General features: G+C 36.3%; 2 protein-coding genes across 3 annotated transcripts in view; both read right to left on the reverse strand.

Moving 5' to 3' along the window:
* LOC142358759 (uncharacterized) overlaps nucleotides 1-6,492 on the reverse strand; it is a 61,279-nt gene extending 54,787 nt beyond the window's left edge. For both annotated transcript variants that reach the window (XR_012761845.1, XM_075410331.1), the window contains exon 1: nucleotides 5,752-6,492. Coding sequence is in view for 1 of the 2 variants with exons in the window: in XM_075410331.1 (XP_075266446.1) it covers nucleotides 5,752-6,489 (738 nt within the window). In the remaining variant the exon portion in view is untranslated. The remainder of the gene's footprint in view (nucleotides 1-5,751) is intronic.
* A 14,982-nt stretch (nucleotides 6,493-21,474) lies between these two features.
* On the reverse strand, nucleotides 21,475-44,378 carry LOC142335340 (uncharacterized). The gene is made up of 4 exons (XM_075383791.1): nucleotides 43,800-44,378; nucleotides 39,630-39,758; nucleotides 22,378-22,823; nucleotides 21,475-22,040 (listed from the first exon to the last, which is right to left on the reverse strand). The coding sequence occupies exons 1-4, from the start codon at nucleotides 44,356-44,358 to the stop codon at nucleotides 21,573-21,575; spliced, it is 1,602 nt and encodes a 533-aa protein (XP_075239906.1). The 5' UTR covers nucleotides 44,359-44,378; the 3' UTR covers nucleotides 21,475-21,572.
* Nucleotides 44,379-72,089: the final 27,711 nt, after the last annotated feature.

Consider the following 72,089-nt stretch of genomic DNA (forward strand, 5'->3'; position numbering starts at 1 on the left):
AAAAGATGACCAACTCATTCGCGTGAACGGTGAGCACAATCATAGTGCTTCGATTGGAAAGCCGGCCAGACGAAAAGTTATAAAAGAGATTAAAACCCTGAGTGAAAACCTAACACCCGCAGCAGCCGTAGCTTCCGCAATTTTACCAGTAACTGACGTTCTTTCGACCCAGTATGCGTTGCCGTCAAAACCAAATTTAATACAAACCTCGCAGCGCGTAAGAAAGGTTATACAAACAGTGTCAGTTCATGAGCCATCGGACCGGCATTTTGATATACCCGATAAGTTTCAAGAGTTTTTGCGGTATGACAGCGGAAAAGATGACAACGAGCGTATTTTAGTTTTTGGCGATCCCCATATGACATCGGTTCTCGAAAGCTCCAAAGCTCCAAGTTTTGGCTTGGGGATGGAACGTTTAAACTATCGCCCAAAAACTTCTATCAAATATACACCCTTCATGTATATATTCTCGGTATTGCCCCTGCTTGTTTATATGCCCTCCTTCCCAACAAAACGGAAAAAACGTACACGGCCGCGAGGATATAATAGTGCGGCAGGATCGTTATTAGGGACAAAACACTGTGCATGCACCCCAGCCATTCTCTCAGCTGCCTCAGAGCAAAAATAAAACTACCCGATAAGAGCTCAAGACCCAAGCGATGTATTTGTGGCGCGTTAGAAAGCGGGACAACTAGCAGCTTTCGACGCGAACTTCACACCGTCACTGCAAATACAATTTTTTACCAGATGCATAAGTCTGGAACAGCCTTGCTGGCTGCAAAACACAGAAAATACCATCATTACGCTCAACTTATAGTAAGTCCCATAAAGTTGCAACGCAAGCGAAGGTTCGAAAGACTTTCAACGTGCAAAAGAACAACAAAGCACTCATCTCTGCATGTTTTAAATTTGAACTTTGACCTTTGAAACGTTCGATAGCGTTGCAACTTAATGGGACTGACTATAGCAATAAAGCTGAAGTCAGTTTGTCTAGCTGGCATTTGAAACGATTGGTGGTTTTTCAGAACCAGTTTGAAAAACCTTGCAGCGAAATGCACTGTTTGCTAATGACAGGGGCTTCCAACCTATCGGATTATCAATTGCCTAGCCGACTCGCACAGCGAAGTGCATCACAGCAATGCCTCGATCAGCAACAATGCTGATCAATCCGATTTTCAATCTACGATTTGCACATTGTTTATTTTCTCTTCCTCAATGTGCGCGCAGTCATAATAGTAGTGCACACAAACTTCAGAAAATTGAGAAAATCATGAGGTACAGATGAAGACAAGCAGACAGAGTTTCTGAGGAGATCAGGAACAAATTCCTTTCCTGTGATAAGACTTGGAAGGATGTTATAAAATTGTAGATTTAATTTTGCTTTATAAAAGACAATTTGAAAACCAACCATGATCAGGAAACTTTATTCGAGGCTGAAAGAATTACACGTCCGAATAGATAATGTCTTGCCGAGCATCATACATAAGCAGCGTTTTTTTAAAACCAACTCAAAAAACTTAAAAATAACTCAAAGAACTCAAAAAATTAAAAACAAACTCAAAAAAACTAGTTTCAAGAATTAAAAAAATCAATAGTTTTTCTTAGTGACAAACCAACCTGACACCTATGCTTGTCAAAGATATAAGACACCTTCAAATGATGAAATACCTCCTCACAAGTTTTGCTGAAACGTATACTTGAGACTAGTAACCTCTAAGAGCACTAAAGCGACAACAGACGACACTTGACGCATTCGTGCTTTACCAGTTTATCCCGTTTTAGAGGAAGTCAAAAGCGTCAGACGAAAAATCCGTCAACTATAAAATCGGACAAGGAAGCTCAGTAATGTGCGTTCGCACATAAAGTTCCGACCCCGCTCATCTACATTTTTCACTTGATTGTCTACCAAATGAGGAAGAGATAAAAAAAATAACATATCAACATATCGTTCAACGAACTACTAAATGAATAAAACAACCCAAGGGCCGATGAAACTTGTGACTACCATAATATAACTACCAGAAAAGACGGCGATGAAAATTGAAAATCAAATAATTACAAACATTAATTACGACCGAACTATATTTATACTAAAGGAGATTATCATTTAATTCATTAGAGAAAAATATGGGACTTTTCCTCAATGCGAATTGGTAACAAGTCCACGAGAAATGAGCAAAAGAGCAAAATTTGAAAAAAATGTCGCTTTTTTTGAAAAGAATTAATGTCAAACAGATGCATCGAAACATTATGCATCGAATAAAATCACTGAGAGAATCTTTTATACCTCCATAGAGAGCAATTGAGAACTCTCATTATCAAGGATATGTCATACGACAACAAAAAGAACGACAAAAACAGGCTAAAGAAAAAAAAATTGCACGAAAAAATTTGCATAAAATTTGCACAAAAAATTTTCACGAAAAACGATTCCCCAGCCAATTAAACATTAGATTGAAACATTTAAAGAATTTAAATTTCTTGATTGCTTTTTTTCAAATGACCAGAGCACCACCCATTATTGTGATACTGAAAAGAAAATAAAAACCTACAAAAAAAGGCGAATACGCAAAAATCACAAATATTTTCTGAAAACTGGTTGTACCAGGAACAAAGACCATTTGAGGAAAATAAAACTGCTATAAAAAACAAAGTGTAGCTTAGTAGATAAAGGATGTGACTTTTCTAAAGAGATCTTAAGCTACAAGCTAACAGAACTAAGATTGGCAAATATCAGAAATCCCTTGTATTTTAAAAACAATTATCTTCGAAATTCAACATAAGCTTTCGACTAAAAGACTAGACAGTTTATTTTGCAAACTTGTCGGAAACTAATTCCGCCTGTTAGTAGTGAGACTAAGTCATAAGACTATAAAATAACATTAAACACAAACTGAAATAAAAAATTTCACGAAAAACTTTTCGAAACCAGTGTTGAAGCAATTAAGTTGAAGCGAGTAAGTTAAGCCAATAATAAAATAACAAATATTAAAGAGATCTCTAAAAATGAGGTTAAGTTACGAAGATGATAAAACATTGCAAAATACGAAAAAAACGCAAACCAGAACGGGATAAGTTGAAAAATTTTGATTTTTTTAAATTTAATTTGAAAATCAATAAAACCATTAGCTATATATCAATATCAGTTATAAAAACTAATTCATGTATCAATGGTTGGCCACTGAGAACTTTAATTACCAAATATTTGCCATACGACAACAAAAATTAACTACAAATGCATGGCCAAAATAAAAAAAAAAACTACCAAACTCTGAAAGAGCGTTGTCGCAGCCCATAAAACCATATGTCAAGAAAACAATAAACATGCTCAGATACCATTTTTGTAATTTTTTTCAGTTAGATTGTTAAGTATAATGACAATTTACCAAAGAAACAAAAGCAACCGCAAAAAAGGGCAAATAGGAAGAAAAATCACAAAATTTTGTATAAAAACTCGTAGTACCAAAACCAAGAAACCGTTCTGTTGAAATAATCCGCGACAACATTAATTTATATTCTATAAGAAGGAGTGTTTGACTTTAATTTACTGAGACTAAGCTAAAGTTGACAGAAATAATATAAAAAAATTGACAAGTTCAAAAGAACAAAAACAATTCCCTAAAACAAATACATTCAATGACATAAGAGATATTAGGTAACATCCGAATGTATAGTATAGTTTCACTTACAACTTCTGAGGAACCCATTTGGACCGTTCAATGGTTAGACTAAATAATCAAAATTCGAAAGGAATAATACTTGAAAGTAATCAGAATGCGAAAGGAATAATACTTGAAGGCAAAACAAGAATTCAGTTAAAGTTTACTAAAACTCTTCTTGGAAGCCATAAAAACCATTAGGATCACTAAAAACAAACTAGATATACATTGGGCCTCATTTTGACGTAAATGGGAGCTGTCATTAAATAAGCCGTGAATAAAAAATTTTGTCAGCTATTAACATTGAAAAATCAAAAGCAAATTATTTTGAAGGCAGCACCAAAATAAAATCGAAAAATTTATTTCTGATTGTAAGAATCCATGATAATATCAAACCTATCTCTGATTTTGCCACGCACCCAAAAAACCGCACCCAAGTGTTCCAATTATTTCGGAATTAGACCAATTGTTGAGTGAAATACATCAAATATTTACAAAAAAAATGACTTTGTATAATTATCGAGTTAAATTTGTAAAAAACGGCAATATTTCAATTCCAGAAGACTAGCTTTTTAATACCGAGTTTCAACTAGCTCTCTTTTGGAGTTTATACATATTTTATCAGCGGTTCATATGTCTCCACTTTCGGTAAACGTAAACAAATTGGACCAAAAACACATATTTTGTCCAATTTTTAATGAAAGAAGGCTAAATTTTGAAAACTTTATCAAAATTTTTAGCCAAAGAAACTCAAATAAAAAAATCAGCACCGTTCTCCAGTCTCTTATGGTAACAATAACACTCTACTTTTTAAAAAATTAACTTTTAAATAATATTAGCAAAATTGTCCCAAATTTTAGCAAAAATTACTAAAAATGTGAATAAAAACTGTCGAATATTCACAAACTTTAAACCTCGATAACTCCCCTGTACCAAACGAAATTCAAAAAATCTTTTAAATTCCACATTCTAGGATGTACGTGCTTTTTAATGACACTACTCACAACTCTCTACGATGATTATATCGATCGGTCAAAATCGTCTGAACAAAAAAAAACCATTTGAGTATATAGTTCCTCCCTCCCCACTAAAGTGGGGGTCGGAACAAAAAAGAAGACCAACATGATTGCTACAAACGCTCGTCGACTTTCAGACTAGTTTGACGATTTCACAATAGACTAATGTCAGGAAAATTTGCTATAGATCGACGCATTCGCTCTCGAATCTGTTGCATACTGCTTCCACACGCCCGGGTGAGCAGCAAATTACCCGGGCGTGCGGAAGCAAGAAGCGTCGATTGGGAATACGTTAAATTAATCTCAAAGAATGTTTGCATTAATAATGATAGTACAAAGTACATCATGTTCGATAGAACGTTTACTAAGACCAATTTTGTCACGTTTTTTTTTTGAATTCTAGTAGAAAACTGCCACCACGTCAGTTCAGCTGCTTCAAATTATGAGAGAAAGTTAGATCACGCAAAATCGAGCGTAAAAGTGACTTTGTTTGGGAAAACTCAGCACAAACAATTTTAAACATACTCAGGTAGCGGAGAGACGCCGAAAAAGATTCAGCATCATACCTTTTCAAAGAATTGTAAAGCACTACTCAACTGGACAGCACACTTAATGATTAGCACTGCGGAATTTCGTCCTATCGCACAAACATCATCAGGAACAGAAAACATACAAATTTTATCCCATGAAAAGTTACTTTGTACGTTGAGAGCATAACTGGGCGATGGTTTCGAACGAACAACAAGAAAACCAGAAGGCTAAATCTTTGTATTTATCAGTAATGTTCTATTTCGCTACTTAAAAAGCAGCTCTGAGTTAAAATTGACAATGCCTTTTACTATTATTTAAATAGCAATTAAAAAGAAATTTTTCATAGCTCGATAAACATCGTACAGAAGGCACCATTCAACTCTCACCTTCCGTTTTAAAACAAAAAAACATAGCAAAACTTTGTGTCGTACAAGTGGATGAGCCCACCACAACGTAACGCTGAAATTGGAGGAATGAATCACAATATGTTCTCTTGGGTTATGGCTTTTGTATTATTACTATTAACAAAACTTGACGTTCATCACTGCTTGGGACTGGAACTCGGTGTAGGCGGAGGCAGCGCGGCTCGAGGTTTGTTCTATTCTTTGTGGCATATTTTCAGTATGCGCACTGCATGACTTCGAAGCGGTCTCAGTAGATAACGAAGATTCACTTCCTTCCTCTTCGATCGGTGCGTGGGAAGATGTCCGTGCTTGACCACCGATAGAGCTCTCACCCCCGATACCACTCTGAACATCATGTACCAAACTATTCACTCCGTCTAAGGTGGAGGAATACTGTTGACATATGTCTTTCTGAGAAAAATCAACTATTTCCTCGAAAAATCGACTAAGGTGAGATTCCTCATTAGTATGAGATATTGACTTCACGTGCTCTAACCATGTATTTTCATCAACTTTTTCCTGGCACATGTGACAGTCTATTGATCTGGCATTGTCCGGATCTAAACCATGTTCTCGAATTTGACACAATCTTTGAAATAATTTAGTCTGATGTGACGAAGTTCTTATGTGGTCTAAGACATCAGCTTTTGATCGGGTAGATGAGCAAGCGACACATTTCCACCGTCCCCCTGATTTAGAGATTTCAAATAAGAAATTAAAGTTCAGAATGTGAGTTTGATAAACGTCAAATTTCAGCGAACTGACGTCATATTTGTCCATCAAATGTAGGAACTCCTCATAGACGTGTCTCAGTGAATAATAATGACGAGCTATTAATGCCGAAGAGAGTCGAACTCCACAGATATTACAGTCAAACATTGCTCACCTGAAATGACAAACAAAACTCATTAAACGTTTGAACAAGAGGCGGCTGACTACCAGCGCACCTGCCACCCTCTAGGCGTCATTCGTCACAAGTGTACCGGATACAAACGTAACTTTCGACATATATCAAGCCCAGAATGTTGACTAATAATAAAATTGCTCATCTAAATTTTTGTCCCAATGGTCTACCAAAAGAACAGATGAAACTTTACGTACTGTTCGACAATAACTGATGTGCCAGTAAAAAACTGTTACAAACTCATGCCACTAAATGAATTAAATAATGCCGCATTAGAGGGCCGATGAGACCGTCCATTAATGAGAGAACTAGAAGAAACAAACAAAAAAGCACATCAAAGGGACCTGTAAAATAACGAATTATGTCAAAAGATAAGAAGAACCACAATTATTGACCATTATCAAAAACACATTTTCAAGAAAAAGCAGGGTGAAAATCGCAAAACCAACTACAAAAACATAAAACCAATAAAAAATATCAATGTTTGTCACAAAAAAAGGTGGATTGGACGTGTTTGACAATACGTTACACAAGTTGATAAAAAGAAAAAGAAGCAAAGTTCAAAAATACACTGATAATTTTTTAAAAAAAGAATAAGTTCAAAGTCATTAAAACCGATAGCAATCACCTTAATGCATTAGAGAAGTTCACTTATACATTCAAAGGTAGCCCATGAGAACTTCCATTACACAAAATAAGTTATATGGCTACCAGCAGAACATTAAGAGGCAAAAACCAATAATTCAAAAAAACCATTGTGCAAGAAAAAAGTGTTGAAGCCCTAAAACTATATACTATTCATTGAAAACATCATAAATGCTCAACTGGGCTTGCGTTGGACGCGAATGAAAACTGTCATTAATCTGATTATGTGGCGAGACGCCAAAAATGTGGCGAGCGGAAATCTAATATAAGAAAAAAATCGAAAATCATATAACCGTTGATAAAAAATAAAACGGCCAAATATATGAACTTTGGTTTAAAAAGGGAAAAGAATGCGAACTGTCACTGATGGAACTTAGCTTAAATTTGACAAAATAAGATTTACAAGAAAGCAAAGATAAAAAATTCATATAATCATATATTGAAAAAATATATATTCAAAGTCGCAAGAGCCATTATGTATGAACTGCTCCCTCATAATGCTCCCTCATAATTCTCTAGAAAATAAAAAGTAGACTAAGAATAGGTCATAAGACTACAAAGGAACGATAAATGCATTTAAAACTAAATTCCTCAAAAGTTTGAGAAATCACATTGGAGGTCATAGAAACCACGAGCTTTTCTATGAAAACATAAAATATGATCATTGAGCTTTACTTGAACGTAAATGATATCGCACTTTTGTGTATTAGACAAATGTTAAAAAGTTCGAATCAATTTTTAAAAAGATAGCAACCCAATACAATCTGAATCCTTTTTGATTGTGAAACTACATGACGAGACCAAAGATAGCCTTGCTGAATCTATACGTTATCAAAATCACAAAATTACTTCAAGTTTTAGCATAACTTTTATTTTGGCGAACAGATTTTAACACTAAAAACAAATGATTCATTTAGGATAAAATTTATTTATTTGTAAACGAAAAGCCAAAACTTTAATTCGAGAAGATTCTCTGATGATCTGGAATTAAATGTAGCACTCAAGCGAGTTTAAAAGTTTTCAGAAGTTTTTACGTCTGTAATTAAGACAAAAATGAGCAAAGTGAGCAAGAGAAGCATATTTGGGTTCATTTGTTTATCAACGGATGAATTGTCAAACGTTTAGCCAGAATTATGCTAGAAAAGCTGGATCAAACAGCTCATCCGCCATAACTTTGAAGGTAAAATCAACAACACTATAGTTATCAATTTAAACAAATTTTGACAAAATTGATAAAAATTTGAGCAAAAAAAAATATAACAAAAACAAAGAAATTTTCGAATATAAACAAAATCTCAAATCTTTAAAATTGCCAAAAACGCAAATTGGGAATAACGCGCCACTTTAACAATTGTAAACTCAGCAAGCTAAATAAAGTCGCCATCACTTACCTTTTTGAGCCGATTTTGCGAGAAAAAAGCGGAAACTGCGCTGAAAATGCACCATTTTTACGCCGAAATATCCTAACTTCTCAAAATTTTAAAGCTCGATAACTCGGAAAAAAACGAAATTCAAAAACGATAAATGTCAATCAGTCCTAAATAACCGAAAAAAACGCACTTGAGCATATAATTGCTTCGCCTTCCCCTCAAAGGTGAGGTCCAAACAAAAAATATCGAGGTAACAATGTGAGAACTTAAGTTACTGAAAACAGGCTGGACCAAGCAATTTTTTTCTGTAAACAAATGATGGTTTGTTTTAGTTTCTCGTGAAAGTTTTTGGCGACACTGAAATACGCTTCCTATATACGACTATCAACGAGACCCTGAATTGCACATAATTTTTGGACCTCTGATTCGCCATCTTAGCTATAATTTTTGTCACAGTACGGCACAAAGTGAACTTTTAAAACGCAATGAAAAATACAGAATGTTTTTAAAGGTTTAAATTAATTCTAAATAACGAAAAACTCAGAAGATGAGAACAATTGCAACAAATCTCAAAAATTTTGCAAAATATTTGGATTAATAATTCGCAGGATTGCCAACTTTCGTCAACTCCGTCAATGTGGGTAAAATTAAGCGATTAAGCTGAAATGAAATTAAGCTTGCCAAACTTTTAGAACAGTTAAAAACCACAACGGCTCGTGCGAGACTGAGCGTAGCACAAAATGTTCCAGCATACGTTTGTGACAAATTTTCCTTCGTTCTGAGAAAAGCTTTTTTGACTATAAGTTTTGTAAACTCACATTGAGGCAATTTTTTGCGGTAACCTTAAAATTTCATTAAATTTGATAATTGAACAAAAATTACCCCTTATCTTGACATATTTATAGCAGATATTCAACCAAGTGCATTGTCAATAACGTTACAGCATAACGCAGCCGCTAAGAACGAAGTTCAGCTAGAGCCATCATTCGCAAAGAAAATTTATCTTAAACAAAGACGCTCGCTGGACGTAGCATACCAATAGAAGACTGATTTTTTTCTCATATAATTTTCATCTCATTGAAAATATACCCAGCTAACGAAATATCTACCAATCAAAAAGACTAAAGAACCAGTTAAAATTTTTCTCAAAAGGTCACCAAATATCAGGCAATCATAAAAGTTAGAGTTGTTGAATATGTCAAATTTTTATTTGAAATACTTGTTCTTTGTATTTCAAATAATTCACTCAGGGAGCTGTTGTATTTTGATGATTCGACCGATTTCGAGTCATCGGGAGAAAGTAGCTTCTAAAGTCAGCCAAGCATAAGGTATATTCTATTTCGCTCTTTTCTCAAATCATTACTTTATACTGTTCTTCTTGTTACTAACTCTCAATATAAGATCAGTTCGGCTAATCATAATCGTACACAGCCCTTGATCAAATGTTGGATATGATTTTGGCCAGTTTTTACGCCACGTAAAAAAAATTACCCAAAAATTTTACCTGTATTTATTATTTGAAGCGAAAACATAAAAAGTCCTCATGTAGAAATCCAAGCGAACGTCAAAGTCAATTTAAATGTAAGTCCGGAGTTTGAAAAAATCCTCTTTCCTCAAGTGGCTGCTTTTCCTGGTGTTATGTTAAGACTTTCCATTGTTCCAAGACCGTTTTCTGATTTGTTTCTTTTTTCATTTTCTGTTCCATGAAATGGGCAATCGGGTTCAGTTCAACGGAGTGTTAAAGTCACCAGAAAAATCAAGCACGATCAACAGAATATAGAACTAAAAAAACTCTTTCTTAAAGCAAAGTTCTGTTATTCTCGTCTCGAATATACCATATTTTGTTATTCTGAGTCATTGCGACAAAATCAATACTTACGTCAATATGGCAGCTGAAATAGAAGAATGGCGTAGGTACCCGCAATGTCTTAGAGAACTATGGATTTTTCACCTTGGCAACAAAAAAGTTATATCAAAGTTCCCATACCTTTGCCGTTGAATCAAATAGTCTCTGATCTATAAACGCAAATTTTTCAAGCAAAAAGGAAAGGAGTACTAAGAGAAACAGCTCGCAAGTATTAGAGAAGTATTAGAAAATTATTTTTTTCATTCTTTTTCTATTTTGACTGCTCATTTTCATTTTTTTTAGAAATATTTTCATCATTTTGTTTTCGTATAATTGCCTAAATTTGTATAATCGAATAATTATATAATATAGTTTAATGAGGTCTTTTTTAAAAAAATATAACCTAAATTACTATCCTAAATTTAAAATCCTCCTGAATCCACCGCCTCTTCCCTTTCCCTTGTTTCCTTTTCCTGCTTTCTTTTGAATTTTTTCAACAGCTCATTTCGATTTGTAACTTTTCATGGTTGGTATAACATTTGCCTCTTCTATCAGCAGTGAAAACGTGCTACTACTAATTGAGAAGGCTATCTGTAACGCCCCTACTTCGTGCCACATACATAGTTGTAAAAAATTCTAAGGCCACATTTGGTCCTATTTCCATCAAGGACTGCAACCCCAATTGTTTAATATTTATTGGAATCAACCCCAGAATGAAATTACTAAAATAAGATAAGTTCGGCTAATCATAGTCGTATACAGCCCTTGATCAAATGTTGGACATGATTGTGGCCAGTTTGCTGCATCTACGAAAACGTAAGATTTTTACCTAAAAAATTGACATGCATTTATTATTTGAAGCAAAAAAAAGTCAAGCAAAATCCAATCCCATTTGATCGGATCCAGAAGGGAAATAAAACCACTCGAAAAGAGCAAACATCAAAATCAATTTATATTGAAGTCAGGAGTTTGAAAAAAAGGCTCTTTCTTCAAGTGGTCGCCTTTCCTGGTGTTATGTTTTTGAAAGTCCTCTAAAAACAATTGTGATTCAAGGTCAGATCAACGCATGAAAATATGGAGGGTTGAAAAGAAGAAAATTTACAATAATTAACATCTTATTTCTCAAAAAATGAATGATAATGATTTTCTATTGTTCCAAATAATTTTCCTGATTTAATTTTTTTCATTTTCTGTTGACTGAAATAGTCAACAGAAATTCATCAGAAAAATCAAGCTGAATCAACAGAAATAGAACTAAAAAATATGCCGCAAGGAACATCAGAGTTATTCCTTTGGGTACGGCTTGAGGAAAAAATCTTAACTCATGATTTTTCTCTTTATAAAAGCATAACGTCTGATTAACTTTGAATTCCCATGTCCTATGAAGTTTTTCTGTTTTGGTTAATTCAAAAATCGGTTGAAATATTAATAAAGCAAACGCCTGAAATGAGTACTAAGAAGAGAAACAGCTCGCGAAAAGTAACAAAAAATTGTTTTTTCCTGTCTTCTTTGACTGCTCATTTTCATTTTTTAGAAATATTTTCATCATTTTGTTTTCGTATAATTGCCTAAATTTGTATAATCGAATAATTATATAATATAGTTTAATGAGGTCTTTTTTAAAAAAAATATAACCTAAATTACTATCCTAAATTTAAAATCCTCCTGAATCCACCGCCTCTTTCCTTTCCCTTGTTTCCTTTTCCTGCTTTCTTTTGAATTTTTTCAACAGCTCATACAATTTCCTACGAAAAGAATATGCACTTAGTAGCTCCGAGTGAGGCCCTCGAGATCGCCGATCAATTCGATTTGTAACTTTTCATGGTTGGTATAACATTTGCCTCTTCTATCAGCAGTGAAAACGTGCTACTACTAATTGAGAAGGCTATCTGTAACGCCCCTACTTCGTGCCACACACATAGTTGTAAAAAATTCTAAGGCCACATTTGGTCCTATTTCCACCAAGGACTGCAACCCCAATTGTTTAATATTTATTGGAATCAACCCCAGAATGAAATTACTAAAATAAGATAAGTTCGGCTAATCATAGTCGTATACAGCCCTTGATCAAATGTTGGACATGATTGTGGCCAGTTTGTTGCATCTACGAAAACGTAAGATTTTTACCTAAAAAATTGACATGCATTTATTATTTGAAGCGAAAAAAAGTCATGCAAAATCCAATCCCATTTGATCGGATCCAGAAGGGAAATAAAACCACTCGAAAAGAGCAAACATCAAAATCAATTTATATTGAAGTCAGGAGTTTGAAAAAAATGCTCTTTCTTCAAGTGGTCGCCTTTCCTGGTGTTATGTTTTTGAAAGTCCCCTAAAAACAATTGTGATTCAAGGTCAGATCAACGCATGAAAATATGGAGGGTTGAAAAAAAGAAAATTTCAATAATTAGCATCTTATTTCTCAAAAAATGAATGATAATGATTTTCTATTGTTCCAAATAATTTTCCTGATTTAATTTTTTTCATTTTCTGTTGACTGAAATAGTCAACAGAAATTCACCAGAAAAATCAAGCTGAATCAACAGAAATAGAACTAAAAAATATGCCGCAAGGAACATCAGAGTTATTCCTTTGGGTACGGCTTGAGGAAAAAATCTTAACTCATGATTTTTCTCTTTATAAAAGCATAACGTCTGATTTACTTTGGATTCCCATGTCCTATGAAGTTTTTCTGTTTTGGTTAATTCAAAAATCGGTTGAAATATTAATAAAGCAAACGCCTGAAATGAGTACTAAGAAGAGAAACAGCTCGCGAAAAGTAACAAAAAATTGTTTTTTCCTGTCTTCTTTGACTGCTTCATTTTTTAGGAACCTTCTCTTCATTTTGTTTTTTTTTATAATTTAAAAAATTCGTATAATTGAACAATTAACAATAATTAAGCTAAATGACATCTTTTTCATAAAAAAAAAACTATATTAACCTAAATTATTTTAAATTTAAAATCCTTCTGAATCCACCGCCCTTTCTTTTCCCTTGTTTCCTTTTCCTGCTTTCTTTTGAATTTTTTCAACAGCTCATACAACTTCTGACAAAAATAACATGCACTTAGTAGCTCCGAGTGAGGCACTCGAGATCGCCGATCACTTCGATTCTCAACTCTTCAAGGGTGGTAAAACACTTGTCTCTTCTATCAGCAGTGAAAACGTGCGGCTAATTGAGGAGGCTATCTGTAACACCCCTACTTCGTGCCGCATAGTTGTGTAAAGAATTTTAAGGCTACATTTGATCCTGATTTCCATCGAAGACTGCAACTCCTAATTCGATTATATTTATTGAAACCAACCGCAGAATAACATTACTACTAAACATTTATTACCCAAGAACCTCAATGTTTACCTTTTTAAGTTCGGTAAAGATGAACTTGTATTATTATAATTACAGATAACTACTGTAAAGAGAACTTATGTACTTCGTGAAATAAATATTCTGATAAAGTAGGTGCAAATACGGAAACGTATAAACTTTATCATCAACAACTTAAGAAACGTAAAAAGCCGGAAATTGTCCAAAACGAAGATGAGTTTAAATTTGCGAGGGACCCAACACAGTTTGCGGTACAAATCTGCGGAATGAGCGACCCTCAGAGCTGAAAAGAACAAGTCAGCAATCAGTTGACAATTATCTCAAAAACTCCAACTAAAACCTTCTCATTCTTTAATTTATTTCCAACTAGAACGGACTTCATTAATTAAAAGATTGAACCGGAGCCTTTTCCCTGAAGTAAATATAGAGAGAATGGCATTGACTTTCACCTTAATATAGATCAAATAAAACGCAATAAGCGGATAAATGCGCATCCGAAACCACTCAAATAAAGGTAAAGGGCTAATACTAGTTAATTAAATTGTAAACATCGCAAAAATCGCACTATGAAACAACTATTTTAAGTTCTTGTAAATTATTATTCTTGACGATTATTTCAGTTAATTACTCCGTACATTAACACTTGAAACGCCCATAACCATCTTCTAAAGTAAGAGCGCAACACTAACTTCTATTTCAAACCAAGGCTACAATCGATAGATGGAATTTAAACATCATTTACATTATTTACATGGTTTCATTTCCAACCGGCTATGAAATAGGTTTTTTTTTAAAAAAATCAAAACTAGCCTCTAAGGGCTACAAACTGGTGTTTCTTTTTTCTCTACAATCATATTGGCCGAAAAAATATACTTCCTCCCCCAAGTGCCAAACAAAGTTCTTAATTCAAAGAAACGAACATTTTGAGACAAGGTTGATGATTTTTTTCATTGCAGCAATTTTCTCTAGAGTTATCTCTGAATACCCGAGAGATACTAGTTTATTACACAGCTCTAAAAAATTTGATGTAATTAAAAATTTAGATCGACAGCCGCTTTATTACACAGCTCTAAAAAATTTGATGTAATTAAAAATTTAGATCGGCAGCCGCATTTTGTAGACAACAAAAATTTCAACTGGAAATAAGAACAACTCTAATAGTTTAAAAACCCCTTTAATTCTGATCAGTATAAGAAAACACACTCAAATTACAAAATCAGAAATGTGTATTACTGTAAATTTTACATGCATAAATTATTTATGTTTATAACAGAAAACGTACAATTTTGAACCAAAAATAGTTATTGCAGTTCAAAACTTTGTACAGATTAAACACAGAAATCTACTAGGGTGATCTAATGTTTCAAGGTGTGATCCCAGCAAATCAAGTGCTATTGAATTTGAAACTATGCCATGACTGATTGCTTGATAAACGAAAAAAAGTGGTCTTAATGTATTTTTCAATTTGAGAAGAAATCAATTTACTTTTAAAGTCCGCTAGATACAAAGCAACGCTAAATACAAAACAACGCTAAATACAAAGCAACGCTAAATACAAAACTGAAGATCAACGTTTGTGGTATACGCAAAACCTAAAAATTTATTTTTTCATTTCCGCTGAAACATTGTGCAAACACAGATTACCCCTTCTGGTTATTATCACACACTAATTGAAATGACAAATCTAAACAGAACAAAAAAGAGTAATACTCTTCCGATTCCGGAATCCCATGTTGTTCCCATAACCTCGAATAACCAGGAACCCCATATCTTGATAAAATAATTAATCTATTCGTCTTACATAATTTATAAATTAGTATTTGTGTCTAAATTTGTGTCTAAATTAGTGTCTAAATTAGACACACTAAAAACAATAGCAGCAGATTTCAAAAATTCTCGTAATTAACACTATTTTTTGGAAATAATTGTACAGATGAAACGCTTGTTGATGAAAACGCTAAAAACAAAAAGTAAAACAACGCCGAATCAAAATAAACAAAGTATTGAACATTTCTCTGCTCATTAATTTTTGATCAACAAAGAACGTAAAATCTCAAGAGCAAATATTCTACTTTGACGTACTTTTCAATACCACATATAGCTTTCTACGAGAACTACCTCGATGGGCGAAAAAACCCTGGAGAGTTCCGAGCATAGATCTGAGTTCTGGAAATTAAAGTTGACTATTTCATTTCGGTTCCGCTGTCCAACAATATTCATTATACAGGAGTCATTTAATGACGTCGGAAGGGTATAAAGTTGAAAGAAACTTGAAAGACTCCGCCTTAAATGTTAAAATCAGTAATAGTTTCTATTAAGAAAAGATAATCAAAACGCTGTTTGGGACGAGTGATGCTGTCCAAACCAACTCTTCGGACAAATAAATAGAACATATAGTCGGAAACTTGAAAGCAATTACCAAGAAAATCTGAACAAAAAACAAGAGACCTCCAGATTCAACTTCAGTTCAATGTGTCACTATCCACACGACAGTCACCGCAACAAAGATTCAAAAAAGAGTACACAATAAAAAAAATTGCAAGAACACAGAAGAAACAGATGGATATAAGATATTGCCGACTGTTAACGTTGCCGACACGTTTTCGAGAGAAAGTCCTGCTAAGCCTCATGCTATTCTTGGGTTTTCTCAGGTTCCAGTGCTTCGCTTCTGCTAGGGGGCAACCACATCTCTTCTGTTGCTACTGTAATCAGAGGAAAACCAGAGGTACAGCTAGAATATTGTATTGAGTTCCTTCTTCTGGAGAGGGTTGCTGAGAGGGCCAAGTCCAATCCGTAGTTGATCTCCAAAGGCCAGCGAAAACCAATCTTGAAAATTTCACAGTCCTCATTTTATCCTACTTTTCAATATGCCTAAGTTTAGCCATTACAAAATGAAGTCAGAACCTTGCTACTTCACTTTTGGCAATATATAAAGAATTGAGCTTGAACTTGGAATTACCAGCACTCTCCTCAGCGTCCTTTCCCATTTTGTTCATGCATACAAAATTCAATCAGAATCACAAACCCATATTTCCAGTGCATTACCTTTTAATAAAGTGCAAATGTGTTTTTACTAAATGAGGAGTTTAAAATTGTTACTTCATTAAAATGGCAATTTAATTTGCTTAAAGCTGCAATCAACACCTGAGATTCGCTTCATTGCTGATTTTTGTTAAATGCAACCTAATATATTTTGTATTCAAAACTTATATATTGTTTGGTTTATCAATTTTGACAATTTGGTTGATCTTGGCTCAACTACTAATGAACACAATCAACGGCGGAACTCAGCAAATCAATCGGTCAGTAAAAAAACTTAGAAGACAATTTTACATTGTATATAAATATACATTGTTCACATATGTCTGAATTAATCATCATATAACCTATTCCCTTAGTCAAGCAAATAGCGATTGACTTAAGCATATTTTCTTTGCTATCTGCATTGACGGCTATGTAATTATTTCAGTCATAAATTGTGTCTATTGTTCTCTATTACAGGATAACAACGGTCCGGAAAAAAATTGGTACAAAATTCAAATTTTAATTTTTCATGTCTGGAGCGAAAAAATGTACAAAAAGTTTAAACATTTCAATCTTAAAGATGATTTCAAAATCAAGTGTTTTGAAAAAATGCAGGTTGACGCTAAACAGAACAATTTCCACAAATTTCTCAAAAGTATAAAATATCAACTATATTAATTATTTAAAACCATTTTTCAGCTAGGAGACTTTTTTTGCCTACTTAACAATCAAAATTCGTTTTTGGGCAGTAGGCAGAGTAAGATTTACAGTTCTATAAACGTGATAAGAAATCAAACAAAATTTAGTGTGAGAAAACAAATCAGAAAACGAAAATTGTTAATCCAAATTTCAAAAATTGTAGTCGTTTCACTCTTTCCCGGAATCATCTAAAATCAATCTTTGACTAATGAGCACATCATGCATTACTCAGACACAATCGGAAAATTGCGCTGTTGACTTTATTTCTTGTGATAAGTTCTAATTGAAAAAGATGATGTTTTGCTAAAAACAAAACTCGGAAGTTTACTTTCAAGTTCTACCTTGCAATCTTTCCAAACCTATCAAGCACATATTTAGTGTGGGAATTTAGAGAAATACCAATGATTGATGATTAAATACCCAAAACGCACCAATACGGAGACAACCATTTTTGCTCTAAAAGTGTACTTTAGGATTAATTAAAAATAATTTTCAAAAATTGGTCCCCAACTGTTGGGTTTTGAAATATTTGTTCAAAAAATTTAGATAGACGGTTTAGCAGGAAATTTCGGAAAGATCGGAAAAGTCCCTACTCCTCCAGTTTACGCTTAAATAAAAGATAATTTGTCTTCCTGGCTTTCGTATTTTTGTTTAGGAAGGGTTTGAAACTTTGGAAAATAATTTTAAAAATTTAAAACCCGCAGTTTTTTGGACACCGAATAATTGGAATTAGTTGCTTTTGCGGTTAGCCAGCTCCCTTATGAAAAAAGAAATTAACCAAAGAGGGGAAAACCTGTTGCAAAAAAGCTTAAAAATTCGTTAACCTTGAAAACAATTATGTTCCCTAATTGTTGGGTTTCAGACAGTTGGGGAAAAAACAGATTTGTAACCAATTTTAAGAGAAACTGCTAAAGACGGGATAAGTTGGTGGACTCTGACTGTTTATTTTATTTAACCACTACGCTATGAGAGGACCACAAAAATTGTCGAGAAACCAAATTTTGAGATGGATGTTTTGACAAAAAATCCATTATATCCGCAACGAGGGCTCCCTTCCACTTGGTTTCACGTCTCGAAAATATTTCCTTAAAGGTTTTAAGTAACAGCTGTTGCGATAACAGCAGTTAAACAAACTGCCGTGTAATACATTTTAATGCCCGATCGACACTGGAAAAACACTTCAGCATTAGAATTAGAGTTTATCACTCTTTTATCGCCACTGTTACTAACTAAACAGTGGCGATAAAAGAGTGGTGATAAACTCGTAGTCTAATGATGGAAACAGTTTGATAAACTTGTAGTCTAATAAAGCAAACATTATCGCAACAGGTGTTGATTAAAAAAATTACAACACGGTTATTATCGCCCTCGAAGTTATCATAACACCTCGGCTTCGCCTCGGAGTTTGATAACTTCTCGGTGGCGAAAACAACCGTGTGGTAATATTCATCATGGGTTTTGAAGAGAATGTGGGGTATCCGAAATTTAGCAACAACGTAAAACTAAATTTAATGAACTGCTATTCTAACTTCACCAACGGCTATTCTGAAGAGCACAAAAAAGGAGAGAATCAAGCCAAATAGAGGCCGAATTCAAATTAAAAACGTTTTCCTCAAAAAAAAAGCCTGAAAGCGATAATAGACGTCATTAAATAATAAAAAGGAAGAACTGCAGCAAAAAATCTCCTTACTGTTTAAACCTGGCAAAAAAGTTTACAGACGCCCTGAAGGAGCAACAAACACGGCGCATCGAACCAAATTTGAATAAGGAACCAGAAGAAATCTTATTAATACAATCATTATAACCTTCATCAATACTATTCTCACCTCAAATTCTGCTTCATGAGTAGCTTTACCGAACAGTTCACTTAGAGCCTACTGCGAGTTCGAAGAAAACTACACAGACACTTCTTGCTATCCGGTTTAACGATCTCATCCCATTCATTTCGACGAAAACAACTTCAGAGACAGAAAACATTAAAGAAGAAATCTGTCGAAGCAAAAATTTGGCATTATAAAAGACACACTTCTGCACCAATTGCTTCTATTGTTGTTCGAGAGCAATTAAAAACTGTAGCACTACGAGATCATTGCAACAAATTTCAAACAAATGAGTATTTTACTTCAAACAATCACAGGATTTACTTTATTTTGAACCGTTTACCTGGAAGTTTTGGTTTCACCTGCTTAAAAAGGCTTTTAGAAGTCAGAATTTAGCGATTTTAAAGTACGAGCAGGAAATTAAAAATAATTCAGATATACTAAGCAAATAAAACATAAAACGACTAACATCAGATGAATTGCTCTAAAACCAAAGTCTGGGGAAATTTAGCTTAAAGGTTTGTAGCCTAGCAATGTTTTTTGGTTGAAAAAACTGCGCCCTCACAGAGGTTCGAACCCACGACTTCCAGGATAGCAGTCTGACATCTTAACCACTAAACTACAACGGCTCACAGTCGATTTTATAATAGCAACGAACACAAAACACAATTGATATCAACTGAAAACGAAAAAGACGCGTTAATGAAGCGTAAAAAGTCACCTGGGAAGCCACGGAATGATCGAAAACAAAAGCGTAGAAACGGTGAAGCAAAAATTTTGCATGAAAAGACAAAGGTTTACAATAATTGCCTCAAACTTTGTTCGAGAGCAATTGAAATTGTTGCAAATTCTAAAAAAGATTCACGTTAAAATTGGTTCAGATTTTTGAAAAGTTTCAAATTTCAATAAACAACCGACAGAGGTTGAAAGAATTCCTCTCGAGCGACTAGTTGCAGCTGTTATCTGTTGAAGCCTACTTCAGCCGGGAGAGGTTACTAAATTCACCAACTGCTGGGGCTTCAAATGACGCCTTAGAGGTTTTATATTAGAGGTTATAAATTGACAGGAACTGAACCAATTTCCACCCACTCTTCATTTAAATTTTAACAGTGAACTGCTGCTACTTGAGTTCAGCAGCCGCAACTTTTTCGTAAATGAGAGCAAAATGTAAATCACACAAGGCGTAAAAAGTTCAGGGCGTCAAAGTCACTCGAGAAGTAGACAGCCCAGCAAAATTTGCATTACAAAGACCACCATGCTTACAAAAATTGCTCCAAATTTTGTGTGGGAGCAATCAAATATAAAAGAGTAAATATTGGGTAGAGAGACAGGGTAGACGAGCTTTCATGGTGCAAAAACTTCTGACCAGAGAGGCGTTCGAACCTCTTGCATAAGAGTTCTGGACATTAACTATCACTCTACACGGGAAAAAAGCCCTCCGCTCTCGATTGGTTTTATTTTTGCAACGGAACTAATTTCTGAATGCTCAAATCAATCAATGAAAAAAAAACCCTTAAAGAATTGAGCACTAACAAAACGAGCCGATCAACCATAATCTTAGCAAACAAAGCGACTGACCTCGGGCAAATTGCTCTCAAACGACCATCGAGCGTTTGGCTTCATCAGTAGCTAGCCACGCTTTGAAGGGGCGTGAAGTGCGCGCAGTGCGGTGAACCGGGGGCTGATGGGGGTGGGGCAACGGTGGGAGGGTTTTTTTTGGCTGCACGGGCTCTTACAGCCTGATCGATGTGCAGGGGTGGGGATTCGGGGTAAAGTGCGAGGGGGCTATGGGCGTGTCGTGGGTGTGTGTGCGTGCATGGGGGTCAAGCTCTGGGAACCGCCCTTCACGCCATAAGTATAAGGCTCCGAAACAGTTTCTGTGAATCGCATACTTGGAGACTAGTGAGCTGAAAATCTCTAAGAGCACTTAATGCCCGTTGGGCGTTACCTGCTTATCCCGTTTTTGAGGACGAAAAGTCAAATGGGTCAGACAAAAAATTAGTCAAGCGAAAAATTGCATTAAAAAAGACAGACACGGCTAATATAATTGCTACAAAATTCGTTTGAGATCAATAAAAATCTTAGGTTTTTCACTATCTGTTATTATTCTCAGCGCTTCACTCGAAAGTCAAGTTTAATTGTCTTGCTTCTCAAAAATGTTTTTTTTTTAGCTTGAAACATTGAACCGGTTTTGTCAAGTTTTCAGTATTGTTTGCTCACAGATAATTTAAGAATGCGGAGGAAAAAGTTAATTAAATCACCAAATCTAACATTCTTGAAGTTGATCTAAGAGAGTTTATAATGGACTATTGAAAACTAATTTAGCTATTTTTTACTTAACACAATATGATTGATGATGACGCTTCCAGTCTTCCATTTGGCATTGAACGTTGCAATAGAAAGCATTTTTGCAATGTGAACATATTTTTCGAGCCGGCTCGCCACATGCAAAGCAATACCTCCCTCGAACCAAAAGGGTTCCGTCACTTTTTGTAGCAGCTTGGTTCTTACTGGATGACTGGGCAAAGTCCATGTTAAAACTTGCTGGGCTCTCCTTGCAACAAATAACTTTTTCAGGGTTTCTTTTTACAAAAGAATCACAAGCTTGATTGCGTTTGAGAATGTTTCCTTTCAGAAGCAGTCTCTGTGGTTTACGGTGTTTGGGTCCCTTCATTTGGAAAGCATGGCCAACGTTGTCCCTAACGATGCAATTGTCAATTTCAAGGGACGTCAGAGTAAGAATGGAGATAGCAGGTGAGTGGCCTGATTTACTAAGATAGCCTCTTCCAGATTTTGTAATCTAAATACGAACATATCTCATTAACAAAGGAACCATTTACCATTTTGTTCCAGCTTTATTGTCAGCTTTTGTGAGTACGGCATGCTCTATATTTTAGTGTGGACAAGATAACCTAATATTGGGAGCCAAATGTTCGTCAATTGCTCCGGTTATCCAATGTTTTGCATCGTGTTAAAAAATTACGATAGCCACGAGTAATTAAATTTCTTGTCAGGCACTGGACTAAGTGATTGTTCGCAGTTTATTGTAACTGACTGGATAATTTAGGCAAGTTACTTGAGTCATGTTTTAAGCTGTATAGGAAATAGAATTTTGGTTCCTTTACATTCACTTTTACCTTGCACTCCTTGAGAGACACTTCAATTTTCTCTACACTTCCGATGTTGTTTCCCTTTCCCAGCACGAGGCAGCTATCCATGGCCCCAGACACAAAACAGCGTCTCATGTGTAAACTTCCTTTGGCTGAAGGGGAGAAAAGGACGGCCGGATAGTGAGCAGTTTTAATACAACAGTTGAAAAGAAATAGATGCACCTCCCCTCCTCTCACTGTAACCGGGCGTCCGTCCAGTCTCGATCGAACAGTGAGGTTGCCAAATATGTTGTAAATGGGATAAGGCTGATAGAAAGAAGAGCTCACATCTAATAGACCTCCGTCCGACACCATTTCAGAGTAGTGTGGTGCTCCCACAACATCTAGCTCGTGAATGCCAGCATTGACACCATACACTTCCACACTCGGAACCACAAATGTAGATCGGACTTGCCATCCACAGTAGTAATTACCTAAAACCGACAATCATCAACTGCATTACATCGCTTAAAACAAACTAAGCAGTTTGGTCGTGTTGGACTGGTGGTTATTATGTCCAGCAAGTTTGCAAATTCTAAAGGTAATTCCAACTTCATCTTATGACTCATTGGGTCTTTCTTGCAATTCAAGAACCCATCTAGGATTTCATCACATTTAGCACCTCCGCTCCTCAGGTTGGCAAATCTGCTGCAAAGGGGAAAAACAACGGAGAGCGTTTTCCAGTTCTCAGCTGCTTCAGAAATACTTGACAACCTGATAGTTCCCCGCATTTTTGGTGGTGACCTGTTTAGTTTGTTCTTTACCACACTGATTAGGTAAACTGCTCCAGTTGTTTGCACACTGACTTTGAGTAATCAATGTCTGTACATCCCTTATCTTTTGATATAATGGTCCTGAATGGGATGCACCTTCGCACGCTTTTAAAAAACATAAACCGACTACCGTCGGACAAACTGCTCTCGAACGACAGGTGGTTCAGTTTAATTCAGCGGGGGCTGTAGCCTAGATAATTTACATGGGTGCAAAAAAGTTATGCCTCCATCATGTCCGCTAGACTATCAGGTGGAAATGATGACTAAATTATTAAAAGCTTTCGAACGATTTTTTCGCTTGACGTTGTTCTATAACATTCTTTCGACTTCACTTTTAGAGTGACTCTTTCACGCGTGATAGCTTGATTCTTGCTTGACTTAAATAGCTATTATTCAGAAATTAAGTCTGTTGCTAAAACAAAACAGATTGTGAAATAAGCTACCACAAGGTATTACTCTATTACGCCGGAGATCGGATGTTTAAACTCCTCTTTAGTCAAAATTTTTTTCACCCATGAAAAATATGTAGACCTCCCTCTCTAAATTGCACCGCTAATTTTTCAAGACAAATTAGCCCGACGTTATTCGGTTTATGCTTGTGCGTAAGACTGAAGCATTAACTACTCGTCTATCAGAGGCTTGTGGCAGCTTATATCACAATCAGCTGTCTTTTAACATATTTCTAAATCAGAGCAATTTACACACGCAAAAACAAGAAGTCACGCTTGAAAAAATCACTCAAGATGTAAATCCAAAGATTGCTCTAGAACAAAACTGTCAAGCAAAAAATTCGCATAAAAAAGACACATACGTTTAAAATAATTGCATCACACTTCGTCCGAGAGCAATTAATCATTTAATGCCAATCTGATAGCGCGAAGGTATATTAGTGGAGTTTGGTAATCGAATCTTTAGCAACTATGGCAGCACGTTGAAAATGGGCGAGCCAGATGGGTTTTCTTACTGAAGATTGAGACGCTTTCAGTTGATGTTGCTTATGAAACCAATGCCCGTAGATTATGGCAATCCCGCTAATAAATTTGAATTTTTTCGGAAGTGTCTCAAACATTGCCACTCTTTCATTAAAACTTGTAACACTCTATCGGTTCTATGTTTTTTGGTTGTTTTCTCCAAAAGATATATCGTCCAAAACTACACCAAGGAGATGTCTATAGTCTTTAATATTTAAACTTCATGGATAGAAAAAAACGTATCCCGTCTCCCGTTGTAAAAACAGTCATACAGTTTTTATTGTTTGAGAATTTGTCCATAACACTACATAAAAACTGCCTACCAGGTACAGACGAAATTGGTCAGACAAAAAACGATCAGACGAAGTTGATTAAAACAAAAAGCTGCATAAAGAGAAAGAGGACTAATATGAAGCAAACAAAACTGACTAATGTCAGGCAGATTGCTTTCAAACGACTGGTGAGCGTTTCTGCGGCTTAGGGATGCTTGCTTTAGCTTTATTAAGGGGTTGATTATGGGGGGGGGGGGTAAGAAACGCGGGGGAGGAGTCGAGCGTGTGGGGATTACAGGTAGAATAAGGTGGATGGGGCGAAGTACAATGAAGGTACAACAAGGGGTTGAAGTAGAAGTAGTTATGTAAGGGGTGGGTGAACTGAGCTTCACAACACGAATTTAAGTCCCCTAAACAATTTCAGTGAACTACTTACTTAGAGACTAGTAAGCGTAAGACCCCAAGAGAACTTAATACCCTCCGGGGCTTTAACTGTTTATGCCATTTTTGAGGACGAAAGTCAATTGGTCATACGAAAAAAAGCGACCGGACAAAAATGTGGTATTACGAAAAATCGTGCTTAATCATGTTGGATGTGGCGTATATTGCAGGCCAAAGAGGCATTGACGTTTCTGGGTAATGGTATACGGCTCCAGCTCAATTTGTAGGAATGTATTTTAAAACTTGTTGAGTGTAAAATCGGTCGTTTTTACCCCTTTGATTGGATAGCAGTCAGTTCACTATTAAGTAACTTTGCGTCGCTGGGAGATTGAAGATGTGGCATCAGATGTGGCTGGGAGATTGAAGATGTGGCATCAATTAAATTTCTTGAAGATGTGGCATCAAAAAGATGCGCTAACAACTTTACTTAGCGATTCTTCCAAATGCATCACACCTGTTTGAGTTTAGAAATTCCGAAGTTTTATAACCGACTAACTTTGGGCGAATTGCTCTCAAATGGCCGGTGAGCGGTTGGCTTCGGTAGCCGCCAGCTGAGGCTTAGGGATGCTAGCATCAGGGAAGGGGGGTTGGCCGATGTGTGTGTAAAAGTAAGGGGGTAGGGTTGCTGGACGAGAAGGGGGTTCTAATCCATAGAGGAGGGTGGGCAATGGGATTGCATTGGGGTCCGTGGTGTTGACTAAGGGGGGTCAAAATTTTAAGATTAAGAACAGCCCTTCACAGCATGAAATTATCCTCAAAAGTTTTGAGGAGACAATTTCGCATTCTTAGAGTATAGAAAGGCGTATTCTTAGAGTATAGTGAGGCGTAGGGCTCTAAGAGGACTTAATGCCTTCCGAGCGCTATCACATTTTTAATATAATTGCCATCAACTTCGTTTGAGAGCGATTAATCAGGGCGGGTGCACCAGGGGGCTGAATTGGGAGCAAGTGAGGTGGGGGCAACAATGGGGGGTCTTCAACCTCTAAGAACAGCCCTTCACACCATTAGAATAAGTTTCCAAAATAGTTGCGAATAGCATACTTGGAGACTAATGATTTGAAAGGCTTTAAAAGCACTTAATACCCACTGAGGCGATACCTGTTTATACCGGTCCTGAGGACGAAAAATCAAATGGGTCCCACGAAAAATCGGTCAAAGGAAAAAAACATCAAAAAAGACCGATAGGACTATTATAATTGCTACAAACTTCGTTTGAGAGCAAATAAACATGCATTTCTTAATTGGGAGTGTAGTCAATAAAACGAGATTCAGAGTTCTCAGACAAATAAAAGCTCCAAGAGCAAGGAGACATGTATTGGGAAGACATAATTGAAAGCGCAAAAAACAACCGAGGGGCAATCACAACTATCAGCTACCATATGCAGCAATCAGAACTATGAGCTACAATATGCAGCTGGCTACCATATGCAGCTAGTTCAAGCTGGACTAATATATTTGACTAAAAAACCACGCACACAAGGACAAATAAACAAACGCAAACGCCTACAGACAAAAGCCCACAGACACATAGAGAGCATGTACATGCTTCTATTTTTTTACTCTGATTTACTTAATCTCCCATAATAAAATACTATCTCTTCATCCATCCGTCAATTGATCCCCCATTTTATTCAACCGAAGTGACTCACTGAAATCTTATACCTATTTTAGCTCTATGGTACTTGTAATAACTTTGCTCTCACTAATTGAGTCATTTCCTATTTTAGTAATTGAGTAGTTTCCTATCTTAAACCCATTTTAACTCTGCGGTACTTGTAATGAATTTGCTTTCAGTAATTGAGTCGTTTTAGCTTTGTTTTCACGACAATGATGAGATATTAATTTACAATTTGAAAACGGCGTAAAATAACAGAGGCGAGAAAAAGTCTTATTCGCCTGTTAGTGATTTTACACGCTTTTTCTGTAATAAAATGACCGCTTAGAATGCATTGAGAGCTAAATAAGCTCAATTTAGAGCATCCAATAAAAACTGAGGTGAAAGAATGAAGGTGTTAAATTAATGCTAGGTTAAAAAACAGATTTAAATGAGCAGGATTGAAACAATAGGGATGAAAAAAACATGGAAGCCATGCCCCTTCACACAGCACAGTCAACTACCTTCTAGGTTTTTTTTTCCAAACTTACCGCTATGTTTTCAATGGTACATGAAAATATAAATAAAAAAGGAGGACGACTCGTCTCTTCTCGAAACAACAAAGAAAATTTACAGATCCCAACTTCAAGTAATTTACATATAAATACTGTTACGAATTTCGACTTTACCCTTACAAATTATAGTATAAAAATCTTGGTCTTCTAAAACTTCATTTTTTGGACACTAAAAATAATTCAAAGCCGGCATTTATACTGCTGATTTCAAGACAATTCCTAGATTTTTTAGTGTCCTTAAATTGCTCTATAAGGGACCAGATGAGATAAATAACTCACGATTAATCTAATTTTCTTTTCAGATATTGATTCCGTAGTTGCTTCAAGAAAATTATGAGCTATTAAATTACTGAAAAAATTGGGTTGAAATAACATAGATGTTAAAATGTTTTTCATCTTCCAATCATTCCACACCAATTTTAGTCTCTATTATGGGACAACGTAGAATGTATTCAAATTAAGATAGAGCTTAAATTAGACGCTGTTAAAGAATAGGGGTAAAAACATTACACCCACTCAAATACATACAGTGCGGTAAATTAGGTTTTGTGTTTTACGAATTCATTGCAACGTTTTCAATGGTACACGTAAAGGTTGTGAGCCATTATTTTAGAGATTAAACTCAGAGTGAATTGTCAGAGGTGTGAAATTGTTTTCTTCATGTCTCCGTAGTTCCTCCCCAATTTAAATATCCAGAAGTCGGAATAATTACAATCAATTTTCACAGACAATGTGTGAAACAATTTTGGGATTATATCAACGCGGGGTTAAAAGGTGTTGCGGTAATGGTATACGGCTCCAGCTGAAATTAAGGAATGTATTTTAAAACTTGGTGAGTGTAAAATCGATCCAGTTTTTACCCCCTTTGATTGGATAGCAGTCAGTTCACTATTAAGTAACTTTGCGTCGCTGGGAGATTGAAGATGTGGCATCAGATGTGGCTGGGAGATTGAAGATGTGGCATCAATTAAATTTCTTGAAGATGTGGCATCAAAAAGATGCGCTAACAACTTTACTTAGCGATTCTTCCAAATGCATCACACCTGTTTGAGTTTAGAAATTCCGAAGTTTTATAACCGACTAACTTTGGGCGAATTGCTCTCAAACGGCCGGTGAGCGGTTGGCTTCGGTAGCCGCCAGCTGAGGCTTAGGGATGCTAGCATCAGGGAAGGGGGGTTGGCCGATGTGTGTGTAAAAGTAAGGGGGTAGGGTTGCTGGATGAGAAGGGGGTTCTAATCCATAGAGGAGGGTGGGCAATGGGATTGCATTGGGGTCCGTGGTGGTGGCTAAGGGGGGTCAAAATTTTAAGATTAAGAACAGCCCTTCACATCATGAAATTGTCTCCTCAAAAGTTTTGAGGAGACAATTTCGCATTCTTAGAGTATAGAAAGGCGTATTCTTAGAGTATAGTGAGGCGTAGGGCTCTAAGAGGACTTAATGCCTTCCGAGCGCTATCACATTTTTAATATAATTGCCATCAATTTCGTTTGAGAGCGATTAATCAGGGCGGGTGCACCAGGGGGCTGAATTGGGAGCAAGTGAGGTGGGGGCAACAATGGGGGGTCTTCAACCTCTAAGAACAGCCCTTCACACCATTAGAATAGGTTTCCAAAATAGTTGCGAATAGCATACTTGGAGACTAATGATTTGAAAGGCTTTAAAAGCACTTAATACCCATTGAGGCGATACCTGTTTATACCGGTCCTGAGGACGAAAATTCAAATGGGTCCCACGAAAAATCGGTCAAAGGAAAAAAAAACATCAAAAAAGACCGATAGGACTATTATAATTGCTACAAACTTCGTTTGAGAGCAAATAAACATGCATTTCTTAATTGGGAGTGTAGTCAATAAAACGAGATTCAGAGTTCTCAGACAAATAAAAGCTCCAAGAGCAAGGAGACATGTATTGGGAAGACATAATTGAAAGCGCAAAAAACAACCGAGGGGCAATCACAACTATCAGCTACCATATGCAGCAATCAGAACTATGAGCTACAATATGCAGCTGGCTACCATATGCAGGTAGTTCAAGCTGGACTAATATATTTGACTAAAAAACCACGCACACAAGGACAAATAAACAAACGCAAACGCCTACAGACAAAAGCCCACAGACACATAGAGAGCATGTACATGCTTCTATTTTTTTACTCTGATTTACTTAATCTCCCATAATAAAATACTGTATCTCTTCATCCATCCGTCAATTGATCCCCCATTTTATTCAACCGAAGTGACTCACTGAAATCTTATACCTACTTTAGCTCTATGGTACTTGTAATAACTTTGCTCTCACTAATTGAGTCATTTCCTATTTTAGTAATTGAGTAGTTTCCTATCTTAAACCCATTTTAACTCTGCGGTACTTGTAATGAATTTGCTTTCAGTAATTGAGTCGTTTTAGCTTTGTTTTCACGACAATGATGAGATATTAATTTACAATTTGAAAACGGCGTAAAATAACAGAGGCGAGAAAAAGTCTTATTCGCCTGTTAGTGATTTTACACGCTTTTTCTGTAATAAAATGACCGCTTAGAATGCATTGAGAGCTAAATAAGCTCAATTTAGAGCATCCAATAAAAACTGAGGTGAAAGAATGAAGGTGTTAAATTAATGCTAGGTTAAAAAACAGATTTAAATGAGCAGGATTGAAACAATAGGGATGAAAAAAACATGGAAGCCATGCCCCTTCACACAGCACAGTCAACTACCTTCTAGGTTTTTTTTTTCCAAACTTACCGCTATGTTTTCAATGGTACATGAAAATATAAATAAAAAAGGAGGACGACTCGTCTCTTCTCGAAACAACAAAGAAAATTTACAGATCCCAACTTCAAGTAATTTACATATAAATACTGTTACGAATTTCGACTTTACCCTTACAAATTATAGTATAAAAATCTTGGTCTTCTAAAACTTCATTTTTTGGACACTAAAAATAATTCAAAGCCGGCATTTATACTGCTGATTTCAAGACAATTCCTAGATTTTTTGAGTGTCCTTAAATTGCTCTATAAGGGACCAGATGAGATAAATAACTCACGATTAATCTAATTTTCTTTTCAGATATTGATTCCGTAGTTGCTTCAAGAAAATTATGAGCTATTAAATTACTGAAAAAATTGGGTTGAAATAACATAGATGTTAAAATGTTTTTCATCTTCCAATCATTCCACACCAATTTTAGTCTCTATTATGGGACAACGTAGAATGTATTCAAATTAAGATATAGAGCTTAAATTAGACGCTGTTAAAGAATAGGGGTAAAAACATTACACCCACTCAAATACATACAGCGCGGTAAATTAGGTTTTGTGTTTTACGAATTCATTGCAACGTTTTCAATGGTACACGTAAAGGTTGTGAGCCATTATTTTAGAGATTAAACTCAGAGTGAATTGTCAGAGGTGTGAAATTGTTTTCTTCATGTCTCCGTAGTTCCTCCCCAATTTAAATATCCAGAAGTCGGAATAATTACAATCAATTTTCACAGACAATGTGTGAAACAACTTTGGGATTATATCAACGCGGGGTTAAAAGGTGTTGCGGTAATGGTATACGGCTCCAGCTGAAATTAAGGAATGTATTTTAAAACTTGGTGAGTGTAAAATCGATCCAGTTTTTACCCCCTTTGATTGGATAGCAGACAGTTCACTATTAAGTAACTTTGCATGGCTAGGAGATTGCAATTAAATTTCTTGAAGATGTGGCATCAAAAGGCTGCGCTAATAACTTTACTCAGCGATTCTTCCATATGCATCACAGCTGTTTGAGTTTAGAGTTTCCAAAGTTTTACAACCGACTAACTTTGGGCGAATTGCTCTCAAATGTCCGGTGAGAGGTTGGCTTCAGTAGACGCCAGCTGAGGCTTAGGGATGCTAAAAACAGGGGGCGGGGGTTGCCCCATGTGTAAAAAGTGTGGGGGTGGGGTGTCAAGCGATAGGTGGGGGGTAAGGTTGCAGGATGAGAAGGAGGTTCAAATCCATGGATGAGGGTGGACAATGCGAATGCTGAGGGGAGGGGGGAGGGGTGGGGTCGGTGGTGGTGACTCAGAGGGTCAAAATTTTAAGATTAAGAACTGCCCTTCACAGCATGAAATTGTCTCCTCAAAAGTTTTGAGGATACAATTTCTCATTCTTCGAGTATAGTAAGGCGTATTCTTAGAGAATAGTTGGGCGTAGGGCTCTGAGAGGACTTAATGCCTTCCGAGCGCTATCACATTTTTAATATAATTGCCACCAACTTCATTTGAGAGCGATTAATCAGGGCGGGTGCACCAGGGGGCTGATTTGGGAGCAAGTGAGGTGGGGGCAACAATGGGGGGTCTTCAACCTCTAAGAACAGCCCTTCACACCATTAGAATAAGTTTCCAAAATAGTTGCCAATAGCATACTTGGAGACTAATGATTTGAAAGGCTTTAAAAGCACTTAATACCCACTGAAGCAACACCTTTTTATACCGGTCCTGAGGACGAAAATTCAAATGGGTCACACGAAAAATCGGTCAAAGGAAAAAAACATCAAAAAAAGACCAACAGGACTATTGTAATTGCTACAAACTTCGTTTGAGAGCAAACAAACATGCAATTCCAGTGGTAATCAACCGAGGGGCAATCACAACTATCAACTACCATATGAAGCAATCACAACTATCAGCTACAATATGCAGCTGGCTACCACATGCAGCTAGTTCAAGCAGGACTATTATAATTGACTAAAAAACCCACGCACGCAAGGACAAACAAACAAACGCAAACGCCTACAGACAAACGCCCACACAGACAAATACACAACATGTACATGCTTCTACATTTTTACTCAGATTTACTTAATCCCCCAAAATCAAATAGTGTATCTCTTCATCCATCCGTCATTTGATCCCGAATTTTATTCAACGGGAGTGACACACTAAAATCTTATACCTATTTTAGCTCTATGGTACTTGTAATAACTTTGCTTTCAGTAATTTAGTCCTTAGCTTCGTTTTCAGGACAATGATGAGATATTAATTTAGAATTTGAAAACGGCGTAAAATAACAGAGGCAGGCAAAAAAAGTTTTATTCGCCTCTTAGTCATTTTAGACGCTTTTTCTCTAATAATGCGACCGCTTAGAATGCATTGAGAGCTAAATAAACTCAATTTATAGCATCCAATAAAAATTGGGGTGAAAGAATGAAGGTGTTAAATGCTAGGTTAAAAAACAGATTTACATGAGCAGGATTGAAACAATAGGGATGAAAAAACATGGCAGCCATGCACCTTCACACAGCACATACAACTACGTTCTAAGTTTTTTTTACAACCTTATCGCTATGTTTTCAATGGTACATGAAAATATAGATAAAAAGGAGAACGACTCGTCTCTTCTCGCAACAACAAATAAAATTTACAGATCATCCCAACTTCAAATAATTTACATATAATTACTGTTACGAATTTAGACTTTACCCTTACAAATTATAGAATAAAAATCTTGGTCTTCTAAAACTTCCATTTTTTGGAAACTAAAAATAATTCAAAGCCAGCATTTATAATGTTGATTTCAAGACAATTTCTAGATTTTTTGAGTGTCCTTAAATTGCTCTATAAGGGACCAGATGAGATAAATAACTCACGATTAATCTAATTTTCTTTTCAGATATTGACTCCGTAGCTTCTTTTGAAAATTATGAGCTATTAAATTATAGAAAAATTGGGTTGAAATAACATAGGTGTTAAAATGTTTATCATCCTTCAAAGATTCCACACAGTTTAAGTCTCTTTTAATGGGACAATGTAGAATGTATTCAATTTAAGATACAGAGCTTAAATTAGACGGTGTTAAAGAATAGGGGTAAAAACATTACACCCACTCAAATACATACAGCGCGGTAAATTAGGTTTTGTGTTTTACGAATTCATTGCAACGTTTTCAATGGTACACGTAAAGGTTGTGGGCCATTATTTTAGAGATTAAAATCAGAGTGAATTGTCAGAGGTGTGAAATTGTTATCTTCATGTTTCAGTAGTTCCTCCCCAATTTAAACATCGAGAAGTGGGACTAATAAGAATCAATTTCCAGAGACAATGTGTGAAACAATTTTGGGATTACATGAATGCGTGGTTAAAAGATATAGGTGTAAAACAGGACACGCACGCACATACCACCCATTTAAGTTATGCATTTTTTCCTATTTTTGCAATGTTTTAAACGGTTTGTTTAAATTGTGATAGTGATAGTGAAAGAAACAAAAATCACTCGTTTTCTTTTGAAAAATGGAAGAGAGTTTGCAGATCGCTTCAATTTTAACCGCTTTCTATGAAAAAATACTCTGACGTATTTACAACTGATCCTTACACCTGATTCATTGCTTCGAATTTAATAACAATTTGAATGAAAGAAATCAAATTATTTGTTCATCATAGTGCTACATAACAATTCAATGAGCCAGTCATGGTTAAACTTTTAAACTCACTTTAATTCTGCTGAATTCAACAATTAAGAATTAAAAACACAGGATAAAGTTGTGCAAGCTAATGACACGTCTCAATTTTCAAATATAACCGACTAACGTCTGGCGAATTGCCCTCAAACGACAAGCGAGCGGTTGGTTTCGTGAGTAGCTCAGCACGGTTTAGTGAGGCTAGCTTAAGAGTAAATGAAGGGGCGTATGGTGAGCGCAGCGGGGGTGCAAAAATGGATTGGGGGGAATTGTGGGGGCGGTGCGTGGGTATGTGAGATCGATTTTTAAGAACCGCCCTTCACACCATAAGTATGAGTCTCCAAGACAGATTCTCCCAATCGCATACTTGAGGACTAGTGGGCTGAACGGCTCTGAGTCAACTTAAAGCAAACTGTACGCTGCCTGTTTATCCCGTTTTTGAGGAAGAAAAGTCAAAAGCATCAGACGAAAAATCGGCCATGCGAAAAATTACACAAGAGAAACAGCATTAATATATTTGCTACAAATTGCTTCTGAGAGCAATTAACAATGCTTTCCTAAAAAGTACCCGTTAAGTCATTTGTGATAAAAAAACATCTCTACTAGAACTCATTGTTAATAAGGATCAAAGATGATGACATTACTCCACATAAGAGCAGCTGAAGTGCGGCATCAACAATGAGAGAGACAAAGATATATATGTGTGAGAGAAAAAACGTGAACAAGAAAGTGGAAAAAACCCTACCAACACACACACACACACACACACACACACACACACACACACACACAGAGAGAGAGAGCTAGGAATATTTTACATGATGAGATTCAACTCAGCAGGTTCTAGTTTTCTAGCCTTGTTAGTAATTAAATCAAAGAAATGAAAACAATGGGGGGTCTTCAACCTCTAAGAACCGCCCTTCACACAATTAACCGCCCTTACCACAATTACCGACAGGACAATTATCATTGCTACAAACTTCAATTGAGAGCAATTAAACATGCATTTCCTAATTGGGAGTGTAGTCAGCAAAACCAGATTCAGAGTTCTCAGACCAATAAAAGCTCCAACAGTCAGAAAACATGTATTAGGAAGACATGATAGAAAACGCTTAAAAAACAACAGAGGGGCAATCACAACTATCAGCTACCATATGCAGCAGTCACAACTATCAGCTACCATATGTAGCTGGCTAATGAATGCAGCGAGTTCAAGCAGGACTAATATAACTGAAAAAAACCACCCACTCAAGGAAAAACAAATAAACGCAAAAACGCAAAAGCCTAAAAGCCCACAGACGCAAAAGCCTACAGACAAAAGCCCACACCCTCACATACACAGCACCTACATGCTTCTACTTTTTTACTCAGATTTACTTAATTCCCCATAATAAAAAACTGTATCTGTCCATCTTTCCGTCATTTAATCCCGCACTTTAACATAATACCCGTACATCTTTTTAGAAAACTCGTGGCCTAACAAGAAATGGTAAACTGAAACGCGACAGTTGTAGAACTGATTTCAAGACAACGTCCTAGATTTCTGAAATTGCTCTATTAAGGTCTAGTTGAGACAACTAGTTCTTTATCATAAAAACTTTGCTTTCAGTAATTGAGACCTTAGCATCGTTTTCACGACAATGATGAGATATTAATTTACAATTTTAAAAAGGCTTAAAATAACAGGCGAGAAAAAATTTTGTTTGCCTGTTCGTCATTTTACACACTTTTTCTCCATTAATGCGACAGTTTAGAATGCATTCAGAGCTAAACCAACTCAATTTAAAGCATCCAAGAAAAATTGTGGTGAAAGAATGAAGGTGTTAAATAAATGCTAGGTTAAAAAACAGATTTAAATGAGCAGGATTAAAAGAATAGGGATGAAAAAACATGAAATCCATTCAAATTCACACATCACAGTCAAGTAAATTCTAAGTTTTTTGCTATCATTTCAATGGTACACTAAATATAGTTAAAAAAACACTCAAGGACAAACAAACCAACGAAGGCGCCTACAGACAAAAACCCAAACACACACATACACAGCACGTACATGCTTCTACATTTTACGAAGGTGCTTCTACAGAGTTGAAAAAAATTGTTTGCCTGTCGAGTCATTTTACACGCTTTTTCTCCAATAATGGGGACATTTAAAATGCATTGAGAGCTAATTAAAATCAAATTAAAGCATCTAATAAAGGTTGGGGTGAAAGAATAAAGGTGTTAAAATAATACTAGGTTAAAAAACAGAATTCAATGAGAAGATTAAAAAAATAGGAAAGAGAAAACATGAAAGGAACGCACATTCAAACAGCACAATCAACTAAGTTCTAAGCTTTTTTTACAAACTTATTGCTATGTTTTTAATGGTACATGGAAATATAGTTCCAAAAACCCACTCACAGACAAACAAACAAACGCAAACGCCTACAGACTAAAGCCCACACGGACACATACACAGCACGTAGATGCTTCTACTTTTTTTCTCAGATTTACTTAATCTCCCATAATAAAATACTGTATCTCTTAATCCATCCGTCATTTGATTCCGCATTTTATTCAACCAAAGTGTCACACTGAAACCTTATACCTATTTTAGTTCTATGGTACATGTAAAGACAGTTAAATCATCGCTTTACATCTGAGACACTTGCATAAAAAAATAATTAGGATTTTAGAGCTTACCGTACATCTCTATAGAAAACTCGTGGCCTAATAACAATAATTTTTGTTGGAAGAAATGGTAAACTGAAACGCGACAGCTATAATACCGATTTCAAGACAAGGAACGTCCTAGATTTCTTAAATTGCCCTATTAGGGTCTAGTTGAGACAACCAGATCTTTGATGTAATAACTTTGATTTCAGTGCTTGAGCCCTTAGCTTCGTTTTCACGACAAAGATGAGATATTAATTTACAATTTGAAAACGGCTTAAAATAACAGAGGCGAGAAAAAATTTTGTTTGCCTGTTAGTCATTTTACACGCTTTTTCTCCAATAATGCGACCGTTTAGAAAGCATTGAGAGCTAAACAAACTCAATTTAAAGCATCCAATAAAAATTGGGGTGAAAGAATGAAGGTGTTAAATAAATGCTAGGTTAAAAAACAGATTTAAATGAGCAGGATTGAAAGAATAGGGATAAGAAAAAAAGAAATCCACGCACATTCACACATCACAGTCAAGTAAGTTCTAAGTTTTTTTGCTATGATTTCAATGGTACATGGAAAAAAACCACTCAAGGACAAACAAACCAACGAAGGCGCCTACAGACAAAAACCCAAACACACACATACACAGCACGTACATGCTTCTACTTTTTTACTCAGATTTACTTAATCTCCCATAATAAAATACTGTATCTCTTAATCCATCCGTCATTTGATTCCGCATTTTATTCAACCGAAGTGTCACACTGAAATCTTATACCTATTTTAGTTCTATGGTACATGTAAAGACAGTTAAATCATCGTTTAAGATCTGAAACACTTGCAAAAAAACATAATTAGGAGTTTAGAGCTTACCGTACATCTCTATAGAAAACTCGTGGCCTTATAACAATAATTTTTGTTGGAAGAAATGGTAAACTGAAACGCGACAGCTATACCGATTTCAAGACAAGGAACGTCCTAGATTTCTTAAATTGCCCGATTAGGGTCTAGTTGAGACAACTAGACCTTCGATGTGATAACTTTGATTTCAGTGATTGAGCCCTTAGCTTCGTTTTCACGACAATGATGAGATATTAATTTAAATTTTGAAAACGGCGTAAAATAAGAGGTGAGAAAAATTTTGTTAACATGTCAGTCATTTTACACGCTTTTTCTCCCATAAAACGACCATTTAGAATGCATTGAGAGCTAAATATACTCAAAGCACTTAAAAGTTGGGGTGAAAGAATACAATTTTTAAAATATTACTAGGTTAAAAAACAGATTTAAATGAGAAGGATTAAAAGAATAGGGATGAGAAAACATGAAAACAACGCACCTTCAAACAGCACAATCAACTAAATTCAAAGTCTTCTTTACAAACTTATCGCTATGTTTTTAATGGTTTATGGAAATATAGTTCAAAAAACCCACTCAAAGTCAAGCAAACAAACGCAAACGCCTACAGACTAAAGCCCACACAGACACACAGCACGTAGATGCTTCTAGTTTGTTACTCAGATTTACTTAATCCCCCATAATAAAATTCTGTATCTCTTCATGCATCCGTCATTTGATCCCGCATTTTATTCAAGCGAAATGACACACTGAAATCTCATACCTATTTTAGCTCTATGGTACTTGTAAAGGCAGTTAAAACATCGATTCAGATTTGAAACTCTTTTGCATAAAAACATAATTAGGAGTTTAGAGCTTACCCGTACATGTTTTTAGAAAACTCGTGGCCTAATAACAATATTTTTCTTGGAGAAAATTGTAAACTGAAACGCGACAGTTATAACACTGATTTCAAGACAACGTCGTAGATTTCTTAAATTGCCCTATTAGGGTCTAGATGAGATAACTAGTTCTTTAATGTTATAACTTCGCTTTCAGTAATTGAGTCCTTAGCTTTAATTTCACGACAGTGATGGGATATTTTAGACTGAAAACGGCTTAAGATAAGAGGTGAGAAAAAGTTGTGATCACCTGTCAGTCATTTTACAAGCTTTTACTCGCTTTTAATGGGACCATTTAGAATGCATTGAGAGCTTAATATACTCAAAATAAAGCATCTAATAAAAGTGTTAAATTAATACTAGGTTAAAAACAGATTTAAGTGAGAAAGATTAAAAGAATAGGGATGAGAAAACATGAAAGCCATGTACCTTACACAGCACAGTCAACTAAGTTCTGTTTTTTTACAAACTTATTGCTTTGTTTTCAATGGTACATGCAAATATAGATAAAATGTGAACGACTAGTCTCTGCTGAAAACAAATAAAAAAACTACAGATGATCCCAGCTTCAAAAAATTTTCATATAAATATTTTACGAAATTGGACATTACCCTTACCTCCTTTAGAATAAAACTAGTGGTCTTCTACAATAAAAAAAACTTTGGGACACTAAGGTTAACTCAAAGTCGGCATTTATAATGCTGACTTTAAGACAAGCTGATTTCAATAATGCTGACTAGATGTCGAGTTTCCTTAAACTGCCTTATTAGGGACTAGATGAGATCAATAATTCCCCGAATCTTACAATTTTGCTTTCAGTTATTGACTCCGTAGCTTCTTTTGATGAAAATTATGAGCTATTAAATATCAGAAAAAATTGGGTTGAAATAACACTCCATTTCACTCCAATTTTATGCTCTATTAATGGGACAGTGTAGAATGTATTTAAATTAAGATACAGAGCTTAAATTAGACAGTGTTAAAGAATAGGGGGTTAAAAAACATCACACCCACTCATATACACACAGGGCGGTCAATTAAGGCGGTCACACAGGGCGTTCTACAAATTTAATGAAACGTTTTCAATGGTACACGCAAATGTTGTCAGCCATTAACTGACAGATTAAAATCAAGGTGAGTTGGCAGAGGTGTAAAATTGTATTGTTCATGTTTTAGTCGTTCCTCCCCAATTTAAACCTCCAGAAACAATTTAAATCTCCAAAAACAAAGAAACAAAAATCCATCGTTGCCGGATGGTGTACACAGCCCTTTTTTTCTTCGAAAAAAATAAAGAAAAAGAAAGAAGAAGAAGATATTTAAATCTCCAGAAGTAGGACTGATTAGAATCAATTTTCACAGACAATGGTCGAAACAGTTTTGGGGTTAAATCAATGCGGGGTTAAAAGATATAGGTGTAAAACAGGACACCCACACACACACGAACACACACACACACACACGCACACACAAAAACCACCCAACCTATTTATTGCAATATTTTAACGGTTTGTGTAAATTATGCGATAGTGATTAAAGAAACAAAAATCACTCGTTTTCTTTTGAAAAAATGGAAGACAGTTTGCAGATCGCTTCAATTTTAAACGCTTTTTATATAAAAAAAAATACTCTTTCGTATTTACAACTGATCCTTTCATCTGATTCATTGCTTCGAATTTAATAACATTTTGAACGAAAGAAATCAAAATATTTGTTCATCATAGTGCTACATAACAATTCAATGAGCCAGTCATGGTTAAACTCACTTGAATTCTGCTGCATATAAAAAATCTTCAAACTTACCTGGATATAACAGGATGATGTCGCCTGTGCTTGGGAAGAAAGTGCTTTCAAAAAAGGCATCTGCGTAGTAGATTACTCGATAAGGAAGATGGACGTCAGCATCGATGGTTGGATGGAAGATTTCGTAGCCTAAAAAGAAGAACAGTCATTATACTGTTAATTAATACACAGAAAAAACAAAAACTGACATTTATTGATCAGACATCATTTACAGAGGAAAGTAACTCTCTATACTAGAGTTTTTAGAATTTATACAGAATTTTTTTATTGTGTCAACTTTGACTCCGGGATATATTCAACGTAGAAACACATGTGATCATTTAAAAGCCCGTTCAGACTAGAAAGTCACCACTGATGAGCTTTTTGAATTATTTTAAAGTTTTCACCAATACAATTTTTTCCTCCTTAAGTTCAAAGCGAAGTAAGATTTCCCAGGAGTTCACAGAATTTTATCAAATTAGACTGAATTTTAATCAAAACACAAGTTAGAGCTGCCTTACTGTTAGTTGCATCGACACTAAAAATTCAACTATAGTTGAAATGCACTCTGTTATGGTCAAATAAAGAAATCAAAATCCCAAGAAAATGAACTATTCAATGAGACAAACAGATTAGCTTCAAGCTTTAAAAGAATTTTATCGCAAAAAATATTCGATTTCTGCTCCAAAATTTTCTTTCCACTTTAAGAGCTTTCGGAATGGACACTCTAAGTTCGGGCTCTACAACATTGATAAAATCTAGATTTCAAAAGTTAGCTATTAAACCACATCACTGTAAGAAACATAGTAAATCGTTTTTGACAATAAAGCCACCAAAAATTCTCATAGCTTAGATTCCACTAAATAATATTTGGATGTAGATTTCTTAATGACAAACTGCAGCATCTTTTCGTAAAAACAGTTTAAATGTAAAAGTAACCGACTAATGTCGGGCGTAATTGCTCTCAAATGACTGGCGAGCAGATGGCTTCGTCAGTAGATAACTGCAGTTTAGGGAGGCTGGCTTTAGCTTAATTAAGAGGAGAGTGACTAATTGAAGAGCCATGTGGTGGAGCACGTTGTGTTACGGGTGGAACAATGTGAAGTGGTGGGGACTAAATTATGTTTCCATAAGTTTCATTGAATCTGGCAAGCCGAAAGGCTCTAAGAGCGTCAGACAAAAAATTGGTTAAAAAAATTGCATAAAAAATAACACCAGAAAAAATTGGATGAGTCCTGCAATATAATCTCTAAATCTTATATACTATAGATATGTATAAAAGAGAGCCGGTGTTCAGCAAAAATCGGGAACATCAAAAAAATTAAAACATCAAAACTTAATTACCTAATTGAACTTTAGTGTTTCAAAAAGACGTAATATATAGTTTAAGGGTGAGGCAGCGTAGCACAGGGGTCGCTAGGGGTTGGGTGGTGGTTGGTAGTTATGTGGGGTACGTGGCGAACAGGTAGGTAGGTGAGGTGAGGGAAGGTATGTGGAAGAGGGGCGGTAGATAGGTTAGGGTGCTGTTGTCCGTAGTAATTTGACTAGAGAGGAAATTTTGTTACGGAAAACTTCTGAAAATGATCCTTGAACTTGATCTTTACCAGAAGCTCTTAGTTACTAAACTAACTAATGGTAACTATACTGCTGTTAAAGTCCAATGATCGAAAACAGAATTTAATTTCGAGAAACAATTTGAAGAAAACAGAAAAAAAACAACTTCTTCAAAAACCTACTGACTACTCAAAACCACTCATGAGAATTTCAAAAAGTATTTGAAGTCAAATCATTAAAAAATAAGCTCGTAAAAATAAACTAAAAATACTAGTCATTAATTTTCATAATGCAAGAGGATATAAAGCCAAAGAAAAGTTCCGTTAAGCAAATAAGAGTACTAAAATGATCACAAATCAAAGGGCAAGTCATAAAAGGCTAACAAAATGGTCTAAGACAATGGTTTACGACTATAGAATAAAACGAAAAACTGCAAAAGTTCAAAACTTAAAAATGAAGTATAGTTTGAAATTTCTCAAATTTTTAATCCTATTTCTCAACATAAAATGCCTTTAGCCAACAAACCAAACCCGTATTCATTTCGAATCTTAAAAATCCGTAGATAATAACCATCTTCTCATTTCACTTCAGACAGTAAAACAAAAAGCAAAAATTGGAAAATCAGCAAATAGCCAAAAAAAACCCTCCAAATTAGCACCAAAGTAAAATTAACTACCATAAATAATCAAAGCACTATCAAATCTACCCGAAAAACAATACATTATTATAATCAAATCTCTTAACTAAAAAAACTTGGAAAAACCGCAGGCTGGCGACGGTTTTTCAAACCTCAATTCATGGTCGCTCGAAAAAAGCGGTATGAACAAAACAAATTACTCTCTTTTCGCTCCACTCATCATTTTTGTTCAGCACCCAAACCACTTCAATTTCCTTTGCGCACTTCATTTCCAGCTTCAAAATTCACATCAATAAAATTGATTTAATAAAGAAACTTTTCCAATAGTCTTCTTCCAGATGTGAGAGGTGCAATAAAATCAATGATCAATGTTCCCCTATTCTCCCGATCAAAAGAGTTATAGAAAATTAGTCCATGTCTCTCTGCAGTGTAGACAGTCACAACAGAATTGCCACGTGCAGACGTTTTCTGGTTTGTACCGCATCATGATATCATTCCACATTTGCTTAAGAATTCTGTGTTTTAGGCCGTGTTGATTTCCGAAGTCAATGCTGTGATGAAGTCTGTTGGCTATCCTTTGGGTGCGAAAGAACTCGCCACGAGATTTTTCAAGTCGTTTTTTCGGTAAGTCAAAGTAATCGTCTCTTCTCATTGATCTGTTTCCAGGCAGCACGGGCTGTTTTGTATTTGTCGGTTGAATTTTTTGAAAAATTATGAAAATCTTAAAAATCTTGAGAAATCAATCGAACTCTCAACTCCGTTGGCGTCATTTAATAATGATTCATTCGAAATTCAACAATGTGAATTAGAACAAACCAAGATCAGTCTCAGACAGAAAGCAGACATGCAACGTAAACTCATCTCGAATAAATCCAGAATCGAAAACAATCTGCCAGAAATGAAGCATACCATCAAGCTGGCCTCGGAGAAAGGAGCATCTAGCTGGCTTAACGCGCTTCCGTTACAAAACATGGTTTCGACCTCACGAACACTGAGTTCCGTGATGGAATAGCACTTCGCTACAACTGGGAAGCGAAGAACACGCCAGCTATATGCCCATGCGGGAAAGATTTTAGCCTCACCCATGCCCTTCATTGCGCCAAAGGCGGGTATACGCACCTACGACACAACGAAATCAGAGACGTGTTTGCAAACCTGATGGATGAAGTTTGCCACGATATCCAGATAGAGCCAAAACTTCAGTCGCTCGATGGAGAAATTTTCTCGAGTAATTCCACCACTGCTGATGATGACGCTCGACTGGACATCAAGGCAAACCGTCTGTGGGGATTCCGCTTTAATCGCAATTTCTTCGATGTGAAGATTTTCAACCCTCACGCGAAGAGCTGCCCTAAGACCATGAAAGATGCATACAAATATCACGAGAGCATCAAGCGAAATAAGTACGAAGAGCGAATTCGCGAAACCGAACACAGCAGTTTCAAGGCACTGGTTTCTGCTTGCTCGGGCGGTGCTGGGCCATCAGCATTGCGCGTTATGAAAAAACTCGCAACTAAGATCAGCGAAAAACGCGGAGAGCCGTATGCCGACCTTATAAGCTACATCCGAACGAAAATCAGCTTCGCACTTCTGAGGAGCTGCTTTCTCTGCTCGAGGGGATGTCGCGCCCTCAAGCCTCGTGTTCTCAGTGAGACTTCGATTAGCGCCGTCGTGGAGGAGGGAAGGCTGCCCTGAGTGTTTGGCTGCTTAACTTTATTCCTTTGCTTATTGCTTGATATTACATTTTTATTTTATTTTAATCCTTCTATACCAGTTCTTTCCTATAGGTGCTTTCCTCTCCACTTGTTAGTTATTTTTGTGACTGGGCCGTCTTTACACTGTCTGGAGGGGAACAGCTTGGAGTGCAGCATCCGGCTAAGTGCTATTCATCATCCCTTATATTCCGACCTACATCCATCGTTGCCGGATGGTGTACACGGTCCTTTTTATATTAGATTCAGAGGGTAAAATGCAAAAAGTCACAGAAAACAAATGCATACCTTCAGGTGCATGAATCCAGGATGCACACGCACCGACAACGTGAATCGTTGTACTTGAAGTTCTCTGAGACCACATTCCAGGATTCGGAAGATTATCAATTGACTTAGGCAAGTCATCTGGGTCCCAGACTATTGTCTTAGAACGTTCGAACTGAGGTAAAGCGTTTGTTTTGTCATTTAATGATTTTTTCGTTGAACAAGTTAACCGAAGACTCCTCATTATCTCTTCAACTTCTTTAACATCTCGCGAAGTAAGATCAAATAGAAGCGGAATTTCATTCAAATGGTCGATAGCTGTTTGATTCAAAGTTACGTATTTAAGGACAAGTTTTGCTAAGTCTTCATGATTAAGCCGACAAAATATTTCCAAAACTTCTTCCCACAAGCTGGAATTTTCAGACGAACACAAAGCTGGCTTCAAAACCTTAATTGCAACGTTAACTGTCAAGACTTCGTTGTACGACTGGACAAATGCGTTTTCTTCCACCTTAACTTCTTCCATCTTAATGATGACCGATCGGAAGATGGAAAATGTGCTTTCATTTTCAGCACCAGTCATCTGAAAAGAGCCTGAGATTCAAAAAGGTCAACCATGGATTACGAAATTACAGATACAAAGTAATAAACAAAAAATGAAATGATAGGTAGTAGTACGACAGGATTTATCTCGAACATTTGGGTTAAGCACTAAATTGAAATCCAATTTGCAGCAGTTTAGAGAAGTTGTTGCAATGCAGTCTCCATGTACATTTATTCTTTTCATTTTGCAGAAGTTTTCAAGTTTTTGCAGCAAAATGTCCAGTAAATGTTGCTAATTGTTTTTGCTCAGGGCTCAAAATATTTGTCACTTTATCAAAGAGACATTTGGTGCAAAAGAAATTGAAACCAGTTCGTGATGAGCAATCTTAGCTAGTTTCTATCTCTGTCCAAGAGCAAAAGTGACAAAAATGCGATGAGCTCATGCATTTCTTTGTACAAGCAAACTGGCAAAATTTTCAAAATCCTAGACGGTCATATTAGCTTGAGTTTAGTTTAGTATCCATCTTGTTCTTGTAATTTTTTTTGAAAGTTTGCTTGTTGCTTTTGTTCGGCATCCAAGGAGCTGAGTAATGTTGGAATGTGAATGACATCTCTTGTATGTTAGTTGTTGTTGGGGATTTTCTTTACAGAAGGGATTTCTCCCGATCAAAACAGTTATAGAAAATTAGTCCATGTCTCTCTGCAGTGTAGACAGTCACAACAGAATTGCCACGTGCAGACGTTTTCTGGTTTGTACCGCATCATGATATCATTCCACATTTGCTTAAGAATTCTGTGTTTTAGGCCGTGTTGATTTCCGAAGTCAATGCTGTGATGAAGTCTGTTGGCTATCCTTTGGGTGCGAAAGAACTCGCCGCGAGATTTTTCGAGTCGTTTTTTCGGTAAGTCAAAGTAATCGTCTCTTCTCATTGATCTGTTTCCAGGCAGCACGGGCTGTTTTGTATTTGTCGGTTGAATTTTTTTGAAAAATTATGAAAATCTTAAAAATCTTGAGAAATCAATCGAACTCTCAACTCCGTTGGCGTCATTTAATAATGATTCATTCGAAATTCAACAATGTGAATTAGAACAAACCAAGATCAGTCTCAGACAGAAAGCAGACATGCAACGTAAACTCATCTCGAATAAATCCAGAATCGAAAACAATCTGCCAGAAATGAAGCATACCATCAAGCTGGCCTCGGAGAAAGGAGCATCTAGCTGGCTTAACGCGCTTCCGTTACAAAACATGGTTTCGACCTCACGAACACTGAGTTCCGTGATGGAATAGCACTTCGCTACAACTGGGAAGCGAAGAACACGCCAGCTATATGCCCATGCGGGAAAGATTTTAGCCTCACCCATGCCCTTCATTGCGCCAAAGGCGGGTATACGCACCTACGACACAACGAAATCAGAGACGTGTTTGCAAACCTGATGGATGAAGTTTGCCACGATATCCAGATAGAGCCAAAACTTCAGTCGCTCGATGGAGAAATTTTCTCGAGTAATTCCACCACTGCTGATGATGACGCTCGACTGGACATCAAGGCAAACCGTCTGTGGGGATTCCGCTTTAATCGCAATTTCTTCGATGTGAAGATTTTCAACCCTCACGCGAAGAGCTGCCCTAAGACCATGAAAGATGCATACAAATATCACGAGAGCATCAAGCGAAATAAGTACGAAGAGCGAATTCGCGAAACCGAACACAGCAGTTTCAAGGCACTGGTTTCTGCTTGCTCGGGCGGTGCTGGGCCATCAGCATTGCGCGTTATGAAAAAACTTGCAACTAAGATCAGCGAAAAACGCGGAGAGCCGTATGCCGACCTTATAAGCTACATCCGAACGAAAATCAGCTTCGCACTTCTGAGGAGCTGCTTTCTCTGCTCGAGGGGATGTCACGCCCTCAAGCCTCGTGTTCTCAGTGAGACTTCGATTAGCGCCGTCGTGGAGGAGGGAAGGGTGCCCTGAGTATTTGGCTGCTTAACTTCATTCTTTTGCTCATTCCTTGATATCTTATTTTTATTTTGATCCTGCATTACCAGTGTCTTTTGTTTGCTATTTATATATATTGGTGCTTTCCTCTCCACTTGTTAGTTATTTTTGTGACTGGGCCGTTTTTACACTGTCTGGAGGTGAAGAGCTTGGAGTGCAGCATCCGGCTAAGTGCTACTCATCATCCTTTATGTGCCGACCTACATCCATCGAAGCCGGATGGTGTACACGGTCCTTTTTATATTTTTTTGTTGAATTTGTTGAAGACTTGATAGTAGTAGAAGATCATTGAGCTGATAGTACATTGGCAAGGGTAGTAGACTTAACAAACGTAGTTGTTTGATGTAACTCAGTGTCTTGCTATTTGTTATCCAGGACATAACTTTTCGTTGAAACCGTGCCAAGTTTCGCATATCTCCTCGATTTAATTTACAGCACGAGGATCCGTACATTAGAACTGGCAGAATTATCGATTTGTAAAGTCCAGGTTTGATGCGCATACTAATTTTTAAGGGCTACATTTCTTCTCAGGGAATAGAAGACTCGGTTAGCTCTCTTCATTCTTTCTTCTAAGTGGATTTTCCAAGTCAAATTGGATTGTATCCGAATCCCGTGGTCCTTTACACCAGCTGAGGTTTGGAGGAGACTTCCACACACGTAGAACTGGCTTTCGGGTCCGTTGAACAAAGCTTTGGCTCATTTTTCAATAGCTAGACCCACTTTTTTTGGGTGACCCAGTCTTCCAGTGCGTCGAGGTTACTCGGCACTTGGTCGGCTGGTGTTCAAATGTGGGGTATTTTAGGTCATCCGCGAACATAAAGAGTTCGCCAAATCTGAGGGCATCTGGCAGGTTGTTGATTTATATGCAGAACAAGATCGGCCCGAGCGGTGATCCCTGTGGGACCCCACTTGTCACTGGTAAAGGTTCCAATTTGATGTTGTCCACTCGGACAAATTGTTTTCGTCCGTTGAGAGAGTAATGTAAGACTTCAAGGAGACAACCTCCGATGCCAAATTGCCCTGCTTTTAATAGAAGCTTGTGGGGTACACGGTCGAAAGCTTTCGCTAAATCAGTATAGAATACGACAACTTCACTCTGCACGTTTTTGTCCAGCGCTTTGTGTATTTTCTTCAAGAATAGCAGCATGTTCGTGTACATTGATCTCTGTGGTACAAACCCGTGTTGTTTCGAGGAAGAAAACTTGGTGAAGTGCGCGGACAGTTCTTCGTAGATGCATTTCTCAAATATCTTGCTTTCAATGTTAAGCAATGACACTGGTCTGTATTTTTTGACAGATTTCCTTTCACCTTTTTAGTGGCTGGGCAAAACAGCTGCTATTTTGCAGGCTTTGGGTAGGTTCCTGGTCCGCTTGACTGCTTTGAACATAGTGTTCAGTCTTTTGCACTTTTCTGTTGCGGTCTTGCGAAAGAAGAGGGGCAGTAAGCCATCGGGACCTCTGGTTTTAGTCACATCGAGCGTTGCCAAAATTTAAAAAATATTTGTTTTACAAATGGAAAAGTTTGAGGTAGTGGAATGTTGCGGATTGACACCTTTAAAACAGAAATTTTTTCTAGATGAGAAGTCTCAGTGGAAGTATTGGTTTAGCATGTTTGCTTCTTTGATGTCGTTTGAGCTACATCTTTACATTTAGAATGGTTGCAGATTTGGAAAAGCGCTTAACGTGTTTGAAGAGGAGATGTGTATCACGTGTGGCGAGAATTTTTTCTTGATAGGCAACACGATCGTTTTCACATAGTTGAGTGACCAAGTTTTCAAATTTCCTGACCTTCAATTTTCTGTAATTGGTGAGCTTCCTGTTCAGAGGTTCCCGCTAAGTTTTCAGCTTCTTCATTAAGTTCGACGTGGATGGCGTTTTTCAAGGAGGTAATTTTTGTCGATGTTTAGTCCGTTGCGGGATGTGCTTTTGTCTAAAAATATCGAAGTAGTCATGAAACTCAAGACAAGTGTTGTTTATGTTCGTATGACAAACAGGTTTAAATTTGTTGATTGACATGTCGATTAGCAATTCTTCGTAGTTGCCACTTCCAAAGCTTTGGAAATTTTCGATGGCCGCCTTTGAAACTTTATTTCCGATCTCCAGCGTGACTTTTATGGGTTTGCGATCGGTGCAGTTGTATATTCTAGAGAAATTTAGGTCTTCACATGCGTAGACGCTGTAATTTTTGAAGAAAACAACATCAAGGATGTTGGTGGCACTTGTCGGAAAATTGACTGCCTGCTGATACAAGTTGGTCTCAACTAAGTCCAAAAATATCTGTTCTTCGTCATCATCACTGTTTAAAATTGTCCAGTTTGTTGTTGGGAAGTTCAAATCCCCACAGATTACAGTGGGTGTATTGCCTGCAAACGTACCGTTGAGTCCAGTGTATTTTTTGTTTGAGTATCTGAAGCTAGTATATTTTGGAGGGTTCTGGAAGCACGTGATTTGAACAGGTTCACATTTTAGAAAAAATAGACACGCAATTCAGCACTCAGGCAGCTCTTCTTTGATTTCATTGGACTCTATGTAGTTTTACACAGCAACAAATACGCCACCATGAGCGCTCTTGTTTGAGGACACCGTCTTGTCCGATCCATAAACAGTATAATTGTCAAGAAGTAGTTCGCTTGTGTCAGTTTTATCGCTTAACCAGGTTTCGTTGACACAAGTAACATTATATTCATTTGACAAGACGGCATTTTCAAATTTGAACCTTCGCTCAAAAGTGATTAAGCTTCTGGCGTTTAAAAGTAGAATGTTGAGGGACTCTAGTCATGCATCAGGTTCGCCTTCCGTTTTTTCTTCTAACAGAATCTCCTGATTTCCTTTGAATAATTTGAAGTTTCGAAATTTGAGGAAGGATTTTTCTACATTTTTTTCGAGAAGCTCTCGTCTCTTCTTCAAGCAAAAGTTCATTTTTCTTGATTCGTCAGCAGTCGAGGCGGGCATCAAGAAAACATTTTTGTCAGATTACTCTGATGATTTCTCCCTGCTTTTGGCAAAGACTAAATTTTTGTCGTATTCGTTGGACAGTGTCACTAGCATTGTACGCGGCTTGGTTCTTTATCTGTTGAATTTTCCAAGTCTACGCATTTCAGTAATTTGAGGTTATACCCCGAGAAAGTTCATAATCTTCTTTAATTCTTTTGTCGTTGGGACTAGATTTTTATCTTTGGTTTTTTCAACGTCTTCTGCAATTCCGCTAATGCGGAAACTTTTGAGAATGTCGTGATCCTTGGCCGCCGCGGCAGAATTTTTGTCAATCTGTGTTGCCAGAGGTGACGCATTTTGTACAGATTTTACGGCTGACGCATAAGAGTCAAAGACTTTTCGTACCTTTTGTTCAGGGCTTCCTCTAAATTCCTTTCCACCATGTTGTTTATTCGAGTTTCCATGCTTTTCAATTTCCCGTTGATATCCACTTTGGATGACTGTTTATCAACAAGAGCGCGTCCTTTGATGAACTTCTCTAGATCGTTGCTTCCAAGGCATGTGTTGCTTATGAGCACTCCATTTGCTCCAAATTCTTTGATCTTGTTTATTGCAACAATTGACAGTCCAGCGTAGGTGTCAAGATGCAAAACACAATTGCGCGCAACACAAGCGTAGACAGGTTCTTTAGCTCCCACGGGCCACGGGTTTCTTGCAAGTTTTACAGGTTTTATCCATATTGACTCCCCTATCCTTCAAGCCCTTCAAAGTCAGAATAGGCAAATTCAGAATAAATAAATGTTCAGTCCTTGCTTGTCCCTCAAGCCCAGGAACTCAATCTAGGGAAATCAGAACAAGCAATAACCAAACAGATGCGGAAACAAATCAGAGTTAGGAGGGCTTTTCTTGATTTTTCAATTGTTCTGTTTCTCTTTTTTTCTTTTAAGGTCGTCGACTTTTCTTGATGATGCGTCATAGGTCGCAGGCGTATTTTCTTACGCGGGTGAGAGTCTTGATTTCTAGGAATGGGTGTTGTAGAGCCTGATAGCGCCGGACAATGTTTTTGTCCTTTGATTTGCGCTTGGATAAAAGGTCTTTGACAACGTTGAGGGTAGGGATACCAGTACTTTTGAGCTGTTGGTTAATATTGTCCGTGCCTTTGCGCTGGCAGTAGACAATACCCACCGTTTTTTCGAGGGACTACAACTGCTTGATCAGTTCTTCAGTTGTCAAGGGGACTCTCTTGCTTTGTGGGACTTAGGACTAGTGATCGTGTTGTTCACAACGTCGTGCCAGATAGGGATGTAGGTTGAGTCCAGAGACCGCAATCACACTTCCTGATAGTCGTAGTTTGATCTTTGGATAGTTGTCCAGAGCACCTTTCAGTGAGCTTGCAGCAAGTACACATATATATCATTGGGGACCACCACAACTGCCCCAAAAATTCATATATAACCTGAAACTATTTAATATGTTGTTTTGACTTTTGAAATTTTGAGGGACTATCTTCCAACAGTAGCGTCATTTTTCGCTTTTCTTCATATATTTTCCCGAAAATATTTTCCCGAACATATTTTCGTTAAAAGTTTCCCGAACAATCCAACTCACATGTCAGACTATTACTTAAGTGTTAGTTCCCACCCCAGTATTCATTGCGCGTGTATAACTTCGATTTTCGTTGCCTTATGTGCAATGCATCCACGGTAATCAATTTTTCAGTGTCGCTTCACTGGTCAAGGATTCGCCAATCAAAAGCCTTTGACGAACCGCAGCAGTCGCTAACGTGGTGCCCAATTGCAGCTTGAAAATTCGCATATTATAAGCCATGTGCAGTGCAATTTATTGTTCTGCATTTTGAGAAACCCTTCGTGGCAGCGTAGATTCTTCTTGTATTGTTCAAGAAGATGATGTTACATTTAAAGAAACTATTTGGTGTATTTGACAGTTAAAAGGATCTGCTCCAGAAGTCAGACTGACACATTTTCAGGCAAAGTCTGTGAAATCTCAAGATTCGTTTGGATTTTGGTTTTTTTGAAGTCCACGTCCTAGATTATGACATAATATATCCAGTTTAAATTAATGCTTCCTTGCATAATTATGGCAAAAATATCATTGAAATCTTGGTACAGTGATAGTGGTAGGAGGCCAGGTTTTAACAGAGCAATTTGTAACTTCGAATTCTGACTTCCAGGAATCCATCTATTGCATATGTTTGGGCGTTTTAGAGTCTCTTGAGGTCAGAATTGTTGGGTTTCTATAGTAAACAACCATATCTAATAATTTCATTTCTCTTACTTATAAAGTGGTGTTCCATAATATTCGCCTGAAGAGGGTTTTCAGTGGCCTTATAACCTTTTTTTAATGTTTTGTCCAACTAAGATCCGGTACGCTCAAGGCCAAATCATGCAACTTATCTGTCAATTCAAAACTGTATATTCCGAAATGGATAATTTGCGAGCTTTTCAGGGAAAGCAATTTGCTTTTAAGGAGATTTAAACGCATGTAATTATTTTCGAACCACTGGCAATCTCCTTTGAAGTCAATTGCGATGGTCACAAAATTTGTTCCAATAAATTTGAATTAGTTGGCGTATAAAATGTTAGTTGATATGACACAGTCAGTCGTGTCATTGATCTGTTCTAGGAGAAGAAGTGCGCCCATTAATGATCCTTGTGGCAATCCACTGTCGTGAAAGTGAGTGCGTAGAAGATTGAGGCGCGCTTTCTGTACTGCAAACCTGTAATTTTTCTCCAGAAGCTTCTCATGGTTCAACTTTTTGAAAGTCAAAGTATATGCTATATAAGTAAGTTTTGTCCTGACAAAGGTAAGTACGATAAAATTCGTGTAGGTTTTGAATGAGTTTGCTGACTGTGGAAATTTTTCGGCCAGTGCGGTGTTTAATTGGGGACAGTTGAGGAAATAGGATCACATAAAAATTTAAAAAGATCATATTTTTTACTACTTTTGAGACTCCATTAAAAGGACTGATTGAATAATAGTTTGGTGTTTGCTGGCTGTCCTACTTTTTAAAATTGGAAATGTTTCGGTAATTTTCCACAAAGTAGAGAAGACACATTTTGTGTTCTATTTTGTTGAAAGGAGTGTACAACTATCGTAGCTCGGAGGAAGCTACTGTTACAAAGACGATATTGTTGATTCTCTACGGTTTATCGGACTTTCTTGTGTCCAGATTTTGCACAACGCGTTCTACTTTCCCTTTTAAAAAAGGAAAAATGTTAGCATAAATTTGCTTTTTGTTATGTAAGTCGCTCCATAATCAATAGTTGAGGGTACTGACTGAAAGTGACAGTTGAACAAGTCGGTTTTATTTAAGATCAGTGTGGGCTATCTCAGTGTCAAGGCGACTTTCACTCGGTATGAAATATTTCTGCAAGATATTATCTTTTTTGAAATATGTGATAAAAGTTAAAAATTTATTTAGCTTTCCGCTTTTCCGATTCCACTGCCGCAAAATGTTTTGAAGATTTGCTCTATTTAGCTTGCAGTGTTTGCAATTGTTTGAAATTTTGCGATGATGCCGATGATGATATTGGTGTGAGTTCTGTGCCATGTTTAGTTATTTTGGGAATTAAATCTTGTATAACAACATAAAACCATTGATACAATCGCTCCACAACAAAATCCACATTTCTGAAGCGCTAGAGTGTGAAGCTATGATCTTTAAGGATCTCATTCATTGCATTCTATGTGTATTTGCCCCTGCAAAAAAAGTAGCCTAAAAATGTTGTCGTTCTTGCTCTAGTATGGTTAGCGTTGTTTTAAGGCATAACTTAAGACAGTAATGGAAATGGTCTAATGAAGGGAGGGTTTTCAAGTTGTCAATTGTATTGAAAGTGAGTGCTTGAGGTTGATTTGAAAGCATAATGTCCTTGGAACATCCCAATTCAGTGTGGATTTGTCGCGTTAATATAGCAGCTCAATTAATTTCTGCTGTCACATAGAACCAAATAGCATGAGGGGCACAGTAAAACAGCTTATAATCAGTCGAAAATTGTAGAGAATTTGGCTTCAATAGGAAGTCAAGTAAACGTGAAGGAGTTTACAGGATGGAATGTACGTAGATGTATCTATTAGAAATTTGTCATGCCCTGAGACCATTGATGTTTGTGTTAGCACCTGGTTCCGTAAGGCGCAGGATGTGTTTTTGATTTCTTATTTGAATGGAATTCAAAAAATTGTTCTCCGTTGGTAGTCAATAAACTGCTTACAATGTAAACAAGAGCTTCAATTTAAAGAGACAATAGGTCGTCTTGTCGTTCAAATTTAGTTTGATTGTATTTTATACATTAACCATTCTAATGCTCATAGAGTAAACAATCTCGAAATTTTAGGTTTGTGTGATCCGAGCTTTGACGGTTTAGTTCTTAGCTTGTCACTTGTTTTTTGCTCTCTAGTTCAGCTTCCTGTTTAGTTACTTTTGAATTGAGACAGACTGGATGATTTTGAAGCTCCGGTGTAGACAAAAAGACAAAAATCATCTGCCAAGTGTTTGGAATTTTCAGAAAAACAAAACGTTTCTATCTTTGCAAAACTGGCTGAGTTGAATAATGCCATTGATTTCGATTTCTATTTCAAGATATGTTATTATTTTTTTAACCTCAGCAAGATCAAGTACTTTACAAACTCTTGAGTTCTTGCTTTTGCGTTCAAGTGTTCCTGGGATTCTGATTAGTTTTGGATTTTCAACATGAGTGGTAGGCTTTGAATTTTTTACACGGCAGTTTTTCGTATCAGTGGGTAGACTTTGGTTGGAATTTGCAGCTTGGAAGTCAGGAGGACTTAGAGTTTTTGTGCCGTTTCCGCTAATTTGCTCATTTCAACTTTAGTTCCTTTTATTGGCATTGTGTCGGGTTTTCGGAGAAAAAGCCAGATTATTGACTTTCTTGTATTCTATCTTACATCGGATACATTGAGAAACTGTTGAGGAATAACTGTTGCCTAACGTTCTAAACGCAAAACTGTTTGACTGAAAAACATAATATCTTAATTAGGCATCTCAGAGCACTATGGTTTAGTTAGGATAGTTGTATTGGGGTTGCGCTTTGGTTCTCTGTATGTCTCGCGTTTTGGTTCTCTGTGTGTCTTTTATAGTTTCTCTTTCTGTATTTACAGTCCACGTACTGTTCCTGATTTCATATCTCTGTGTTTTAGTTTGTTTGTTTTTTTGTTTAATTTAAATTTTCGGATTGTTGGGCTCTGGGAAGGCACAGCAAAACAGAACAACAAAAACATTAATTGCGGTCGAAATCAAACTATTGTCAGGGAAAAATTGTTGATGGCAAAAGTCGAAATAGCATCAGGTTAAAACTTCACTGGGTAAAACTAACATAACCTTAACTAATTGAAAGCATTTGAGTCTTGTGTTAATTGAGAATCGACATTAAGTCAACGAATTAAAAGGTGCAAATGTCGCAGCAACGAAATTTTTCAGGTAAGAGCATCACAGAAATTCTGATGTAACTCCTCAGGAAACCCACAAAACCGGTATTATTTCTATAATTAATTAGTGTGTGGTGACTTGAAGAGACTTGCTTTTTAAAACATTGTGAAACAAAATCGACTAACAATAGCAAACCTTAATAACGTCCAAACTCGGCACTTTTTATATAACATTTAATGACTAAATCTGATGGTACTATTCGGGGGCGAAAACTATGGGTTATTAAGCAAAAACATAATTTATATCAAAGTATTCAGTTGTTCATAGCCAATGCGCACAGTCATTTTGTTGTAATGTAACATGAAAGCGAAAAAGAATTCAATTAGAGACAACAAACCGAAATCACAAATCAATTACGGATGCTAAAATTTTTTTTTTAAAATAAAAAAACAGGCCTTCTAAAAAAATTTTTCTCCCGAAGAAAGATGCTATTGTTTTTGCCGATACTATAATTCAGGTGGAGAGAAACATTATTGAAAAGCTAAGGTACAAATACTCGCTGTTTTTTTTAATTAAAAATCATAACTTGCTAACCTAAAATTTATGCTGGATCTGTAACAAGTATTAATTCAAATTGTTTTCTAATTGTTTAAATTACTTCATTTGCCTGTCTTATCTAGTTTGGATCCTCAAAGTGTAATTCTATGCAGCAAATTCTTGTAAACAAAGACACTATGACGTTAAATGTTACAAGATTTATGCATTGGCATGATTAACAATCAGACCACTTTGTAACGTATTTATGACTGAAACCGCAATCGCTCATTGAAAAAAACTGTGGTCCACATCAACACTTTTCTTACAACAGATATTTTGAGAAACTGTTAAGGAAGAACGTCTCAGTCCTGTTTATGCTAAACAAAAAGCAACTGGCCTGACACTCTAATATTCCCAAAAAGATGTCCGTAAACGGAGTGAACATACAAAACTTTAAAACTTTGCTTTAACTAAAAACATAATATCTTAGTCAGGCATCTAAGAGCATTATGGCCTAAATTGGGTAGTTGTATTAGTGCTGCTGTCACGGTATCGTGCTTTGCATCTCTGTGTGCTTTTTATGGCTTCTGTTTCGGTATCTGCACTCTAAGTTCTGCTCCTTATTTCATATGTTTTTGCATTTGAGTTACTTGGTACATTTGCTTGTTGAAGTTCTAAAATTTACTGCGGATCTTTTGAACTCTGGGCAGACCAATTGAAGAGGTTATCTTTTTCTGAAAATAAATTTTTCTTTATGCTGGAAGGAGCATCGATTGTTGGGACTACTTTAAGTTGACATTTTTGAAGAATTTGCACTAAGGTCGCGAAAATTCGAAGTACATTAGAACAGACAATTGCCTTCAACACAAACCACAAAATTGACTAAACAAAATCGCGTCGGAGAGACAACGATATCAGCCTTTTATAAGACTGACAGGAGAGACGAACAGAAGAGAAAAACAATAAAAAATTATTTGTTGGCGAATTTTAATACATTTTTAGGAAAAAAGCATAGAATATAAAAGTCAAGTTAGAATCAAATGAAACCTAGATTTAGTTACAGTAGCAAAATCAGGCCTAATTGTGAGTCAGAGTCAGTAATAAGTTGAGGAATTGAAAAAAAAACAAAATTGTAGCTATAAAAGGGTTTCAATTAAAAGCACCAGATAGATTTTTAGGTAACTCAGAAGCAGACCAATAGGACCAGTCATAAAATGGAAAATGATTCATGATGCTGAATTTGGGATGCTTGCTAATTTCAGCATAAAAGACACTAGGAGACAAGATTAACAACGAGAATGAAAAGAATAGTTCCGTTCAAATTCAATATCAATTCTATAAACACTTAATAACAAACTCGAATCAATATCAAATAAAATCGAACAATTTAAATATTGTTCAATACATAACCCGGAAAATTTCAATCTCATCAGAAAAAAAGAATCTCTACTTATCTAAAAGAAATGTTTCTATCTGAAAACAATTTCCTTCCGTTTCAAAGCCCCTAAACCCAATAGCTATCAGAAGAAACTTTTGAAAGGTTTCTTTAATGCTTGCAGGGAAAGCTTCTGAGACCTATCATTATCCAGAGTATGTTATATGACTACAAAAAACACAGCAAAATGGAGAATTCAATTAAAACTGGGGTAAAAGCCATGAGCGATTGCTCAAAATACTTTATTATATCAATATGTTTAGTTCCTCAAAGCCAAAGGGAGCCCTCATGAATGGATAAATAGTAAATGAAAGCAAACAGGAACTCAAATACAGTAAAAAATCAGATGTCAAAGTCTTTTGTGGAAACTTGAAATGTTAAAGCTTTAAAAAAACAAAAAAAATCTTGCTAAAAAACCTGGCTCTCGTTCTCCCGAAAGTAGATACAACTGTGTCTACAGATACCAAGCTTCAGGCTGACAGAAATGAGGTAGAAAGTGACAAAGTACAAATACTCACTAATTTTGGAAGAGAAAATTTCTAAATTCACGACAAATGCAAACTTTCAGATAAGAGAAACTAAAGAGATAAGCATTACACCATGTAAAGCCAGTTTTAATTCTCTTCAATGGAGAACCATTTTGGGCATACAATTTTGAATAGAATATTGTAGATGAAAAAAGCTTTCAACAATCAACTGAGAGCTTTATATAGTTTTTATTTTTCAACAATTAAGGCAGCCGAAGGGAACATTTGCGGTTGATACTAGAACCTGCGACCTCAAAAAGAACAAAAAATGCCCACAAAACGTAAAATTTCATTTAAAACTTACAAAAAAATTTTCGGGAATCTGTAGAGACTAGAGTCTTTTCTATGAAAACAGAATATTTGACCATTTGGCCTAATTTTCATGTAAATAGGAGCTGTTAATGAAAATTATAATAGACATCGCACATACACAATCACTTTTTCCCACAGAAAGCCAACAGTGTGCCAACAGAATGCAACACCCAAATAAGCAGACCGCTGAAGCAAAGTTGTAGCTCTTGTGCATATTGGTATGAATGTATGACTGAGCAATCAGTTTCTAAATGTTCTTATTTTTACTTTTTCTGCCAAATGTTGTTGATGTAATTCGTGTACCTCTTAGTTTTAGATTAGATCAATCACAACGCTTAAAGAGTAAAGTGTGGTAGAAATTTTCGCCATTTTTTTCTCACTCATAAGCGAGGTTAGAGAGAAATTGAATACGAATGTATTGAGTTCGTAAAAAAAATCATGTGAAAAGTTTTGTTCTGAATCAACAACTTCAAATGATGTTTTTAGGTCCATTTTAATCAAGAGAATGCTAGAGGTCTTTTCATGGAGGGTGTGCCCGAAATCAATGTAAAAGAACATTTCCAAAAATTGATTCGTGAAGTATAGGGAATTTTTTTGGGATCTATAAACACAAATTATCGTACATTTTGAATTTTATTAACTATTCTATCTAAAAGAAAAGCAGAGTATTTTCGAACAAATTTCAGGGTGATCAGTTTGCCGGTGTAACAATGACGGAGTAAATTGTTCTTTTCATTGTTTTGTATTTGTTTTTGAAATAGAGTTTTTAAGAACAAAACGTATCAAAGACCAAAAAATGATACATCGACAAAAAAACTGAAGAAATGGCCGGCATTTGAAAATTTCTCACAACCCCCCACACAAACCTATTAAAAGTAGCCGACGCAACTTATAAGCGAAAGCAAAAACAAGAAATTGGAAGAACATTTTTATATTGTTTTGTTCAGTTTAGTTTCATTTCTCGTTGCCTCGCATAGACAGGTGATTGATCTTTGTCTGATCAAACTTTAAAAAGTTTCTGTTTTAATTTATTTTTTTAATCAAACAATGATCAAATTCTATTCCTTTTTTTTTGTTCAAGTTCATTCTGTAATTTGTGTTGTTAAATTTCATTTCGAAAATCAAAGACTAGATTGAGCCGGGTTTTGATAGTCTCAGTAGACAATGGCAATTCGCCGCAAGAGTTCTAACTTATAGAATTTATGAAGTTCAAACATCAGTTGAAAAAGCATTTGCGACGCAATATGCAATCTAACACTGAACATGTGATTTTGGATCCCAAAGAGAATGCTAGACGTCTTTTCATGGAGGATGTGCCCGAAATCAATGTAAAAGAACATTTCCAAAAATTGATTCGTGAAGTATAGGGAATTTTTTTGAGATCTATAAACACAAATTATCGTACATTTTGAATTTTATTAACTATTCTATCTAAAAGAAAAGCAGAGTATTTTCGAACAAATTTCAGGGTGATCAGTTTGCCGGTGTAACAATGACGGAGTAAATTGTTCTTTTCATTGTTTTGTATTTGTTTTTGAAATAGAGTTTTTAAGAACAAAACGTATCAAAGACCAAAAAATGATACATCGACAAAAAAACTGAAGAAATGGCCGGCATTTGAAAATTTCTCACAACCCCCCACACAAACCTATTAAAAGTAGCCGACGCAACTTATAAGCGAAAGCAAAAACAAGAAAGTGGAAGAACATTTTTATATTGTTTTGTTCAGTTTAGTTTCATTTCTCGTTGCCTCGCATAGACAGGTGATTGATCTTTATTTGATCAAACTTTAAAAAGTTTCTGTTTTAATTTATTTTTTTTAATCAAACAATGATCAAATTCTATTTCATTTTTTTCCTGTCCAAGTTCATTCTGTAATTTGTGTTGTTAAATTTCATTTCGAAAATCAAAGACTAGATTGAGCCGGGTTTTGATAGTCTCAGTAGACAATGGCAATTCGCCGCAAGAGTTCTAACTTATAGAATTTATGAAGTTCAAACACCAGTTGAAAAAGCATTTGCGACGCAATATGCAATCTAACACTGAACATGTGATTTTGGATCCCAAAGAGAATGCTAGAGGTCTTTTCATGGAGGATGTGCCCGAAATCAATGTAAAAGAACATTTCCAAAAATTGATTCGTGAAGTATAGGGAATTTTTTTGAGATCTATAAACACAAATTATCGTACATTTTGAATTTTATTAACTATTCTATCTAAAAGAAAAGCAGAGTATTTTCGAACAAATTTCAGGGTGATCAGTTTGCCGGTGTAACAATGACGGAGTAAATTGTTCTTTTCATTGTTTTGTATTTGTTTTTGAAATAGAGTTTTTAAGAACAAAACGTATCAAAGACCAAAAAATGATACATCGACAAAAAAACTGAAGAAATGGCCGGCATTTGAAAATTTCTCACAACCCCCCACACAAACCTATTAAAAGTAGCCGACGCAACTTATAAGCGAAAGCAAAAACAAGAAAGTGGAAGAACATTTTTATATTGTTTTGTTCAGTTTAGTTTCATTTCTCGTTGCCTCGCATAGACAGGTGATTGATCTTTATTTGATCAAACTTTAAAAAGTTTCTGTTTTAATTTATTTTTTTTAATCAAACAATGATCAAATTCTATTTCATTTTTTTCCTGTCCAAGTTCATTCTGTAATTTGTGTTGTTAAATTTCATTTCGAAAATCAAAGACTAGATTGAGCCGGGTTTTGATAGTCTCAGTAGACAATGGCAATTCGCCGCAAGAATTCTAACTTATAGAATTTATGAAGTTCAAACATCAGTTGAAAAAGCATTTGCGACGCAATATGCAATCTAACACTGAACATGTGATTTTGGATCCCAAACTCTTATTCATTTCCAATTCAAATTCCAAAAAGACGAACTCAAACAGATTTCAAAAGAGCTATTTGAGAAAAAGAAACTGTCGTACACGCTTATTGTACGGAACGAAGTGCCAGTTATTCGCGGTGGGAATCAAACAACCTAGAAAGAAGGGCTGAATAGCGGAGCCAATCAGTCTAATTAGATTTCCGAATACTCAATTGAATTTCAAGTGGTGATTCGGAGATCGAATCAGGCTTATTTTTTATTTATGTGTGATTTGTCATTTGCCGGCGTTAGGCTATTGTATTAGAGTATTGTATTCGCTTAGCGATTCAAAACATCGTTCATAAGATTGAAATACAACTGATCAGTGCGAGAGATTAGGTTGAACTGATTAACTTAATAGCAGACAAAAAAGACATGCACAAATCTTAATGATTAAAAACGCTGCCAGAACAAAAATTTGAACAGTCTTAAAATCGAACATACAGGAAATGAACAAGTTTCTAAGATGAACATCACAGACATAAACAAATCAAAAAAAGGGGGCAAACGTAACAACAACAATAAAGGAAAATGTATATTAAAAAGATGAATCAGCAACGGAATGATTAGTACATTGGTACTTGTGTACCACATATCCCTCCTCAAAAACGAAATATAATCTTTGCTGAATTTTCGTTAATATTTTGTAACGATGTCAAAAAATTAAAAGAATTAGGCTGAATATCTACTGAAAATAAATGTGATTACAATGTTTGTGAGTTTTAAGTTTTTAATTTTAGAGGCCGTCTGAATCAAGAGCGAAGTGTGAATTTGGACTACCGGGGCTCTCTGTGGTGTGATTACAACAACTTCGTATTGCCCTTGCATGGGGCGGGTTTTGCTCTGCGGTTTATTGATTTCCCTCAACAAAAGTTGAACTCGGGGCAAATGGTTGGAATGCAGATGAACTGCCTTGTGCCATAGGAATCGATTGTTTGACTGCGCGTTTCTTCTTAGGCACTGCTTTTTTTGGAGGACACTAAAGTGTAGATTTGTCGAAATCTGGTTCTCAACTAGGAGCGTTTGAAGCGTCTGTCTTAAAACGGGACAATTTCAATCGGGTTTTCTCACTCTTGTTGACTTGTACTGGGATTATTTTTAATTCTGCGCTTTTAGTTGACGAAAGCGGTGGGGTGGTAGCGGTTTTACTGGCATGCAAAAACATGCATCTGGTTTTACTGATGAAATTACATTTGTAACGTCAGTTTGTTTTCTGCGGTTTGGTTTTTTGCTCTCCTCCAACTTGCCTTGCAGGTGTGACGCATGCTTTGTGATCTTAGCTTTGGTCATTCTGCCTGTTGGTGTCTTGGCTCGGCATTCAGCGTATATTTTGAATGGGTTGTCTTTTTTGTCTCAGTTCCGAATTTGGCCATGTCCGATTTTTTAATCGTGACCTTCATTTTGTCGGGCCCTTTGATTTTGGCTGTATATTCATCCTCTCTGACAACCGTTGACCCAGGCAGTAGTTGCTCAAACAACCCATGGTGGACCTTTTTGGATAAATTGTGGGCTGGCACTTTCTTGACAAGGGAAAGTTAACTCATTCATCTGTCCTCGGTGTCAGTCTGCACTGTCCTTCAATTTTGACGAGGCTTGATTCGCTCCGCGGATCGCTAATTTGCCTGACATGGACATCCTTAATTGCGTTTGTTTCATTTTATTCTATTTTGTTGTCGCTCCAGTCCAGTTCGTCCCATTTTTTCATCAGGAACGAGCTGAGTCCGTTTTACTGTGTCTTGATCCAAATATATATCAATAACGTTCATTGAGTGAGCATTGACATATTTGGTTTGATGGTTATATTGCTTTTGTCGGCGTTTCTGGGCGTCTTACTAAATTTGCCTCAAACAGCTGCCCTATTGTTTTCTGTTTGCATATCCGAAGTCGATAAATTTTTGATTTTATTGAGCTTTTTACGTTAAACTGGGGTTGAGTGGCTTCTTTAATGCAAGCGAGCGCGTCTTTTATTGTTTAGATTAGCCTCTCGGCTAGGCCTATTGCCCTATGGTCATTGATTGGCACCGCGATTACATCAATATTACAAAAATTGCATACTTGTTGGTCAATTTAACAGCCAGTTTGGGGCAAGCGAATGCAGCGCGGTGCGCCGTGTAGCAAAATTTAATTCTGTAGTAATTTTTATATACTATTTTTGCTATTGGCTCGCATGCTTTCGTTGACGAAAGATTGTAGAAGCGTCTATAGAAGCTAAAATTTTTTTCTTTATTTCATTATTTATGGATGGGACCGCAAAAATTGAATTGCAAGTCTTCGTTTAAATCGCTGCACGGTTCAATAGGTTTACATTTAATTGAGGGAATAAAAGCTTTCAAATTTTTACCTACTTTGATGCACTGTGTGCTTTTTTCAGTTTCGGTCAAGATGTCTTTATTCATATTTGTCCAGGCGTGGATGTCTATGTCGGACATAACCCAGCTTCCGGGGTGAGTGCTGTAGATGACGTTGATGTATGCGTCTTTTATGGAATGTCATATCGCGATCCGGTCCCCCCTTACAAGGACAAACTGACTTGACGTGCAAATAGTACCAAACTGAAAAATATTAGGCGTCATTTGATTACGACGTTCCTCATTGCCGGCTGGTATGCAGTCGCGCACCTGTTTTAGGATGACAGCTTTGGCCATTAGGCTGGCAAGTAACTTCTTCATAAAATCTTGCTGAGGGAGTTCAGGGCGTCCCCTTAGATTACCGCTAACGTGTTTGGAGATGAGTCGGGGATGCGGGTAGCATCAATGGTAGGTGTGTCTGGTCTTTGCGGTGCATTTAGGGCCTGACTTTCTTTTTGTTCAACGAAAAGCACTATTGTTGTTGCCTTCTGCTGTTTACTTTTCCGAGGCATATCGATTAACTTAATGATGTGTTTTGCTAATTGCCCAAAATTTGTAGTATTATATTCAATAAGATTTGTAGCTGTCAAAATGGTGAAATGAATTTGTTCAAAAATTTGAGTTAACCGTATTATTGGAGGAATTTGTAAAAGATATTTTCGCGCTATTAAGTTCCATGGCGTGAATAAATGTTCCTTTTGCGCAGTGATTTGAGTGGCCATTGGTCCATTTGCGCTGCGGCTGATTGGCGAATTGCTTGTAATAGCGGCGCGATTCCCTCAAAGTTAGATTTGTTCAATAGGAAGCCTTTTGCGGCGCGTTTCATCAAATGTAGTTTTTTTTACTATTAATTGCTTGACACATTGTATAAAATTGGATGCTACAAGATTTGATTCACGCATAATATCGATCGTCAACTAATTCCATTAAGGTGTCTGGCAAGTGCTCAATATCAAATTTAAAAGGCAATAAATCGTCGACCCAGCTTGTAAGTCGACTGTTATACGATTTGTTAGAGCGATGATTTTTCATTATGGTCAACAGAGCGCATTTGCTGCAATAGCGTTGGAAGTGCTCTATCGCCCACACCACTCCCAGTATTTCAAGTTCATTCATGCCGTATCCTGTTTTGATGGAGAAACGGGATGTGAAAGCGGCCCTTTTTCACCCGACATGATACAGTTGCTCAAAGGCAGCACCTAGGCCTTGTTATGATGCATCGCATTTTGTTTTGGTTTGGAGATTAGGATTAAGTGTTTAATTTAGTTTCCTTCGCAGATTTTCGCTATTATTTTTTTGAAATGCATTGCTTTGTTTTCAGTCCAGTTAATATTTTCCGAATTTTTAAATAGTGGTCTGAGTGGGTGGCATAATGTAGCTAGATTTTGTATGAATTTGCTTAGATGGTGGACTGAGCCCAGGAGGGACCTAAGTTTTCTCAAATATTTGAGCGGTTTTAGGTTCGATATTGCGCTTGATTTGAATCTAAAGTTTTGATGCCACGTTTTGTAAGTTTGTAACCGAGTCATTTTGTCTGGTTTCTTGCAAAAATGATATTTTGGCAATATTCTTCACAAATTCTCATTATCCTGTTTTTTGAGGCAGTTTCTAACTACTGTCACGTGCTCTTCTAAAGTTCCGCAGCTCACAATTAGCATGACGCCTAACAAACAGTACGTATTTGTTAACCCTATTAGAATTGTGTCAATCTTCTTTTGAAATCCGGCCAGCATAATCGTGAGGCCGTATAATCTTGTTTTGAAGCAATACATGGTGGTCATATAACCACTTAATATATTTAAATTGCGTTTGCGTGCCGTTTCAGTGTGTAGATTGATTTGGCTATACGAGTACTTCAAATCTATCGCCGTAAAAATGAACCTAATGAATTTAATACAGCAGTACTTCTTTACTGTAACGGCAATCTTCAGTATGTCCTTGGAACAAGAGTGTTTCTAATTCATGTTTAAAATTGCGCTGAAAATTTATGGGAACTTATCTACCTTTTTGATGACGAGCTTGATAGTTTTTTTTTGAACTGTGATCTTACTGTGTGATTCTCCGACTTATTTGTTGTTGATATTTGTTGTTATACTGGGTTCTGTGTTTTGTTTCAGTTTACTACCTGTTGGTGGCTTGTTTTTGTTTGATTTATGATCCTAATGTTCAAATCTCATCCTATCAGTGGTCGTTTTCCATTTTCAACAATCACGAAATGTGCGCTTTTGGTACTCGTATTGTTATTTCCGACTGGTGCTATGAGTGTTCCGAGCTTTTTTATGGTTCATTTGAAGTTTTCTTTATGTTTCGTCTCCTCAGATACCCATTTTGCTCCTCAGATACCCATTTTGCTTTTACCTTTTTTGTCTATGATTTAAGTTTTTTTCTGACTATCAAGCACACGTTTCCTGAGTCAAGTAGCGAATTTGTGTGCGATTGTGTCTGCGTGATCGTTTGAGACCATTGCGGCGCAGTTGTCTTATGATGAGCTATAGCCGGACTTGTAGCTCGTGTCGTAGTGTTCTACAATATTCACTGTCTTTTTGCCAATTTTGTTGTCATTCTTTATAATTTGTACATCTCTGCTTGGATTAGTTTGTTTCGGTTTTCTACACATTTTGAGAAAATCATTCATTATGCCGCGGTTGTTGCACTTTTTTCCTAGTGCAATGCAGTTTTGTTTGTGGCTGGATTACCACGCCTGTCCACAATTGCGGCTTTGAGTTGATTGATTTCTCCATGTGAAATTTTTTTGTCTGTTTTTGTCGATACACTGGGCGACAACCACTTGTCTCGTCGAAGCTGTTGACTGATAGAAGAGTTCTGCTGTTTTTTCTCATCTGATTTAGAGCTCACATTTTATATTGATAGCCGTTTGTAGTATTTGGCTTGGTTCTGATGTTCTGCAGAGCGAATGACTCTGTGTTTCGAATTCGACATAATTTTGAAAAATATATCTCTGATTATTGTCTCCTCACAGTCTTTGAGGCTCAAATTCGATAATACTTTGAGTGTACTGTAGAACTGATCTACACTCTCCTTCTCTCTCTCTCTCTCTCAATCTCTCTCTCTCTCTCTCTCTCTCTCTCTCTTTCTAATTTCGTGAGACTGCTCTTTCCATGATGGTCCAAAATTCAATCGTGGATAATTCATTTATTAGACTGTATGGTTCTTTGCGGTTCAAAAAGCGCCTTCCCTTGATGCCGATGCTTTAATACAAAAACGAAAAACTCTTTTGGTCGCCGAGATCCCAAGGACGATCACAACAAATTATCCCAGCATCCATTGTTTTTTGGCATTTCAACTCCAACCAAAGATTGTGTCACACTTTTCTGGACGTTATTTCTCGCTTAGTTACCTCGGTAGGGTCGTCGATTGGCTGCTCGTATCAATGCTCCGATGAAAATTTTACTGGGGTCTGTTTTTGATTGAGTAATGCTTCTAGATTGATGCCCTGTTCGGCCTAAATCGCAATTTTTACATGCGTCTTCCACTTTTCCGATTGTGGTGGCCGATGAGATTTTCCTCAAAAAAGTCAATTTGCCTGTGGGGACTTTTGTGATCCTGCTGACTGAACCATGTCTTACAAGTTTACTGTACGTATTGAAATTCTTGTGATTTGCGGATAGATTCAATCTACTTAGAAAGAAGGGCTGAATCACAGTTTATTAGCGAATAAAGCTTATTAGATTTGCAAATCCTCTATTGAATTTCAACAGTGCTGAATCAGGCTTGTTCTTTTATGTGTGATTTGCTAATCGAGGGGATGTAGGCAATTGAATTAGAGAATGGTATTCGCTTAGCGATTCAAAACATCTTTCATATGTTTGAAATACAACTATTTAGTGCGAGAGACTAGGTTGAACTGATTAACTTAGTAGCAGACAAAAAGGGTTTGAACAAATCTAAATGATTAAAAAAGCTGCATGAACAAAAATTTGCGCAATCTTAAAATGGACTATACAGGAAATAAACACGTTCCTTAGATAGATAAACGTCACAGACATAAACAAATCAAGAATAGGAGGCAAATGGAACTACAACCATAAATGGAAATGCATAACAAAATGATGAATTAGCAATGGAATGATTGGTACGTTGGTACCTGTGTACAACTTATCCCTCCACACAAAAAATGAGATTTGCTGACTTTTGTTAAGAATTTGGAACGATGACAGATATTAAAAAAATATATATGCCGGTTATCTACTAATAATAGATGTGATTACATTGTTTGTGAATCAGATTGCATCTCCGCTCCAAGAGCGAAGTGTAAGTGGGAGCTATCTCCAGTTTTACGACACCAACTTTGTATTGGTTTGCTCGGGGTGGGTTTTGCTTTGCGATTGATTGAATTCCCTGCGCCTAGTTTCAACCGGGACAATTGCAAGCGGGTTTTTATGCTCTTGTTGTCTTGTAGTGGGATTTTCTTGTAGTTTTGCGCTTTCAGTAGGTTGAAATGGTGGAGGTGTTGAAAGTTTTACTCGCATGCGTACACAGAGGTTACGTGATACGCTCGGGTTTACTGACGTTTTTAAGCATCTGTGTGTGTCAACTATCTCGTTTGAAGAATTTTTTTGTTAATTTTTTTCTCGAACCACTATGCATCCTCGCAGTGGTACATAGTTTGTTCTGCCGATGTGACATTCAAAAAAGATGAAGCGCTGCACGAATCCAACGGAAGAGAACACTCAGAGTTTCCGATGATCAAATTCAAAGCCATGGGATTAATCACATTTGTATGTTCATTGGAAATCATTGCAACATAATTATCCTAGGTTAAAATAATGTAGGTTTTGAATGAGTTTGCTGGCTGTGGAAATTTTTCGGCCAGTGCGGTGTTTAATTGGGGACAGTTGAGGAAATAGGATCACATAAAAATTTAAAAAGATCATATTTTTTACTACTTTTGAGACTCCATTAAAAGGACTGATTGAATAATAGTTTGGTGTTTGCTGGCTGTCCTACTTTTTAAAATTGGAAATGTTTCGGTAATTTTCCACAAAGTAGAGAAGACACATTTTGTGTTCTATTTTGTTGAAAGGAGTGTACAACTATCGTAGCTCGGAGGAAGCTACTGTTACAAAGACGATATTGTTGATTCTCTACGGTTTATCGGACTTTCTTGTGTCCAGATTTTGCACAACGCGTTCTACTTTCCCTTTTAAAAAAGGAAAAATGTTAGCATAAATTTGCTTTTTGTTATGTAAGTCGCTCCATAATCAATAGTTGAGGGTACTGACTGAAAGTGACAGTTGAACAAGTCGGTTTTATTTAAGATCAGTGTGGGCTATCTCAGTGTCAAGGCGACTTTCACTCGGTATGAAATATTTCTGCAAGATATTATCTTTTTTGAAATATGTGATAAAAGTTAAAAATTTATTTAGCTTTCCGCTTTTCCGATTCCACTGCCGCGAAATGTTTTGAAGATTTGCTCTATTTAGCTTGCAGTGTTTGCAATTGTTTGAAATTTTGCGATGATGCCGATGATGATATTGGTGTGAGTTCTGTGCCATGTTTAGTTATTTTGGGAATTAAATCTTGTATAACAACATAAAACCATTGATACAATCGCTCCACAACAAAATCCACATTTCTGAAGCGCTAGAGTGTGAAGCTATGATCTTTAAGGATCTCATTCATTGCATTCTATATGTATTTGCCCCTGCAAAAAAAGTAGCCTAAAAATGTTGTCGTTCTTGCTCTAGTATGGTTAGCGTTGTTTTAAGGCATAACTTAAGACAGTAATGGAAATGGTCTAATGAAGGGAGGGTTTTCAAGTTGTCAATTGTATTGAAAGTGAGTACTTGAGGTTGATTTGAAAGCATAATGTCCTTGGAACATCCCAATTCAGTGTGGATTTGTCGCGTTAATATAGCAGCTCAATTAATTTCTGCTGTCACATAGAACCAAATAGCATGAGGGGCACAGTAAAACAGCTTATAATCAGTCGAAAATTGTAGAGAATTTGGCTTCAATAGGAAGTCAAGTAAACGTGAAGGAGTTTACAGGATGGAATGTACGTAGATGTATCTATTAGAAATTTGTCATGCCCTGAGACCATTGATGTTTGTGTTAGCACCTGGTTCCGTAAGGCGCAGGATGTGTTTTTGATTTCTTATTTGAATGGAATTCAAAAAATTGTTCTCCGTTGGTAGTCAATAAACTGCTTACAATGTAAACAAGAGCTTCAATTTAAAGAGACAATAGGTCGTCTTGTCGTTCAAATTTAGTTTGATTGTATTTTATACATTAACCATTCTAATGCTCATAGAGTAAACAATCTCGAAATTTTAGGTTTGTGTGATCCGAGATTTGACGGTTTAGTTCTTAGCTTGTCACTTGTTTTTTGCTCTCTAGTTCAGCTTCCTGTTTAGTTACTTTTGAATTGAGACAGACTGGATGATTTTGAAGCTCCGGTGTAGACAAAAAGACAAAAATCATCTGCCAAGTGTTTGGAATTTTCAGAAAAACAAAACGTTTCTATCTTTGCAAAACTGGCTGAGTTGAATAATGCCATTGATTTCGATTTCTATTTCAAGATATGTTATTATTTTTTAACCTCAGCAAGATCAAGTACTTTACAAACTCTTGAGTTCTTGCTTTTGCGTTCAAGTGTTCCTGGGATTCTGATTAGTTTTGGATTTTCAACATGAGTGGTAGGCTTTGAATTTTTTACACGGCAGTTTTTCGTATCAGTGGGTAGACTTTGGTTGGAATTTGCAGCGTGGAAGTCAGGAGGACTTAGAGTTTTTGTGCCGTTTCCGCTAATTTGCTCATTTCAACTTTAGTTCCTTTTATTGGCATTGTGTCGGGTTTTCGGAGAAAAAGCCAGATTATTGACTTTCTTGTATTCTATCTTACATCGGATACATTGTGAAACTGTTGAGGAATAACTGTTGCCTAACGTTCTAAACGCAAAACTGTTTGACTGAAAAACATAATATCTTAATTAGGCATCTCAGAGCACTATGGTTTAGTTAGGATAGTTGTATTGGGGTTGCGCTTTGGTTCTCTGTATGTCTCGCGTTTTGGTTCTCTGTGTGTCTTTTATAGTTTCTCTTTCTGTATTTACAGTCCACGTACTGTTCCTGATTTCATATCTCTGTGTTTTAGTTTGTTTGTTTTTTTGTTTAATTTAAATTTTCGGATTGTTGGGCTCTGGGAAGGCACAGCAAAACAGAACAACAAAAACATTAATTGCGGTCGAAATCAAACTATTGTCAGGGAAAAATTGTTGATGGCAAAAGTCGAAATAGCATCAGGTTAAAACTTCACTGGGTAAAACTAACATAACCTTAACTAATTGAAAGCATTTGAGTCTTGTGTTAATTGAGAATCGACATTAAGTCAACGAATTAAAAGGTGCAAATGTCGCAGCAACGAAATTTTTCAGGTAAGAGCATCACAGAAATTCTGATGTAACTCCTCAGGAAACCCACAAAACCGGTATTATTTCTATAATTAATTAGTGTGTGGTGACTTGAAGAGACTTGCTTTTTAAAACATTGTGAAACAAAATCGACTAACAATAGCAAACCTTAATAACGTCCAAACTCGGCACTTTTTATATAACATTTAATGACTAAATCTGATGGTACTATTCGGGGGCGAAAACTATGGGTTATTAAGCAAAAACATAATTTATATCAAAGTATTCAGTTGTTCATAGCCAATGCGCACAGTCATTTTGTTGTAATGTAACATGAAAGCGAAAAAGAATTCAATTAGAGACAACAAACCGAAATCACAAATCAATTACGGATGCTAAAATTTTTTTTTTAAAATAAAAAAACAGGCCTTCTAAAAAAATTTTTCTCCCGAAGAAAGATGCTATTGTGTTTGCCGATACTATAATTCAGGTGGAGAGAAACATTATTGAAAAGCTAAGGTACAAATACTCACTGTTTTTTTTAATTAAAAATCATAACTTGCTAACCTAAAATTTATGCTGGATCTGTAACAAGTATTAATTCAAATTGTTTTCTAATTGTTTAAATTACTTCATTTGCCTGTCTTATCTAGTTTGGATCCTCAAAGTGTAATTCTATGCAGCAAATTCTTGTAAACAAAGACACTATGACGTTAAATGTTACAAGATTTTTGCATTGGCATGATTAACAATCAGACCACTTTGTAACGTATTTATGACTGAAACCGCAATCGCTCATTGAAAAAAACTGTGGTCCACATCAACACTTTTCTTACAACAGATATTTTGAGAAACTGTTAAGGAAGAACGTCTCAGTCCTGTTTATGCTAAACAAAAAGCAACTGGCCTGACACTCTAATATTCCCAAAAAGATGTCCGTAAACGGAGTGAACATACAAAACTTTAAAACTTTGCTTTAACTAAAAACATAATATCTTAGTCAGGCATCTAAGAGCATTATGGCCTAAATTGGGTAGTTGTTTTAGTGCTGCTGTCACGGTATCGTGCTTTGCATCTCTGTGTGCTTTTCATGGCTTCTGTTTCGGTATCTGCACTCTAAGTTCTGCTCCTTATTTCATATGTTTTTGCATTTGAGTTACTTGGTACATTTGCTTGTTGAAGTTCTAAAATTTACTGCGGATCTTTTGAACTCTGGGCAGACCAATTGAAGAGGTTATCTTTTTCTGAAAATAAATTTTTCTTTATGCTGGAAGGAGCATCGATTGTTGGGACTACTTTAAGTTGACATTTTTGAAGAATTTGCACTAAGGTCGCGAAAATTCGAAGTACATTAGAACAGACAATTGCCTTCAACACAAACCACAAAATTGACTAAACAAAATCGCGTCGGAGAGACAACGATATCAGCCTTTTATAAGACTGACAGGAGAGACGAACAGAAGAGAAAAACAATAAAAAATTATTTGTTGGCGAATTTTAATACATTTTTAGGAAAAAAGCATAGAATATAAAAGTCAAGTTAGAATCAAATGAAACCTAGATTTAGTTACAGTAGCAAAATCAGGCCTAATTGTGAGTCAGAGTCAGTAATAAGTTGAGGAATTGAAAAAAAAACAAAATTGTAGCTATAAAAGGGTTTCAATTAAAAGCACCAGATAGATTTTTAGGTAACTCAGAAGCAGACCAATAGGACCAGTCATAAAATGGAAAATGATTCATGATGCTGAATTTGGGATGCTTGCTAATTTCAGCATAAAAGACACTAGGAGACAAGATTAACAACGAGAATGAAAAGAATAGTTCCGTTCAAATTCAATATCAATTCTATAAACACTTAATAACAAACTCGAATCAATATCAAATAAAATCGAACAATTTAAATATTGTTCAATACATAACCCGGAAAATTTCAATCTCATCAGAAAAAAAGAATCTCTACTTATCTAAAAGAAATGTTTCTATCTGAAAACAATTTCCTTCCGTTTCAAAGCCCCTAAACCCAATAGCTA

This window comes from Convolutriloba macropyga, chromosome 2, assembly GCF_964194025.1.
Source record: "Convolutriloba macropyga chromosome 2, txConMacr16.3, whole genome shotgun sequence".
NCBI lineage: Eukaryota > Metazoa > Xenacoelomorpha > Acoela > Convolutidae > Convolutriloba > Convolutriloba macropyga.

Bases quoted from the DNA above. Each gene is read 5' to 3' on its own strand.
- LOC142335340 (XM_075383791.1), bottom strand. From the start codon at position 44,358: ATGACTGGTGCTGAAAATGAAAGCACATTTTCCATCTTCCGATCGGTC. The intron at 39,759-43,799 runs GTATGCATTTGT...TCTTCTTTTTAG, and splicing joins CTGGATTCATGCACCTGAAG to GCTACGAAATCTTCCATCCA. The intron at 22,824-39,629 runs GTAAGTTTGAAG...TGTCGGTTTTAG, and splicing joins CATCATCCTGTTATATCCAG to GTAATTACTACTGTGGATGG.